Below are 72,089 nucleotides of genomic sequence, written 5' to 3'. Positions count from 1 at the left end.
GGACTCTACGTTTACAAGTCATCATCAAATGGCAGGGGAGGAATCTGATGAAAGTAACGTTTCAGAAGTCCTTAGATGAGACTATGTTTGTTTGTTTTAAATACTTAACAGTACACAAGAGAGAGTTTCTATTAGATTATAGGATTATATGGTCTTCAACTGTATCTCTCATTCTGCAAGAATAAAACTTTCTTGCTTCAATGGGTAGCTGCTCAGCTACGGCTGCAAGGTTACATTCTTTCTTAGAACAAAAGTTACCTGAACCTGGGTCTTTCTATAAATAGATGTCTCCAGATGTTAAATTTTCATATTAATTTATGCGGAACAATCAGACTTCAAGATGAAATGCAAGTGAAATAGTTTTCTCTTAATTTAAAGATCACAGGTAGTTTCACCTAACAACAGAGTACATCCACTCTTCAGAAATTTTAAACTTATTTTATTATTTTTGAATCATTTCTTAATGGCAGCCACTTTTCTAAAAATAATGTTATCTCAACACTGGAAAAATAAAAACTTGTTAGTAATAGACTCTAAGTACACATCAGCTGGCTGGGATATAAGAAAACATAAAAAATAACTGTTTAACTTTTGAAACATATTTCAAATTGCAGAGAGAAGTAAAGAAATAAAGGAATCAAGTTTCACAGCTAAAATTTTCCTCCACTAGTATTAATAGCCATTCTTCTTTCAGCAAGACAACAGCAAACAAAAGAAGCTGCTTTGTTCTGAACCATCTGCTTTATTGTATTTAAAATTACACATAATGATTATATGAATTTGAATATTTCACATTTCCGGCTACTGAGAGAGAAGAATGTAATTTCATAGCCTAACTTTGCATTTATATTTTGGCTCATATGCTCGAAAGAGAGAGAACCATTGCTCTTACTCAGATCATAAAGTTAGTCAAGAGTTTGGAGAATTACATACAAGAGATTCAGGATTGTTCCAACCTACACTGAATTACCACTAGCACCACATGAACATACAAGTAGCCAAAAATGAGACAATTCTGTCTCTTTTTCCAGGGAACTGACTCAGCACCAGTACGTAAATCAATCAGATAAACTACATTTATGATAATCATTATTAGGGACTTTGTGTATGCAAGCAGGTGACTTTCAAATATTTATTTCTATAGCAAAACCATTACTGAAATCTAGCCAAGCCCAAAGCTATGTCTCAAAACAGTATCAGGCATTATAATCATTTTCTTGATTTCAATTTTTGTTTCTTTCTCATCCTCTTCACTCTAAATATCATCAAAAGCAACAAACTAAAGCAACTGAATGAAGGATACTTTCAAAAGAAATCTATTCAAGCACATTGGCAGGAATAATATAAGTGAAATAATAACTAGACATGCTATTCTCTCTTTTTTTCTTTTTTAAAGCAATCCCAGCAAGTTTTTTTTTTTCCAGCAATCCCAGAAGTACAAGTCAAAAAAAATATGTTTCTTTTAATTTAAAAGTCTCTGTGAACAACTCTGTTTTTAACTTTGACTAATATAGTTCAATCAATGATCAGTTTAGTGTCCTAATATTCCTTTGGATCTGAGTAAAGGTATTACTACTTTGAATTTGATCATGAGTTCGGTGAGGTGCAGATTAATAAGTTTATCATGAATAAAGGAATACACAGCACAATTGGGTTCACTGTATGGTTGTCTTTCTAATCAGTACTTTATTTAATTGCCAATTTAAGGAATTATGCTAGCAAGCCCAAAGAAAGCAGAAGGCACTCTGGGCACTAACAAAAGCTTGTTAAGAAGATCCATATACTCTGGATAGTCATTTGCTGAGACTGTGAGGAAAGTTTGATCAATCAGAGGACTGATGCCCAGCAAACCCTATCATCAGTTTAGGGCAGGTGTGTTCCATGAAATACTGACAGCTTTTTGGATAAAGAGAAATTTCTATTGTGCATATATGTGATCTATCATTACCATATACATATATATATATTACATTTTTCTTATTACATTTGTGTTTTTTTTAAAGGTTTCCTTGTCTTTATATGATTAGAGTGTATTTCCAAATGAGAATTTTTTTCCTGCTGCAGGGAGGTTACTGAGTACAGTTACTTTTGCTGGAGTTGTGGGGCACAAAGTAGTTTATGTATTGATTAGGAGTCAAATTAAACATTCTGAATTAGAATTTTTCCCTGCTTCTAACCATGTGGCAATAGAGCTAAGTATATAAGTTTTTCTCATAAAATATTTATTGGTAGAATGTAGTAGATATATTTATTACAAAATATTATGATACAGTAATTGAATTATTTTATTATTTGACAGAAGAGAAGAAAATGGCTAAAAAAAAATATATCCATTGACCATTTTAAAGTGCTTAATCACTGTTTTCAAAAACATGATGATCTTTATCCTGATATCCTGCACTGTAATAATGTGAAAAGGTGTTATAAACCTCTGGATTAGCAGGGGATCCCTTAATGATGTACTGATGACACAGGTGTCACTAAAACATCCTCTTTTGTGTGAATGAAATAGAAGAACTGATGGCAGAGGCATTCCAGAGCACCACTTCATTCTTACTAACTTCTAGCTGGTGTAACAGCAGTTTGGATACACTTAAAGACTAGCATAGTTTATTAAGATGGTGCCAAAAGCAAGCTAACAGAAGGTTGGCATGAAAGTTACCTTTGCCCCCAATTCGATAATGCCAAAATGTGTTGAAACTGCTTCTGAATTCATTTTAAGATCTAATACAGACATGGTGAATTTCAGTTAAAATTCTAAGCACTTGACACACTTCTCAGAATTTTTACAAAAATAACATTGCTTACATTTATTGCCTCAAACTTTGCATTAAAAGTATCCAGCACACAGAACAAACAACTAGGGTAGTGAGTGATGAACACATTATATAAATGCAGGAACAGAGAGGAAGCTAACCAACAGAGATTGATCTAGAGCAATGGACTGTTTCCTTACTATGTTATTGTAATCTATGAATTTATCATAACACCTACCTGTCTCAGGCAGGGAGTTTACTATTTCCTTTCTCATCTGAAAGGAGTAGAATTAAACAAACACTTGAAAGTGTTGCTGATAAAACTGTATTATTTTTCTCTTTCAAAGATCGTCAGTGCTTTTACAAGTTATTAAGCTCCTACTGCATATTTTCAAATTTGATACACAATTGTTATTTACAAGCAGTGTGAATTCATTAGCTTTATGAAACTGATAGTTGTTATGCATGTGAGTAGCTTCCTGTCCGCCGGGACTGAAATGAAAATGAGATACTGAATCTCTAAAGGCTTTCCTAGAAGGAACATTTATAAGTAAATAGCATAACTAAACATTTGGTAAATTGGTACTAATGTACACTGAATCATGTCTTACCTAATTTGAAGAAAATCTTAGCAGAATTTGAAAGAAAGGACTCTGCTCTTTAATTGCCAGTGTCTGACTGGAAGACCTAAGTGTAATGGTAAGCTTGCTCAGGACGGATGCAGACTTCAGACTTGTTGACACCAGAAGTCCTCTTCACATTTCTGTTATGGTTACTAACATATTTCTTTTTACAAAAACAAAATGTCTCTCAAAGTCATATCAAGTTTAATATGACAGTTTAATAAGAAAATGAATACAAACACAGAAATCGGGAAAGACCACAAAACTTCATAAACCAGGCATAAGAGAGAGATTAAGAAGATGAAAATAAGAACTTGAAAAGCCCCTTACAAAGTGCGCTCAAGCGAATAAAAACTTTTGTAAAAATATACAGAAATAAATTAGCTAGTGAATGAAGTAACGTGATGAAACAAGTGTAAAAGAGTTCATCAGGCCATGGCAGAGAAGCTTGGTGAATTTCTGCACATTAGAGTAGGGCAGCAAGAGCTAAGGAACTAATAAATAAGCTTACACTGAGACTGGCAATTGAATGGGGTGACAACCAACAAAAGGAACTATGCTACCCTGATTATATAAAACAATATTCTAGAGCTAGCATTGGTACTCTTACTTCTAATGCTGCAATTACACAAAAGCCGTGCACAAGGCACAATGGCTCCTTCACTTCACACACACTGGCTGGCCCATTCCTACAGCAAACAGCCACTTTCCTGGCCAGCAGCCACACCATGCAGCAATGTGAGCGAAGTCATGCTCCACGTACTGCCCTATGAATGTGAGAGAGGGTCCACATGCTCATGATGCTGGAGAACTGTCTTTGCTGCCCACAGAACATTCTTACCAATGCAGACCAGGCTCCATGCGCACAGCTGTGCCTCAGGCTCAGTGCTCTAGCTGGCTCTTCTCTTTCCTCCCATCAGCAGTCAGGTCTGTCATCAGGTGTCCTCCAGGATCTTAAAAAGATCTTCAGCCAAGCATTTGCCATGGACTGTGCTTATCATAATTACATCCAGTCTAGGCATCTCATGAGTTGCTTGGTAAGGTAACACCACACTGTGATTTTATACAGCCATCATAAGTGTCCAACAAACCATGCCCTTCTGCTGTTAGTTTCAACAACCACCATTAAAGGTCAGCAGGTGGTTTGTTTTTTGGTTGGTTGGTTGTGGTTTTTTTTCATTATACCAAAACCTTACAGCTCATTTCAGTTCCAGTACCATCATTTTAAAGCTATATTTTACACATTTATCTCTGGCAGAATTTAGGCATCAAGGGAGCTAAGCAGGCTCTTCCATGCTATGTTGAGTACTGTGGACAGTCCTGGCCCCTGCACCTCCAGCAAAACATCACGGAGTTATGCTTTACAGGAAGAAATGAAGAAGGCTGGAATTCTTCCACCTGGAAAGAAGGATGATGAGGTATGCTTGAAGCTCTGCAAAATCACAAAGGTGAATGAAAGGGGAACAATTTATTCAACAAATCAAAACCAGAAACAGCCAGCACTCAGTGAATCTATTAGCAAGAAATGGACTTCTGAAATCTGTTGCCTCAGAAGGCAGCAAATTCAAAAAAGAATTAGACAAATGTAAAGACAACAGGTCCATAAACATGTACTAAAGCAAATATGCAAAAACGTACCCTCTAATATCCTTAATCCAATAACTGTAGATTTACAATTTCTTTAATATCAAGAACTTATAAGTTTGTACAACTTCTTATCATTCTTATTCTGTTCTTGTACATTTTTACAAGGTTTTCAAGACTGGACAGAGAAAAGTCCTGAGTAGCTTGATCTGACTTCATAGCTGAGATTTCCTGGAGTAGGAGGTTGGACTTGAGGGTTCATGAGGTATATTTCCAGTGTGTTTTACTTTATGAACTTATGATTGCAATATGTTTAAGAAATAAGGAAAAATAATACTGATAGCCTTCTAGTGACAGTAATTTCTTCAACAGAAAGGCCTCACCATAGGAAAAAAGTATAGGTATACTGAAAGGCAGAAAAAAAACGTTTCCGTTTAAAACATATTAAAGTTAATGGAGCATATTTCGCACCAGCTTAAACCCCATGCACTTCCACTACATGGAGGTGGAGGATCATTTGTAACTTGGTCCCAGGAGAATTTCAAGTGCCCACCCAGAAGGCAAATCTTAGCTCACAGAAATGTTTCCTTTTTCATTTGGAAGGAAAACAGTTGAGATTGTTTGCTTAACGATACCTTTATCAATAATGCTCCAAAGTGGGAAATTTGCTTCTGTACTGATCCAAGGGGAATGTAAATGAAGAAACAAGGCTGTCCATGAAATAAAACTCTCATTTGTGTATTGTTTAAGCAGGATTCACAAAGGGCTAGGTTACCACTCTTCTTTTCCAGCAAATGGGTAAGATAATTGTACTTTACTTAATATTTATCCTGATATTGAAGGGGAAAGATAAAGCAGCATTTTGTATTTTTTTTTTTCATTAATATTTCCAAGTAAAAGATAAAATCCATATATATTATTTCACTTTTGGCCAACCAGTGTTGTTAAAACTTCATTGCAGTACAGCTGTAACCAGCACTGCGTTGGCCATTATAATAAAATCATGTCAATTCAATTACAAGTTTTTATGAAAAATCAGTAGGGAAAACTGAACTCTAGCCAAAATACATAACTCTCAGAAAAAAAAAATATATATATATATATGTATCTTAAGTAGGCTACTAAAGGTATATTAATTTTGTATTTTAAAAGATATTAGATAATTTATTCTCAGATATATGGAGCTGCATTCACATATTTAGTCATGAAAAGAAAAACATAGTTGCGTAAATATTGCTTAACATGAACAAGAATGTGCTTTCCTTCTCTGTTCTGACATTTTATGCTATTCTGATAATTTACAATTGAAGAAATACAAAGTGAAATTGAATAATTCATACTGCTTCACTTCCCCATGATGTTATGCACAATAATAATGACTATAATGACATAGACATGAAGTTCTTTACTCCATGCAACAGCAGCCTTTTCAGAAGTTTCAAAAATAAGCATTGAGAGCTAGGAGTAAGCATTTCCAGGCATTTTTCTTTACAACTCCCTGAGGAAGCAGAAGCCTATGGAAGACTTGCAGGTGCATAGTCATCATTTATCAGCATCTTATCCTATCAGCAAATTTAACTAGTGTTCCAGAGAACACCACATAGCAGTATTTTAAAAAGAAAGGTGATACTCCAAATCACAGCTGAAATAAATGAAGATATAGTAGAGAAGCGATACATGTTTTTTTTCTAATACATACAGGGATGTACTATTGATCTAGACTGATATACATACTGATGTAAACATGACAGTGCTACCAGACAAGTTCAGGGAAAAGCACGTGTACTTGCAATGAAAGCCAAAAAATGACCTTTCTGATTCTCTTAAATTCAGATAAACCAACTATTTCTCTGCTTTGTAGTCTAGATTTGGTTTGGCTGGGGCATTTCCTGAGCTCATAGTAAGAATTTGGAAAATTTCAAAATGTTCTAGAACAATCCAAAGCTGCATCCTCTTCTTTCCATGCCCATTCGTGCATCCTCATGCATGAATTTGACTTGCTGCTGCCACATTCAGTTTGGAAAATGGAATCCCACACCTACCTTAAATTAAAATGACATAAAGTGACATGCATATTATCATCTTAAATGGTTTTGCTAAACTTAGTGGTTAGAGCATCAGTCAATAGTCATATTGCTGACAAGGACTCGGTAGTACAATTCAATTTTTATCTCATGAGGAATGGAGGGGAAAAGATTTGATTTTCCCGTTCTCTGCCTGAGTCTTTAAGGGAAGCCAGGTTTCATCATAATGCTATGCAGCAGCCCACAATTTACTACAGTCACAAGGAACTTCACATTATTCACCTACTTTCTGCTAAACTAAAATATAAATCAGGGTCAAAGCAATAGTGGATGATAGAGAGCAAACCTACAGATTGCCTCATATCCAAGATATAATATCGCAAATTGCCTCAGATTTTGAAAACCAGCGTCTGTCCTTGCCATGTCAATATTTTGATCTAAAAGGCTCATGACTGAAACATTTCTATTAATTATTTTATTTCCACTGGGAGTGAATCTGAAGCTGGTAGTGAAAATGTGTATCTTTCCATTGATTTTAATGGAGCTATGCCAGCTGGAATCACCTAAAAATTTCATGCCTTATTTCAGATTCCACACTTCATATGACTTAATTCATAAACAAAGTAAAACCTCATGGGAAGAGGGCATGCCTCTCTGCTGCACTGTCTCATTACCAACACTTACAGAAGATTAGATTTTAGAATTCATGACCTGCTAGTACTTCAGACAGAAACAAAGCTAAAACAGAAATGTAAAAAAATAAAGCTGTTTTATTACCTGGCTTGTGTGATTGTACATCATGTTCAGCATCTTGCCTTCTCAGTCCAAAAGTATAGAAATAAACAGATGGCAAATAAAATTCTTAGAGCATCTTTGAAATGCTATTGTTACATCCAAAAAAGATGAATCTCCCAAGGTCACCTACATCATAAAACATTAAAGGGGAGTGAAGGAGTAACTTGAAAGAACCTGTAACTAAGCTTTCAAATTACGGCAGCTCAAATTCTGCTCTTAATTTGTAATTGTTTTCTCTGATTTCTGTTGTTTAATGGGACAGAGAAGTCTGGGCTCTTTCTTTCTCTCTCTCTCTCTTTCTTCCTTCCTTCCTCTCTCTCTCTTTCTCTTTCTTTCTTTCTTAATCTCCTTCTCTCTTTCTCTCTCTCTTTCTTTCTAGTTCTGACTATTCCTGAATAATTCATTATTATGGAAACCCTTTATATTTGAGATATATCTTAGATCTATATCTAAAAGGGATTTAAATAGCACAGCACTGAAACATATCACTTTACTTTCTTGCTCCCCTTAACAAAATCTATACTTCTGATTTAGCCTCCTAAATTCAGTTTAAGTAGTACAAGGAAAAAATAGGTTCTCAAAAACACAAAAATCAAGGAGTACAATTGGAAGTCAACCCCGTATAATGTTCCTAAATTCAGTGGACGAAACAGTGTAAAAGATATTCTGCAGCCTAGAGCATGGGCTACAGGGAAGGATAAATTTCAGGCCATGTTCTGACTACTTGAAGTAAAATCCGTGCATAAACTTGGAAGTAAACCTTGTTGTCTAATGATATATCCTGCAATACGGCAAACATCCAAACTTAAGGATACAGAGTTATGCTTAGATTCCCTTCCCCTCTTCCTTTTCCCTATATCTTCTCTCCATCTCTTCTATTTTTCCTTCTTCCCCTTCCACACACACACTTGGGAAGTAACTTAGGCCACAAAGCACTAGTTATTTAAGGCCACTTCCACTAAATTAATGAGATACAGATCTGGTGTACAGCCAAATATGCAGCTGACATACAGTCATTAATGCAGAATTCTTCAGTGTCCCATCCACAAGCTGTAAAATACCCCTCACTGCACAAAACATGCCTCTGCATCTGATTGCAGAATAGGATCTTTACTATAAAAGATCAAAAGCCTCTAAAAGGAAAACATGCCAGAGGAAGAAGCCTGCAGTGATTAAGGATACTACCTGTGTTAGTAAAACAGTCCAGAATAAGGGAAAAGTACTTCCTTTCCCTAAATCTGGCCACAAATTTAATCCAGGGCAAAAGAATGGCCATGCAAATGACCTACAGGCTAAACTAAAGGTTTTCTCAACATGATAGAGATGACAATCCACCACTGGTATCTGTCCTTGCCTATCATTAGTGTAACTTCACTCTTTCAGAGGAAAGCAAGAAAAGACCTTACCCCTGCACCCATCCCAGCACTTCTCTGAAACCAAATCACATATCATAGGAGAGGATATCCTTTCTAGCTAGGTCAGAAACATTTAAAGACAGCAGTAATTGAATGCAACACAGATGTGGAGCAAGAAAATCAAGAAGAGTGATCATATCTCCTTTCAATTACTAGTTGGTCCTAAAATAAAGGGTCTAGAGCAAGTTACTCTGTGCCTTCCAAATTAGCTGACAATGAAGAAAGAAAAAGGGAGGGAATGAAAAACCATTAATTGCTCAATGTGGTATTGCAGTAAAGAAATGCCATCTCCTCCAAAATATGTGCAGCAGTCATCACTGGGAAAACTGGCAGAGGTTCAGAAAAGGGAGTTTAAGTCTCAGAGGAAGATTCAAAGACATGATCAAAGGGATGGAAAAATGCACACCAATGTTAGAATTGTTTTACTTACAGAGCTGATGGAAAGAGAGTGCTCTTTTTATCATGTATACCAATCACAATAAAATCGTATGCACCAATAGCCTGGAAGTGCTTGGAAACTTCTGATCTCCATTTCTTGTAATAGGTGGAGAGGGGGAAAATAATTAAAGGGTGATAAATTAATCACAAACACTTTTTCTTCCACAGAACAGAATAGAAGTCACTGTTTCCAGAAGCTGCTGAGGCCAAAAGCTCAACAAGATCCAGAAAGAGCATACATATCTGATGAATATCCTGAATTTTTGTAAGTAACAAAACCTTTATTTTGGAATATGTATGTATAAAATTTCATGACTAAAGGCAAAGGCTTTGTATCCATCAGAAGTCATTTAAGACCTAGAGGCACAAAAAGGAAAAAAACAATTGTAAATTATTCTAGATTAACCAAGCCAGAAATTAATGCACTTTTTTTTTTTTCTTTTCCTTTAGCTATGGATACAGTAAGCATTTTTTAATGTCAGAAAGAAATTACTGGACTAGATAGACCACTAGTCTAATCCAATTTGACATTTCCTAAGACAGAAAGGAGATAAGAATTATCCAGAAAATAAGAGTGACATTACACAACATTTTTGTTAGAAATATATCAATAGCAACAATGCTATCTTCCAAGTCACCTGCTTCTTAAAGATCTAGGTGAAGTGAATGCTGTTGTTTATGTGACAGTTTTTATTTAAGTAATGTTTTTTCTCTGATTTTCTTCTTGCCCTTTCAGTTATGTATTTTTTCTTGCATTTGAGTTTAGCATATGCTTTATCTTTACCTTATCTCTACTTTGATACAAAAATTATCCTAAAAATCAGCTTGCTGCATGATTAGGTAAATTATAATTCATGGTGCATACCGTATTGCACATACTCATCTATACATTGCAGATATTGGATGTTTCACTGTTTTAATGGCAGTGTAGCTATTGAATAAAAAACAGAGATGTCTTTGAAAAGGGAAACAGAACATTTATGGCCTCACTTCCAAAAGTTATATCCCAATAAATATGAAGAATAGAAAAATAGTGTTATGAATTCCACAGTCATTTGCTGATAATACAGTATGTCTGTGATAAACAAGGCTAACCATGTTGTTGAAAACAGTATTTTTGTACACTTCACAATTGTATGCTTTTATATACTGATTCAGTTTAATAAAATGTAAATTTGAAGTCGTATTTTTCCACGTGCTGGAACATTACTTGAGCATTTCTCATATGTCCATTATAACCCTGTATTTCCTTTATCATTAAAACATTAAAACATATCATTAAAACATTAAATCATGAAATTCTTCACCTGTTTTCCTCAACAAGTTTCTTTGGATCTGAGTATTTTGCTTATGTACTTCAAAATTGGTTTTGCCATTAAAAACATAATATAAAATAAGCCCAAATGCACCAAATTTCCTAGCATTTTACAAAACTACTTTTATTTTTTCTTCACTCACTTCAAAACATATACTAGCATCATTTCCTTTGGGCAACTAAAATTTTCAGAAAATATTCTTTGTCTGTCTGCAAAGAATTGCATAATCAAGTGGATTTGGGCACACAAAAACATATCAGGCACTATGTACAGTAACATGGTCACCACGTACCCCAGTTAAAGCTTATTCTTCCCCACCTACAGTTTATTTCTTAAATAACAGGAGGAAGTACCAAGAGATGTTCAGGTGTCTGAGAGGACATTATCATGAAGCATTATTCTTTATAGATTCTATTTGAAACTAGGGAGAAACGTTCTCCTTCTGTAACCCTGCTGGCATACAATCAGAGTCTTTCTTACATTACATCAAAAAAGTACAGCTTTGACTTTATATCATGCTGCATTTCTGACTGTTTGGTAAAGTGGCCTGAGACCTTATTTTTCTTAATGGAATATTATGAAGCTTTGATTTTATAAACACAGATTATAAACAGAGATTTTATAAAGATTTTATAAACAGAGATTTTATAAAGATTTTATCTTTTTATAAAGATTTTATAAACACAGGCCTCTTTTCAGTTTTTTTTTGTTTGTTTGTTTTGTTTAATAGAAGCAAAACAATCTCACAGACATGATACGGGATTTGAAAGAGGTGTTTTCTCACTTTTTCCCTGCTGGTTCACCAATTAAAAAAAAATAATAATTCTAATAACATTTACAAAATATTACTGTTAATGCATTAATTAATTATACATTGAATTTTACAAGAAATATTTTAAAGGGTTTAATTTTGAAAATTTTTATACATAATCTGTACTAGTCTTTAGAAAATTAAATCTGGAAAATCATATTCAGACATGTTTCTTTACTAATATTTTTTAAATGTTTTTCTACATACGCAGTAAGAATTCTGCATTATATTCATCGAATTTGTCCAGAACATCGCAATGTATAATCTCTGGATAAGCACGTGAGCTTCAAAGCGCTCTTCAGAATTAATTTGGTCACACAGACAGATGAGAGTTGTAGGGTGGTGAAAGGACGAGAGCATCTGCTGTCTCACTGTATCTGTAAATGAGTCCATGTTGGACTGCTGAAAAAAATCTTGATCTCACCCTAATCAGTGACAAAATTTTCACTTTCAGTGATGAGACCAGAGAGTTTTTGTAACATAAACGCTACATGGAGTGGAATAATATGCAGTTTATATAAATCGAGACTACTCAACTTTTTCTTCAAATTATGTTGAAAATCACTAAAGATCTCTTTCTAAAGATCATTACCTTCCTTTCCTGAACCTTCCTTTCCATGTGTTCCGGTTTAATTTATTAAATGGTATTTCTGTCACTAAATTGCAGTCTCCATTGGCAGACTTTCCTGAGACTGTACTTTTCACTCACATGAGTATGCCAATGCACCAGACAAAGTATAACCTGAATCTGGCCAGCTGACACTTTGCTGCAACTGTGAAGGAAGTATACCCACCACAAGAATAAATAACTTGGGAATTAATTACATTTATTTGCTTCTGCCATTCTAAAGCCACATCCATTTCCTTGCAGATTATGACTGAGCAATTCAGATACACAGGAATTGATAGGGCTCAGGATGCTCCCATACTGGCAGGATTTTACATCAGAGTGCTCAATATGTGCTTGGCTCTTTTTTCGTATTTGTTCTTGTATGTTGTGGCTATGTGGGGTTTTTGTTGTTGTTGTTGTTTTGCTTTTTTGTTTGTTTCTGTTAAGCTAAACTCTTTTACTATGCACTTGAACCAGATTAGGAGTACACAAACTTGTCTGTTATTACATTACAGGTAACACAAGAGATAACAAGATTTTCTTTGCTATTGGACTATGCTGATGTACCAGCATTGCCCAGCACTGGAGAATCCACAACACATTCAGAGAGAACAAGTTCCCTCTGAGGAAGCTGGCCAAGGGTTTCTCACCATCTGCAGCAAGAAAGGAGTATTTCTGCCACCACATAAGGTCACCACTCTGAAATAGTGGGAAACCCAAATGTCAAACTGCTTTTAAGGTAGAGCTATTGATAGAGGTAGAGCTAAATTAGTATTGGTAGAACTGATAAAAGGCATTGCATGATGCAATTTGTAATAATAATAATAAATAATAAATAATAATAATGAAGCTGTGCATAGCTTACAAGGATATAAATAGAAATGTCTGATATTTCATTGTTTGCCCCACAAACCAATTCAGGCACCTTTAAAGCTAAGTTGATGGGCCAGTGGTCACACAGGTGCTGCAATTCTTTTGTCAGTGTTCCTATTCTCATGTGCAGCATCTCCACCTTATCAAGCAGCATAAGAGGGGTTCACATTACAAGTCTTCTATCAATAACTGCCAAGTAATAAAAGAAACCACCCATACATTATCCTAAGATCATAAAAGCTCATGAAAGTTTAAAAAAAAAAAGCCCCAGATCACTCATTTTCTACATGTAAGAGGATATTTTTCCCCCTCTGAGTGTTCTTGTGAGAAGAAAGTGCTAGATCTCACCATCTTTGACTGAAATGCAGTATAGACTTGGAGTCTTGAGGAATTAGATTTAAATCAGCAAGAGTTTGTTATAGAAAGGATTTTATAAATGTATCACTCCAAGTCTTGTCTCCTAATGTGATCTGTGAGAGAATCACCTTTTTCTCAACCACTCAAAGTATTTTTTTGCCTGAATAATCACTACTTCAACAGAGTATGAAGTAATTACATCTTGTCTTTTTATATGCTTAATGTACATTAGTAGTGGAAGTTATACACATTATTCTTGAGTGCATATTTTCTATATAAAAGTTCAGTATCTTTACAAAAACCACTTGAATTCATTAGGAAGTCAACAAATATTGCAGAAACGCAGGAGTCCTACAGATGGTATTCTAAAAATGAATTTTCTAGAGAATTGTTTTTTCTTTTTTTTTTTCCCATCCTGTATGCTGTAGAAAGTGTACAATTAGCTACGAAATTATATACAATAGTTCAAACAATACTCTGTGAAATGTGCCATTTTTCACAAATTCCCTAGGACATTTCTACACTACAGGTGTCACTACAAAGCAGCATATTAAAATAATTATCATTCAATTACTACAATTTGGTCCCATGGCAATTTGATTGTCCTTTATTATAAACATTCACTTCTTTCTAACACTGAGTTTATTCAACTTTTCAGACACAATATACTTTTGATCATGGTATATTATCAATACTTAAAGGACTACACAGATTTGAGGGTCAATCGTTCTCCATCTTGTTCAGCTGAATATATCATAAAAGAAGTTAGAGAGAGATTGTGGATCATTGGGCAGAGAAAAACAGTTAAATGAAAAAAAAAAAGTCAGTAACATACAGTTTACTTCACAAGGGAAATATGTTTGAGTTTGGCTATGAAATAAAGGACAGGCATATATCTGGAATTGTTAATCAGTTTATTGACTGTGCTAATCACACCCAAAGGAAAATTACCTAAATAGGTAATTAAACTATACTGAACAGAGAATATTGCACTATGCTTAATGGCTCAGTACTATCTTATTGGTCTTTAGCCATGAGACCACCCTGGGTTTTGGCACCTATGAAATCACCAGTTTAGAAATCACAGTATACACTCACACTGATCCAAAGAGATGGAAACAAACAAATGTATGAGTAAATAGGGAAAATAATTTCTTCCACAGGGAAGGTAATGGAAATAGCTTTGTTCAATAGCTGATGTCTTTACAGATGCTCTGATCCAAAGCAGTAATTCCAGTGGCATAATTTATGTAAACTTAAAGACAACAGGATTAGCATATAGTAGCAGAGATTTCTAAAATTTTTCTAATTATATAGGAAAAAATATGAAAAAAAAATCCAAATTTGTGGACCAAATCTAGAGAGAAGTTGGTATCATATATTAAGAGCTCTTAAAAAATGAGAATCATTATAATTGTTACACAATTTGCATAATGTTTGTGCAAATTCATAATCTAGCTTTGAAACTAGCATTCATTGGCAGTGAGACATCTTTGCTTACAAACTGGAGCACTAAAACCACTAGGTGTCACTTTTTTTTTTTTATTTAATATTCTTGGTAGTATGAGGTAAAAAGAAAAAATGCTTTTCCAGAAGGATTGAAATACGTGACAGCACCTCTTTAATGCACATTTGTAAGGTGACATACATTTTGTAGAACATCAAATGTGCCATTTGAATTCATTCATTCATAAGAATTTCTGATTTTTGTTTTTACAGTAAAGATGTCTTTTACCACCAAATTTTATTCTGTTTTGCTTTGTTTGGGGCGGAAATATGAGTTGAAATTAATATGTCTGATTTAAGACGCTTGCCATCAAAGGGATTATTCTTTCTTTAAGGTACATAGAAAGGGAGATTTTGATTTTTGAGCCAGTGGCAATATTGCCATTGATTTCAGTGGGTACCAGAGAAAGGCCTGTCATTGACGACACTCTTTTAAGAAAGAGGAAAAAAATACACAAAATCCATAAAATATTGACAAATTCTATACTGATGAAGGAATGTTTGCTTCACACACAAAGATAAAAAAACAAGCTGCAGCATTTCAGCAGGATCAAATTTCCAGTAATTAATATCTCCAGCCTATCTTTATGCAGTGGATAACAGAACTAGTTCTCAGTATCCTGTATTGGATCATTGGCATTAAAATTTCAAAACAATAAATGTCTCAAATCAGTACCATGCCCTAGTGATACAGGTTTTCCTACTTACAGAGCTAAGTATCATTAGTACTTACCATCAGTAGTTACAAAACAAATTTCAGTGTTCAATGGCATGTTGATATCAAATCATCTGTAAGAGTCAGATGTACTGTCCTAGATGAAAAATTCTGGAGAGAAGGCACTCAAAAAACAGAAGGGGTGGAGTGGGAGTGGCAAGAACAGTAAGGATTACAGAAATTCAAAATAAAGTATGCAGTTATATCAAGAATATAGTCAAATCATAGAAGCCAAAGAAAAAGAGAACAACTTTTTTTCTACAACAGAACTTCTGTCTGCAAAAGCATCAGGGAATAATACAGCAAAAATTCATTTCTGCAGACAAGTCTGTGTATTTCTCTTGCCAATAACTTTTATTTGTGGGGCAAATTGAGAGCCAGTGAAAAATAACTTTTTTCAAGACTGAAAAATAAGTCACAGAAGATAGCTGACAACTAGGACAGAAACAAAATGAAAGTAATTTTGCATTGCCTAAGAATCCTGTTTCCTAATTAGTCTACAGAGATATTTTGGAATGAAACAATCTTTTAGAACCACTGGTGTAATTAACAAAGTCAAAGCAATACTTTCCATCAGCAGCCCAGAATGCATGTGATTTTTTTCACCCTTCTTTCCCTATTTAAAGCTAATGGAACATATAGTACTCCAGCTTTTGCTTCTGGAATCTCTTTTTACTGTATTAGCAACCAGAATAGCATCAGGAGAAAAATACAGCAGTAATAGCAGTATTACTGCCACGAGAGGCAAAGGATACCACAGAGGGATGTGTCTGTTTATGGAAGGAACATGTGCCCGTGTGCCTCTTTGACATCAAAAATGATGCATCTCATTCAGCTAAGGATTAAGCTACAACAGAACTTCTGTCTTTAGCCAAGTTTTTTCTCTACCTTCCATCTCCTCCCTCCATCTACACAAAAGGTGCTGGTCAAGTAACTGATAGAGCTGTGAAAGAAGGGAACAAAAGTCCTAATAAGTAATATATCGATCTGTTCCCTCCTATCAAAGTTTTGGCTAATTTTATTGAATTTGACTTGCACTAGCTAGAAATCATTTTCCCCATTTTATCTAACCTATGAAAATGATGTTAAATATTCATATACACATATCACTTCACAAGGATCTCAAAGGACTTGAAAATTGAATGTATACCATATCAGAATCTTTTCAGACACACATGAACTATAGTTAACTCTAGGGTGAACTGCAGGGTCTATAGTGATTTTACAGAATAGTTTATAATAGGAATTGAAGATTGCATACATTTGGAACTCAGGTGAAGTTAGGTAAGGAGAAAGTAATTACCCAAACAGGAATTTGAATAGAGTGCTAACAACTCTATTTTTGCAGAATACTGACATTCTTTTGATTTTGTCAGTCATGTAATATCCAAAATCACCTCTATAGCAAACCACTATCGTGATTTTCTTTCTGGTTTTACCAGGAGGAAACAAGCCGTTTTGATCACATTTATTTGTTCAGAAACCAGCTTGTTTGATTACATGACTGAAAAAGTACATCCCAAAATGTATTTTGCCAGTGGAGAAGCCATCTGAGATGCATTTTAGGAGTTGAACCCAGTTCTCTGTAGTGACACTAGCATTCTTTTCTTTGTCTTCAGATCAATCCTAGGAACAAACATGCTCTGTATGTACAGTGCAGGAGCAAAGGCATGACTTATATGTCTGTACTGTCTTTTGGGGCTGTCATAAGGTTTCTGTCTACAGTAGACTCATTCCTCTAAAACAATAAATCTAAATTTAAGTCTAAATAAATTTTTAATATAGAACCATATGTAAAATCTAACCAGCCTATCTGAGAGTTCAAATTATTTTAAGATGTATAGGACTGCCTCTGCAAATCTTTTGACCCACTTCACCTCATTGTTCCTCATGAAATTAGATGTGAAATTCCCAATAGATTCTTTGGAAGTAGAATTAGTCCAATGTTAAGCAGTTTTAACAGGTTAACTATAACTGTACCTTTCCTCCTGTATTCTACATTTGTTCTATTCCAGCTGCTTTCCAGCCCTTTCTTTTTATTACGTTGATTTGTGTTCTTCAACCTACAGCAGATTAATATTATTTCAGTTGAACTATTCCTAATCTAACCTCAATATCTGTCCATGTTTAAGTTGATACTCAGATGTTAAAAGTCAGTACATCACTGTGCATGACGAGGGGTTTATTTTGAAGTTGTTATCTTCAGTGCCTTGCCTGTTCTCTCATATCCTTATTAAAAAGAAAATTAGAGTAATTAATAAGCAACACCTATATGGAATTTTCTTGTGATTTACAGGTGAATTGTGCAACTTAATGATGGGTGAACTGATATAAAATGGATTCCATCAGTTCTGTTCCCTAGGACTAGCTCATCAGTGAATACATACGCTGTAAGAGAAACATCTCAATCCAAGCTCAATCCAAGTTTAAGAGATTTTTCTGCTATGCAGAACATGCTAAATAATTTTAACTAATCTAACACTCAGAAGATTATTTCCCCAGTAAGTAATCCTGAACTATGCCATTTTACTGAGAAAATGTGACTACTGAAGTTTTTCTTCAACTTTTGTCTTTTCCATTTAGTATTGTGGTACTTAAATTTAAAAAAGAAACAAAAAAATCATTTTTCTGGAACTCTGGATTTTGGACTGCCCAGATATAAATCTCAATACAGCACACCTCAATCAATTTCATTGTTTTAGTTTCGGGTTCACATTTTCCAAAATGCCAAAACCTTCACAGTTTAGGTTTGACTACATAAATGCAAATGACCCTGTTAGAAAATGTTAGGCTGAATGCAAGGAAAGTAATTTTTATTTGCAATTATAGTACAAGCCTCACATGTGTAGTATACTAATCTTCACTTCATCACACAACTGCAGTTCTATAAAGTACTTTACACCCAGAATAACAATAATTTGGATGTGATTTTATGCAACAGAACAATTGCATCTACAAGACATTTTCTATTTAGAATAAATGCACTCTAAATGGGCTTAATTTTGGAGCTACAACTAGAGGAGCTGCTGTTTAAATATTATATGGTAACCAAAAATCTGCAGCTACAAATCCTTTATATATATATTTATATATATATATATATATGTAACATATTGCAACTGAAATTAAAGTTTTATTTAGAAAGCTTGCTATATATTGTCAACTCCTGTTTGCAGTAAATACAGTCAAGGTACAGAGTGAAATGGACCAACATGCTTTCAGACCCAGCAAATAAACAGAGTTCTGTAGCTGACAGGATAAGGACTGGTCCTTGTCAGACCTAACTCTAGCAAATTTCTGTGGATCTACTGGAGGAAAAAACAGTCTTTAATAGACAAGTAATTTCTAGAATTAGTATAAGATTTGGGAAGAGTTAGGAAAAAAGATTCTCTGAGGTATACTTGAGTATACTTAACATTTTAAGATATGTTAAAGTGAAATCTATAGGTACAGAGTAAAAATGGAGATGATTGTTTGAAGTCAAGCTTAGACTGGATTCACGTTACAGATTTTTCTTAACATTCTTTATTACAGTTGAGGCCAGAGTTGAGTGATGCACTAGCTTTCAAGGTGAATTTCAGACAGTGAAAGGTAGAGACTATGATAGGTCTGTATCAAAGTCTGCATCAAAGGTTTTAAGACAGATTTGTAGCCAAAGTTTCAAATTAATGAGAGGTCGCTTCCCGTAAGTTCTCAAAAAAAAAAATTTCTGTAACTATTAATGTAATTCTACAGAAATGTAGTAGATGAGGGTTGGGCTTTTTTAAATTATTGTCAGTTCTGTTGGCCTTATTAACATTTTGGAGGGGGAAAAAAAAAAAAAAACTTGAATGCTAGAGAGGTTTTTAAAAGTATGAAGCTTTCGAGAATTGCATTAAAACCTCTGACAGTTTGAGTGTTTCCCTTTTGATCTTTTCCTTTTAAAGTTATTCTCTTTCAAATCTGGATGAAGTTTGAAAGGCCTAATTATTGAACATGAGGCTAATGCAGTGCGAGAAAGAAGCCAAGACAACTGAAGCTGATAGACCCTTTGGTAAGTCAGCTCAAAGAAGAAGGTTTAAGGCAGAAAATAAGGATACACTACCACAGAGAAGAAAGGCTACCTGCTTTCAAAATCTTCTAAATAAGTATATGTAACTGGTGCACATTTTTCACTGGCCTTCTCCAAAGGGTACAGATGGAGAAAGGAAAAATTAAACAGCCTAATTCCTATGTAAATAGTCCACATTTATTATATTTGTAGGGAGTCTTCAGGGTTTATACTGACTATTGTAAAAGAAAACATAGGAAAATAGAAGAATAGAGCTGTTGAGAAGGGCAGATCTTTTAAAGCATCAGTGCCCAGTGCCTTTTGTTATTGCTAATGCAAAACATGATACTGGCAGATATGTCAAATACATATACACATTGAGAAAATGCCCTGAGAATGAGACTGTTCTCCCACAGTTTTGCTGGGTGTCTGAGTCATTTGTAGGTATTTGATTCACTATTGGTCAATAATCACAACTCAAATAGTCACCAAGGACTAGTTCAGGAAAAACAGCCTTGCTGATAACCTCTGTTTAACTGAGTCTCTATTTAATACTATGAGAATAAGGTAATTTGAGGCATAGTTCTAGCAGTGGAGTTCTACAGATTTTCACTACTCAGCCATATAAAACAATTTCAAAAGCTAAATATGGAATACCTTATAACAAATCTATTATTTAAACCAACAAAGTTGTTAGAATGTATCACTTATTGTTTTGTATAACAAAGATCTGAGCTTTAGCTTATTGATATACTTAACATAAAGTTTTGCATGACAACTTAACTCCAAACAGCTCAAATGAGCTTCATAGAAATATAACCTTCCACACTATCTATCTATCTGCTGTATGAAGCTTATGTGTTGTAAAGATCATACATTTCCTTCCATAATGAGGAATAACTTACCCTATGCACACCACTGTTCTTATTCAGTTAATGAAACTTCTCTTCAATTGATTTGTCAACATATAATATCTTGAAGACCTTACAGGCTATATGTGAAATTATAAGATGAGCACATGTAAGGAAACATACAGTTTCCAAGAGTGAAATACAATCTTTAGGGGTGGGGAGGCAGCAAGACACATGATTATTTTTAACTCCAACCTTGAGAAAAAGATGGATTCGGGTATGTGCCAAGAGCACTACATTGCTTTGTCAAGATGAATAATAAAATAGAATACTATTACCTTTCGTAAACAAATATATATATATATTAAAATGGTGGGCTGGGTGCAATCAGTGCTGCAACAGAAGTAGAAGGCAACACTTTATATTCTCCACGCTTTCTAGAATTTAGGAATGCAAAATACCAGAGCAAGAATATACACCCAAGGCAGCTTGCACTTGAATAGCCTAGCAGGGTGCATGAGCACAATTGGAAGCTGCCTGCATAACAAAGTGGAAGGAGAGAAGAACAAATTATTCTGCTGAATTTTGTCCTTAAATTGTTTCTTACTGTATTATAAATATCATGTTTTCAAATACCTGCAAATATTTCTTGGGTTTAGCAAATAGAACAACTGCACTTTGTGGACACTTAGACGATGAATGAAAAACTTGCACATAGAATAAATACCTACTCAAGAGCCAAAGTGATATGAACAGTACAAGTCTAATTGAAAGGCTTGGAAATGGTATGAAACCTCCAGAACATCATATTTCCACACTGCTATAAGGAGTCATTCAGCAGCAAATAGAATAGGATTTCTCCGTTCCTGTTTCTAGAATGCTTGCAATAGCTCCATCCCGAACACCAGACATACAGACAGTTGATTTAAGTCAATTGATTAACTATGCACTACTTAAGATCCACTTTGAGTTTCAGTGGAAATCTAAACAAGCCATAAGGTTTGTGTGAATCCTTTTAACCTGGCTGCGTAGTGGTGCTCCCATAACAGAAATAAAAACTGAAAGTAGGAACACGCTATTTCAGAGGAGCACAGTTCAGTTCAGTGGAGGCTACTGATTTGTACAGTCCCAAGCTAGCAAATTGTCCTTGTTTGGAGCAATAGGTCATCTACCTCAGGAACTCATCAGGAGCTGAGAGCTGCTGCTCTAATACAATTCAGTAACTCTCACAGAGTTTCTAGTGATAGATACTTTGTACTCTGTGCAACAGTATGTTTTACAGCTCCTTTGGTAATTCAGCAGGAGCCAAGAGCAATTGCTTTTTATAGAAAGGCAAGATAATGGCCCATTGATCAGTAAATCAGTACTGTCCAGATGGAAGAGTGACAATTTTTAAGTTGTTGAGGGGAGCAAAATAGCCCCCACTGGCCACACCTTCTCTTCTATTGAACTTCAGGACCAAAAGCATATGATTTTACAAGTCTGAATGGGAGAAAAATATGGGAAGAGTGTACTAAAGTGAGAAGAAACATTTCTCTTACGTAGAGAAATTCCATCACAGGCAGATTTCTAGAATTAATTAAAGAAATGTAATTCCTGCAAAAGTAAAACAAATTAATTTCAGTGCAGAAGTCATTATTGGCTGTGGGGACACTCACTACACCAAATCACAAAACTGCACAGAAATTTTGTAGTAGCTGGCACATAATCAAGGCTGCCAAAATAACCACTTAGAATAATCATTGTTTAGGATAATTACTACGTCCAAGCAAACAAACAAAAAATAAACCAGTACAAATCCAGTCAGGAGTCAGAAGCTTTGATTTCAGCAAGGCCCAGCACATAGTGAAGAATGCCATCACAATTCTTTATGCATTAACATAACCCAAGACACACCACGCTAATTCTCACAACCTCAACTATTCTCTTAGAGGGAGGGTCAATGCCTCTTCCATTGCTCTCATGAACCAGACATTTGTTTTAACTATATCCCAACATTTTCAGTGCTAGCTTGTGAAACAGTGAATACTGGGTGCCCCCAAGCTGTGACAGTGTTTGGAAGTCACATAAAACGTGAGCACTGCCCATTGTGCCTGGTGATGCCCAGCTGCATGTCGGCACTGTTGGTTTACACCTCATTCCTCCAGGAACTGCTGAGCAGATCAGTGAGAAGGAACATCACAGCTGGAAGTTGCCCTTCACAGCTATGCCACTGGCTGTCTCTGTATGAGATTCAAAAATACTACAAATCTTATTTAGACCATGTGAAAATATTTCCACAGACAGCTGGTGAGTACTGTCTGATCTGCATTTAGTTTTCAAATAAGTCAGTGCACTGAGTTCAGCCAACTCAAGTTGTTCAGAGCTGATACAAATGCTCCAAACTTTAACATTGTCAGACTATTTTTTGTAATAGTAAATCTCCAGACGTGAAGTAAGGGTAACATGAAAAGGACCAACCAAACCACGGACATCCCTTTTTGGTCTGAAGCTTCCTGCACCGGAGAGGTGAATCTCATGTAGTCCTTTTGGTCTCCTACTGAGAATGTGACTTTCTGTGTACCTCCCTGTTGTATATGAGTGGAAGTGCTAGGTGTTGCAGACAGCACAAAAAAAAAAAAAAAAGACAAAAAAAAATCACTGCATGATAGTCACTTTTGTTCTGTCTTGCTATTAATGAAGGTGTAAGACACCTGGTTTTGCTGTGCTATTGAGACAATTGATGCAGCCCCAGTAGTAACAGGTTGCAAGACTGCATCTTTAGATGTCGCATATACTTTACTATCCTCAGATTAAATTTAAAGTTAATTTTGTGTCACCTGATTGATTAATCTTTTCCTTATCATTACTATTGTATCCATATACATTCATTTTTGAATGATAAAAAACATTTTACCTCATTGTGCTCCCTAGATTTTCAGCTTGTAAATTAAAAAGTAATATAGCAGTTATTCATTCCCTTCTGGAGAAATTAAAGTTACAGCATTACGATTACAAATATTAACGAATCCATTTCCCAAAATTACTTCCTTATGATGTACACAAAAAAAGCAAATAACATAACAAATAGGTGAAACAAATGGTGAATGGAGCGTGGTTAGCATTTGATTCTGATAATTAATGCTGAAGATGAGTTATTTATCAAACTAGAAAAAAGTACAATGTCAGAAGCGAAACTATCTTGAAATTTGCAAGAGAAGCAGGGAACAAATTCTACTGCTGTTACAAGCTTTGTGCATAATTTGGGTTTCAACAGGCATAGTCTCCAGAAATGAAGGGAAACTTCATTTAAAGGGCCGCAGTCAGAATAAGAAACAGTTGCTTCTAAAAAAGGGATAGAAGATGCACTGGCTGCATAGACTTGAGTCAGTTTTCCTCATTATAATGGTACCTGCTGAATGACTTTATTACACTATGTCCTGTCATAACTGCTTTCTCAGGAAGGTGAATTACGGTCTGTAGTACAATGATAGGTAGTTAATCACTGGTGATATTTTGTGCTTGGTATTTTCTATATATCAGTGCACTGCACTGTCATTGGTTTATTATAGTGACTGACTTGATTTGACTATGTACGGTGATTTATTCAATATTTTTTGAAATTTTCAGACTATATTTTAGCTGTTAGTGACACTTTCTGTTGCCATTACCTTCAGCTAATTAGCACTCCTGGATTTTTTTATACCACTGACTGAATATGAAACACACCACACCATAAAATTTCATGAAGCATGCGACACTAGAAAGACTGCAGTTCAAATGCTTTAGACTAAATTCAAACTTTGATATTTCAGCCACTGGAATTTTAGTGGGGAAGTTCCACTGCTTGTATCGCATCTGAATTTGTTTTTTAATATTAAACTATGCTGTTGCTCTTGATTCTTTCTACAGAAGAAATCCACTGCCTGGGTAAAATTCAGCTCAGCACAGAAGGTCAGCACAAAGCCTGTGAATTGGTTGAATCCTACTTATGTTACTCAAAATAGAACTATGACCTAAACAGTCTTCTAGTCACCCTCTACAGAAAATTTCTCTTTCTTTGCCTATTCAGAGGTGTACTTTTCTGAAAAATAAAGATTGGATTTTTTCATATTAGTTTCTATAACCGGATAATCTCCGGGCCAAGGGAATCAAACAACAATGATCAAACGAAATGCTCAAACAGCCAAGTTCAGTATTTGACAAGGGAATAAAGAGAAAGTGTTACCAATATATTTAATAGCATTCCTGTCAGTAGCAATAAGAAATCTGCAGTCATGACTAGCAAATACTTCATAGCTGAACATATTTTAGATATCCCTCCCATTTCCACTTGTCTCTGTATCGTCAAACTGTTGATCCCAAAGGAAACACGGTCAAAGCCTAAGCCAGAAATTGGCATCTTATTTTCCACGTATACTATGTCATTTGCTCTAACAGTTGTTGTAACTGCATTGTGTTTTGTTTTGCTTGTCCTTTCAGAAATGAGTATGAATAGATGGTTGTCTTATGCTTCTATTATATTGCCTTGAGGACTGACTTTTCTTTTCCCATTGCCTGTTAAATTGGCAAGACAAATGATAAGTATAACAGAAACTCAACTTACTGTCGTAAAATTCCTGCCTTTTCATGTCCCATTCTTGATTGTTCAGTCTCGCTCAATCAAGGCACATTTTACAGTCATTCTCCTAATCCCTGGGTATATTCCTCTAATGATGCAGGATGGCCACAGGCAACATACTTAAATCCACAAGGAACAGATCACTAGAAAACAGTTGACATAGCAGCTTTACAGATTTTTTACGTGTTTTACTAATATCATATTTAATTATATGGACATCATTTAATTAATAGATATAGTTTATTACATTATTCTCAGCTATGTTTATATGCAATATTTATGACATTTTATAGTTACATGAATTCTTGCTTTTAATTTCCAAAGTTACCTGTAATATTTAATATTAGGCAAGATAAATAACACATTTGTGCTCTTAGTACATTTATCTTTATCTCTGTATTACACTGGCATCCATGGCATCAGGATAATATCTTTATCAAAGTCAAGAACAAATTATGTTTTTTGATTTTTGGCCTTTTTTTTTTTTTGGAATTAATAGAATTATGGGAAGTAAAAAAATAATAGTAATAATAAACAAAAACAAAACAAACAAAACTCCAGAGGGTGATAGTGAAACAAATGCTTTTGTGATTCCTTTTTTATGACAAAAAATGCCAGGAAAAGAATTAGAGGTAATAATTTAATTTAACAAATACAAGGACAGAGACCCTGATTGAACTAAAGCTGATCAGCTCAGAATCAGTTTCCAAACTGTAAAAATACTCAAAATATCACATATATTTCTGGTACCCTTTTATTTAAGAAATGTGAATTTAAATTGGAATGGGACAAATGCAATGATTAGATGCCTGGAGAACTTATTCTTTTATTGAAAAATACATTAAAAGAACTTGAATTGTTTAGTCTACAGAAATGAAACTTGAAAGGAAAGCTGACAAAGTCTGCAAATACTGTCTGGAAGGAGTAAATATTAAGATGAGAGAAGAATTATTTCTCTTATGACAAGTAATGGTCTATGGTTGCGCTGGTATAAATGTTTCTTGCAATAACAAAGTAGAAACCAAGGATGCTCTCCAGGCCTCCACAGAGAAAAATTTCAAAATGCAATTTAAAATGGGTTGGAAGCACTTCCACTCTTTACAATTAAGAGAAAACAGCAGAATATAAGTGATCCTGGAGTAAAAAGGAGGGTTTTAGTTTAAAAACCTTACCCATCCATCTCTTTTACCTCAAAGGTAATGCTTGCAGGACACTGAATTGTGTCAACAGCTGTTTGAATGTGGGATCTGTCCTGCTTCGGTATTGTTGCCAAAATTACAGTCAAGTTTGTCATAGTGCATTTGAAAAACATATGTAATGTGGGGGAAGTAAATGGTTAGAAACAAAAATGTATTATGGGTTAACCTGAGGATGGGGAAGGGGGCAGAGCTAAGTTTCTCAAGTGGTCCTTTCCATCTTTGTCTTGTAAATCTTTTCTTCTCCTTTTCTATATCTACATAAACAATTTATAATCTTAATATGTCATCCCTTCCTTCCACCTATACATAAGTGTTCTAAATTTGTTTATTTGTTTTGATGTTAACAGATCAGAATTACAGGAGGAACTAACATTACAGTCTCCTTCTCACACTTGGTGCTAGAAATCCTTAACAATTTGCGTCTTACAAGCAGAAAAAAAGTAAAAAAAAAAAGTAAAAAAAAAAGTAAAAAAAAAAGTTTCCAAGTTTCCATCTCCTTCTACTGTGTAGTGGTGTGTATGTGGCTCTCATACAAAAGAAATTACCCATTCAACTCAATAACTCGATGTTATCCACAGTTTATGTTTACTTAGAGGGCAAATTATCTACTATCAGCTGTAGTAAGTTTTTCAGTCCCAGCATCAGTGCTCAGATGCCTCACAAAAACAAGAGAATTGCTCCTGAGGTCAGAGGGACTGATTGCACAAATTAATTTATGAAAACACAGACATAAACCACAGACAAGCCACAGTGCACAATTTCTCTGAACCAGAATACAAACTTTTTTTTTTTTTTTTAATCTGGACCAACAAATGCCTTCTTCAATACGGCATTTTTCAAAAATATTAATGTAATCATACCACTTTTTGTCATATTCACTACCAATCAGAAACTAAAGTCACAGTTTTGAAATCATTGCACTGTTTTACTAGTAATATTACAGATTAACATTTGAAAATCTTGAGAAAAAAATGGTATTGCAAAACCACTATTTATGTAATATACTCCTATCAATTCCAAGCAAAAATTTCTCTCTAAAAGAGTATGAACAAACTTGGCGTATTTAGTGGTTCATGGTTAGTTTGGTGCTTTTTGGTGGTTTTTTGTTTGTTTGTTTGTTTTTCTGTAAAGGTATTTTTAAATAATTTAATAACATGTATGTTTTAGCTACTTTTTAATTAATTCTCTTCAAGAATGTACAATATTTTATGGTCTTTATTATAGGAGAAACCACTTTTCTTATTTATTCTATAAATGGAGAAAACAAACATACATTGGATATGATGGAGTATGTAGCAAATACAGCAAACACTGACTAGAAACAGAAAAAAAAAAAAATCCAGACAATGTGGTGGTCTTTTTCAGGGAAGAAGAAAATACATTTCCTCTGAACTTTGTTTGACATTAGCTTGGTGATTTTTTTGTTGTTATTGTTTTTGTTTTGCATAAATTGTTTGGACAAAGAGAACTGCCCCTTTCAGTTTACCACATTACTTGAATATTTTCTTCCTCAACTCTCATTGCTGTGGCTCTGAGCATTACAACTGTATAGGATGCAAAATGTCAGAAGCTAATTTATGCACTGTTTAATTAAAGTTGCATTTACTGTTGGAGGTAAGAGAAACTAGAGCTCTGTTAGTTGCCATTAAAAATAATAAGACATTTGCATTTTTGTTCAGAATTGCCCTTTCTTTCTTAACTGTTACTTTATCTTACTAGAGAGATTTTACAAATCATTCAAATTTTCCCTTGCAGCTACCAAATATCAACAGCTGGTGTTTTAGACACAATACTTTTCTGTTTTAACATGGGTAACACAGTATAGGCCTAAGATAGGCATACAGTAAAAAACGCACATTGCTGAAGACTGACATACTTGCAAACCTCTCACATATTAACACTTTTAGAGTCCCACAATGAAATTCTATTTTCTATGTTGAATCTCTCTGTCTTTAACAATGATAATAACAATAATAATAAATACACCAATAAGAAAAAAATGGTGAACAGGTTCAGGAAGGCAATTGTCTTTTCCCTTTATTCCTCCCTGAAATTTCTATCTGTTTGATCTTTCAAGAATTATTGCAGCTGGCTTTTTTCTTGTTGCTTCTTAGGCAATTGTGAGGTTTAAGAACAGTTACTATATGTGGAACAGGATGCTGCCACTCACAAACAGACTTGTAATAAAAAGGAATGGCAAAATACAGCTTCTGCGCATCAGGTTCTTGTTGAACACTGATAGTATTTGATTCTAGTCAGCAAGGATCTGCCCACACATCCTAAGGGACTGTTGTAAAGGTCAACTGGAAAATAAACTAATGTAACTCCTGGATAAATTGAACAATATTTAAAACATCTGTTCAGATTAAACAGGAAAGAATTTTATCTTCTGGATTTGTTTCTACTCATTTCTTGACACCGAAAACACTGCCATTTTATGAGATGTTGTTAGTTGTAGAGAATGCAGGAAGGATGATAGTGCTGAAGGACTGTAAAAGCTGAACACTTGACCTGAAAGGATTATGGTGACCTCTGGTCCTACTTGTTCCCCATTTGCCCCAGAAAACAATAAATACTGCTTCATAACTGCAAGTCTTTGCAGGTGTTTTACAATAATGTAGCAACACAGTAGAGCTAGAATCTGAAAATTAATAAATCCAGAAATAGCATGTCAAATAAAACTATGGTAGAAACATGACTAGGAGATCACTATGAAAATAACATTGCATCAGAATAAAGATGAAAAACATTGCATCTCATTTGTTCTCCCTTTATGACTTCTACTAGCAGAATTACAAAAGTTTGCTATCATTTTACCAAAATACGTCCTTAAAAGATGGATGTTTCAAGATATCTTATGCATATATATCTTGTCAAAGTTGATTTCTCTGACTGAAAGAAGTTATTTGATTTAGAAAAAAAAATCAATAATTTGATACTTCTGAAAGAAGTAAAATATCATTAGAAATATAAGCATATGTAAAGAGAAATAGGGATCTCTATGAGTTCTATTTTTTAATGTATTTTATTTTGAAAGCCTAGGGTACTTATTAGTCTGTGAATCTATGCAAATCTCCACTGATTTGCAGGATATCAAGTTATCCTCACAGGAGGATTAACTACAAAAACCTAAAGCTCATTCATTGCCTCCATGGATCACAGTCACCTTGGAAGTATTTTAGTGTAATGCTGACAGCAAATAAGGGTTCTCTATTAAGTGCTATTGCTCTTGAGAACAGAGCGCTTTTGTTCCAAACTCTTCTGGTTGTCAGTTTAAAATCTCAAGCCTGGCTGCTTCATATTCCTAATATTCTACCAGATTTTTTTTTGTAGAGTTCTGAAACTTTGCAAAAATATAACACACTGAAATCCCAACATTGTCAAAATACTTTCTCTGAAAGTAGTGTGTTTTTAATCTGATGCAGCCTGCTGGACTCCTTGCATTTTTACATATATATTTTAATGTCAAATTGAAGATACACGATAGCCTTCCAAAATTTAGGGACTGTTTCCCTCAAGTTCTTAAATGTGTGCTATAATGTAAACACATATCTATTTTCACGGATTTGAATTTTAGAGTAAATGATTCCTGTGATTGTTAACAACTTTGCTGAAATTAAATTCGGGCCATCCTTAAAGCTAAGTAATGGTTATCTGCCAAAGTCTCAGGAAAATATTGACTTCCCTCTAGATCACTTTGCATTGTCTAAACTAAAATATTTAGAAACACAGCCCAACAAAGTTGGATGAGAGACCCAATACACATCAAAACTGAATGTGTCCTTTTTCACCTTGGTTTCCAAAGGAAGAAAATCTGTGCTTGGTTTTTAAAACAGTTATGAAATCTTCTGTTCAGGCTTACAATACAGCTGACAGAGAAAGAGCAGGACAAGATGTATCAGAGTCATACACTGACTAAACCAGATTTGTTCTACTTGTATTTGAGATTATAAGTATTTAAATTTCTGATCATTTCCCAAGTTACCACCTTTTCTTAATCTTGACCAAGGTATAAAAGTTCTCAAAAGACTTTGGCACTGTACCTGAGCTGCATTGTCCAAATTCTCATTTTCAACTTCTTTACAGCTACGTGGGAATTGCAGTTACAACTTTGACAACTTTCCTATGGTTCTTAGATTTCATGGGCCAAAATACTATGAAAATAATGTATTGTTAGTTCACTTAAACAACAATGTATCTGTCAACCCTTTTTGTTTTAAGCTAACTCCACTAATCCCTTAACCTTCATAGCCTTCTTCCAATCAATTTATAAGTACACAGTTTTCCAAGTTCACATTCCCCATATTTCTCATTCCTTTAAATTAATGCAGCTGCAATGTGCATTTATCTGATCTCCCTCTGTCTAACTACCAGTATCATTGGCAATGTTCGCAATTGTGCTCTTTCTCTTTCAGCCCCAATGAACTTAGCATTCTTTCTGCTCTGGTCTTAGAAACCTGAGTTTGAATTGATTCACTCAAGATATAGAACTGATCCACTGTCTCTCACTATTTCAATTTGCATTCTAAATTCTAGTCTTCAAAATAAAAGAAAATTTGGCTAATAATCCATCGTTTTTAGAAGAAAGCCATGATCACCCCCTTCAGCTTCTTTCTCCCATCTACCCCTGCTTCACTCCCAGTTTCTGAAGGAAAGTAAATGGTCATCTACATTTTAAACAGGTTCATGAACCAAAATATAGACATGAGTCACTGCTTTCTACGGCCTTTTGGTAGCTGCCAAATCTCCAAAAAAAAGAGCTGGATTTAAGACATACCTCTTCATACAACATTTTCCATTCTGTGAGAATATAGTTTACTTCTGGGACAGCTAAGATTATGTCAGCACTGTTGACTCAGATCAGTTATGAAACATTCAGGCTGTCTGTGAAGAAGTATAATTAGGATACAATAACATAGGTGCTGCAAGCAGAAAACGCATATCAGCTATCCTTACTCATACTAATTTTAAAATCTTGTTTGTTACAGGTAGACTTATATTTGAGTTAGTAAAGGTCACCTACAAGTAGAATGGATAACAATAAAAGAAGTTATTAATAGTACTTCATCCTCAAATTTGTTTCAGAACAGCAAGAAAACTAAGATGAAGCATGTTGAATCAAAGCCTAAACAACCCACTACAGATTGTAATTACTTATAAGTGGTGAGATATGTCAGCTCTAAATGAAAACAGAAGTTCTGAAAGGTAGAGTAAGTCCTATAGTGAATGTGCATAATCCTTGTTTAATTACTTTCAAAAAAAAAAAAAAGCAGGAAAAAAAATAATTAATTAAAACTAGAGCATTGAATTTACTCCTGGCAAGGAGTCAGACACTAGAAGGCCCTAAATATGTAAAATGGGAACAAAACATAATGGGCGCAATTCCACATTATTTGTTATCTATTTGTTGCCATTATGCAATAACCCAAATGGAATGAATTAAAAGTGGAAGATGAGCACATAGGGCTTAACAAGCATTAAATTATGGGCATGCCAAAACTATAAAATATGCAGGTTTCTGCAATATCAGAGTGCACAAGACAATTCTTTGCTTAATAGAATTTTCTCTCTCTGTAATTACTTCAGTGTCTGGGTCCACAGAGAAAATGATGCTAGTACACAAGTATTTTGTAATTTTTTTCCTTCTTTTTCCATTTTATAGTTTATTAACTATTTTTATTAGTTGGTGCTCAACTTTTTCCTGTGTCCCATTGGCTGGGCCACTCACTTATGTACTGTATTGAATGCAGTATGATTCTTTATTTTCTACTAAATCTCACTGCACTTCAATGCACTATTAAATATACCTCATTTCTGTATAAAATGAATTGATAGTGATATAATTTGCACCTCAGTTTAAGTACAAGTACTGGCAGGTTCTTACTGCATTTGTAAATTGATCTATATTCATATTAAATTTGATAAAGATCTCTAGCCTGCACTGCTCAAACAGCTTCTTACTGTCATACCTTGTAGCCTGCACTGCTCAAACAGCTTCTTACTGTCATACCTTGTAGCCTGCACAAGCCAACTCTTTTTGTCTTATTCAAAGGTGGGTTTTATTAGAAAGCCATCTGTGGACTGTATTCCAAATTCATCTCTACTTTCAAAGGGAGAAAGATAAATGAGTACAGAGGAAAACTGAAAAATGGGAACAAGGCTAACTGTCTGCTTCTGCAGCACAGTTTTTCAGTCATTGCAGAATCAGACTCTTCCCCAGAAGAAGAACATCAGGACTTGAGTTTCACTTCTGAGTTTCACTTCTTGAGTTTTCACTTCACTGAAGATGTTTACAGTACAATTAGTTGGCAAGTTTCTGTATGATCTTAACTGAAGTTATTCCATATTCTGGCTAGAAGCTCCTTGACAACTTGCTCTCAGAATGAATGGAAAGAGATTTCAGTTTCTTCAGAATTTAACTTTCCCATTGTTTTGGGACATTTGGTATTATTTCTTGTATTTTTTGCCAATGTTGCTAACATCTTCACCTTAAATCCTAAGATTCTTTGCACTGGAAATTCAAGTTAATCCAATACTTAATTGCATCTTCATACAGCATAAATCATAGAAATTTTTTGTAAGAATTGAATACATCTTCTCTTAAACAATCTAAAGTAGCTAGAAAACTTCTACCATGTTGTTAGAAAACAAGCCCAAACACCAAAATTGTATGCAATCTGAAAAATATGAGGGTCAGAGGTACATGAATATTAATACCTACTCCCAGGAGAAAATACATTACTAAAATCATAGAGATTTTAAAATTAAACTTAATTCAAGACAAGCTGTTTTCATTCATTCAATAAAATGGAAAAAAAAAATCTTTTTCTAAACTCTAAAAATTATTTTTCTAGTATTTGATATTTCTAACAATCTCCTTTCTAACATTTGAGGAAGTTTCATTCTGTACAACATATTATTTCAGATTTTAGTCCTGATAAATAGCAAGTCTGTAAACATATTCAGAGTCTTCACTGCCTCCATCAAGAAGGAAAAAAAAAAAAAGAAAGTAATGCTCTTCAAAAAATGGTTAGCATTTCCCTGCACTGCAAGGCTTGTTTGTAAAGATCTTTGAAATAACAAGCACTGTAAAAAATAAATTACTAGTTACCATATGTAGCCTCAATCAATCAGCATTTTCTAAAGGGTGAAAACAAAGGCTTCAAAGTAATCCCTATTAGAATTTCTACAAAGCCAATGAAGTAATTTGTACTTAATGCCCATGTAACTGATAGTAGCAACTCTGATCTTTGCATTTCCAAATAACAAAGCATAAAACACACAATATACAACTTTACCAACCTATGTAATTCACCTCAGGAAATGTAAAGTTGCAGTGTTTTTTGATATTGGACACTTAGAGCAGTACTGCTCAAGAAGAATCACTTGAGGATGTGTCTTACTCTATCTTACTCTACATGTTTCTTGCTTTTTCTCACCTTTTTTGCATAACAACATTCAAACTCTAATCACATCTCCATTTCTAATCTCTACAACGCCAGGCTTAATGATTTACATTTTCTAGACCCACAACATAATTCTTTTTTATAACTTAGTATTTTATTCTCCCTCACAAAATAGTAATCTAAGCAGTGAATTATGAAAAGAGGAGTGGATTACAGTGGAATTCACAATGTTAATGATGATTGTAAATTTTGTTGTACTGCAGTGATGTAAAAACTCACATAAATGTCATCAAGTCAGAAAATGACCAGCAAAAAAATTAGAAGAAAATGCTGGAAAAAAAAAAAAGAACTCTATTAGAAGGAAGCTTCAGAAAGATAATGTCAGTTAGAATAAATTTTCTTTCAGCTGTTTCAATATTTTATCATCAGATCATTAAAGATATAAGACTATGTTTGAATGGTTTAGATTTTTGTTTTTGCTACCAATTAAAGCTGGATGAAACATTATTGAGCAAATTACTTGAGCAGACCAGAAATATTTGTTGGATAAATTGAAATGATTATTTCATGCAGCTAAACAGCAATGGTTATAATGCATATTTTCATACACACATTTCAGATGAAGGTCACCTTATTGCTAAATTGTGTGATTTTATTGCTCTGTAAAACATTATGTGTAGAATAACTTAATAGATCAATGGAAATATATCCTACAAATAATGCTGATAAATCTCAGACCAATAAAACAAAAATGTTCTGAAATTAGCATGATTTATTTTTCTATCTTCCTAGTGAAGGTAAGACAAATATTCCAACACAGAAATCCAAATGAAGATATGTATCTCTAATAAATGGTCAATGAATTTTCATCTAGTTAGATTTCACTTTTTAACAGTCGACCTTTTAAACAGAATTCTCTGAAAAGTTTCTTGTATATTATATTTCTGTTTTATATTCTTCTGCTGACAACTGACCACTAGAAACAAACTTTGCAAATTCATACAGAATTGTAATCAAGCATAGCAATAAAGACAAGGTAGTTTTTCATCTTTGATACTGAGATAGTATAATAGCAGTTACAACAAATATTTTATGGTGAAATAGAAAATTCAATTTTGTCTCTAAATATTATTCAAGCCCTGTTGTAATTCTCAAACTTGATGACATTTTATAGGAATTAAAAATAAATGACATTTCATAAAGATTAAACAACATAATACTTCATATAATTGCATAGAAAGTTAATATCTCTCTATCAGAGGCACTATGATCAGGGGAAAAAAAAAAAAGCTTTTACAACTGCACAGTATTTGAGATCATGACAGGATTAATGACATATCTCTAGAGGTTCAGAGTTTCAATAAGCAATCAGACTTGTCAGATACCTTTGAAGATTTCCCCAATCTGACCTTCCAATACAGTTTATAGCTGTATGGGATTTTTAATCTGTTATTAAAGCAACATCTATTTTCTAATGTAAATTGGCAAGTTACATGAAGTTAGAATCATAGAATATCTCGAGTTGGAAGGGACCCATAAGGATCATCAAGGCCAACTCGTGGCACCACACAGGTCTGCCCAAAAGTTTAGACCATGTGACTAAGTGCACAGTCCAATCTCTTCTTAAATTCAGACAGGCTTGGTGCAGTGATTACTTCTCTGGGGAGCCTGTTCCAGTGTGCGACCACCCTCTCAGTGAAGAACCTCTTCCTGATGTCCAGCCTAAATTTCCCCTGCCTCAGCTTAACACTGTTCCCATGGGTCCTATCACTGGTGATTACAGAGAATAGGTCCCCTGCCTCTCCACTCCCCCTCGCGACAAAGTTGTAGACTGCGATGAGGTCTCCCCTCAGCCTCCTCTTCTCCAGGCTGAACAGGCCCAGTGACCTCAGCCGCTCCTCATATGTCTTCCCCTCTAGGCCCTTCACCATCTTCATTGCCCTCCTCTGGACACTCTCCAACAGTTTTACATCCTTTTTGTACTGTGGTGCCCAGAACTGCATACAGTACTCGAGGTGAGGCCACACCAGCGCAGAGTAGAGGAGGACAATCCCTTCCCTCGACCGACTAGCAATGCCGTGCTTGATGCACCCCAGGATACGGTTGGCCCTCCTGGCTGCCGGGGCACACTGCTGGCTCATATTCAACTTGCTGTCAACCACAACCCCCAGATCCCTCTCTGTAGGGCTGCTCTCCAGTGTCTCGTTGCCCAATCTGTACGTATTAGCCAGGGTTGCCCCGTCCCAGGTGTAGGACCTGGCACTTGCTTTTGTTAAACTTCATGTGGTTGGTGATCGCCCAGCTCTCCCATCTGTCCAGATCTCTCTGCAAGGCCTTTCCACCCTCATCCGAGTCCACAACTCCTCCAAGTTTGGTGTCGTCGGCAAATTTGCTCAGAACACCTTCTAGTCCTACATCCAAATCATTTATAAAAACATTGAAGAGGACTGGCCCTAAAATGGAGCCTTGAGGGACCCCACTAGTGACCATCCACCAGCCAGATGTGGCCCCATTTACCACAACCCTTTGAGCCTTGCCCTTCAGTCAATTGCTCACCCATCGTATGAGGTTTTTGTTAAGTTGTATGCTGGACATTTTGTCCAGTAGGATCCTATGGGAAACCATGTCAAAAGCTTTGCTGAAGTCCAAAAAGATCGCATCAGCTGGTTTCCCTTGATCAACTAGATGGGTGATCTTATCATAAAAGGAAATCAAATTTGTTAGGCAGGACCTACCCCTCATGAACCCATGTTGGCTGGGACCAATGACTGCATTGTCCCCCAGATGCACTTCAATAATTTCAAGGATCATCCTCTCCATAATTTTACCAGGCACTGATGTGAGACTGACGGGCCTGTAATTGCTAGGGTCTTCTTTCTCACCCTTCTTGAAAATTGGCACATTTGCCAGCTTCCAATCTACTGGGACTTCTCCAGATTCCCAAGATTGTTGAAAAATAATTGAGAGAGGTCCCGCAATGACGTCAGCCAGCTCTTTAAGCACCTTGGGATGAATCCCGTCTGAACCCATGGACTTGTATGGATCCAGGTGGAGCAGCAAATACCGCACACGTTCAGGGTCGGTTGGGAGTCTGTCATTCCCACCATCATGGTCCTCCAGCTCAGGGCACCCTGGGTCCCGAAGCCCATCATCAGTGTTGAAGACAGAGGCGAAGAAGGCATTAAACGTCTCTGCTTTGCCTATGTCATTGTCTGTGAGGAGACCTTCCCCATCAAGTAGCGGACCTGTGTTTTCTTTGGTTCTCCTTTTTCTGTTCACATATCTATAAAAACCTTTCTTATTGTTTCCCACAGACATGGCCAGCTTCAACTCTAGTTGGGCTTTGGCCACACGAATTTTCTCCCTACAAACATGAACAGCATCCCTGTATTCCTTCCTCATCGCCTGACCCTCCTTCCAGCAGCCGTACACTTTCTTTTTTCACCTAAGCTCCAGTAGAAGATCCCTGGTCAGCCAGGCCGGCCTTCTGCCCCGCCTGCCTGACTTCCAATATTTTGGAATTGCCTGAAATTAAGCATTGATGAGAGAAAACTTCCTTTATCCTTCTACTGTGGCATAGTGTATACAAACGCATTTCTGTGAGCATTAATCCATGGCTCATTCTTACAGAATGGCCAAGGTGGGAAGGGACCTCTGAATATCATCTAGTCCAACCCCCATCCTGAGCAGGATCACCTACAGCATGTTGCACAGGATGGCATCCAGGCAGGTTTTGAATATCTACAGAGGAGGAGACTCCACAACTTCTCTGGACAACCTGTCCCAGTGCTCTGTCACCCTCACAGTAAAGAAGTGCCCTCTCATATTCAGGCGGAACCTCCTGTGCTTCAATTTGTGCCCGTTGCCTCTCATCCTGTCGCTGGGCACAACTGAAAAGAGACTGGCTCCATCCTCTCAACACCCTCCCCTCGAATATTTATATACATTAATGAGGTCTCCCCTCAGTCTTCTCTTTTCCAGGCTAAACAGGCCCAGTTCTTTCAGCCTGTCCTCAAACGGTAGGTACTCCAGTCCTCTAATCATCTTAGTAGCCCTCCTCTGAACTCGCTCCAGTAGTTCTATGTCCCTCTTGTACTGGGGAACCCATACATTCTCATACATTTGCTAACTAAACAAAAAGGTAATCTTAAACAGTCTCCTAAAAATTATATCCATTACACTCAGATAGCAGACTCAATAGTTTCTGCTTGTGATAATATCTTTAGCTGGTAGTATTTTCTTCGTTTTTATAGTCAAGCTACAAAATAAGAGAATTCTAAGAGTTGATTTTTTTTTTTTTTTCCTCTTCTCAAAACAGAAGTAGAGATGTATATTAAGCTGTGTGCGACCCATCTGGTGGCCTTCAGTGCTGGAGTAACTGCATCAGTGAACAAGGGAAGACTGACCAATGTCATCTGCCTGGACAATATGATGTACAACAAGCAACATCAACAAAGATGAGGTCACCTTTATGTGAAAAGAAAATTTTAGGTACTTAAAAAGTGAAAAGAAAAAATACCATGTCAAGTTTAGCAAAAAGTATTCACCAAACTTCATCCAGATATAGCCATCATCTGTTACTTTCCAAACTACTACATTCCTGGAATTCCACCGATACTTAAAATTAAGCCACCATCCAAACATAATTAAACTGATTTATTTATTTTGCCTCAAATTTACAGAGGGCTCTTCAAGGTCTGGTGTACTGAAGATGCAGACAAGAAGAACCAGTGCAAACCAGAAGAATCAGCAGATAACTAGCACATCTATTATATCAGGAGGGAAAAAAAATCTTCTTCCTTTATGAATTAGAGTAGAAAAAAATCAGACACTTTATATTTCCCATTATCCTTTTCTCACCCTGCAGAAATTTGCTATAGTGCTGTGAGACCCTGTGCTGAGAGAATTAGGAAACACACCAAAAGGGGCAAGGATAATTCACCCTTTCTTTCATTGTCTTGCCCTGAGGGAAGCTGGTGGCACAAAGCTTGTTATCATCAACCAGTGACAATGTTCCAACCAGAAAAATGTTCTAAAAGCCATTTTAATGGCTTTGCCTACTTTCAGTGGGAATGTATGTTTAGATATACCCATTATCTGAGCAACAAAACTCATTTCGATCTCAAGATAAACTCAGAATTTAGGTAAAACTGGGGTTCAGTAATTACTTAAGTTAAATCTGCATTGGAAATCCCACTGTCTTTCAGTATCTGAAAGAAAATCACTACCAATAACACACCACAATCCTCTATCCTAAATCTTTAGTTCATGGCAGGTAGACAGCATTTCTATGTTTTATACCATTTTAACAGCATGTCTCAGCAAACTAAATACAGAATTTGATGTGCATACAGCTGCAAACTTCATCTATGGGCAAAATATACAAAGTTTGACAGGATGGTGAAAACATGATTAAAAAGGAAAAAAAAGGGGGGGGGAAGTGAAATTAATTGTATTGAGTGATGCTTAAAAGAAAAAAAAAAAGTCCAACATAACAAGTGCTGTCTAGTTCAATTGTTTTCTGATCCTTTACACCTAAATGAAAGGCAACTAAATTGTTTGGGGCAAATACGTATCAATTATATGTCATGCTGCCCATTTAGAAACAACTTTATAAAAGATACAGAGAATTGAACTTTCCTTTTTCTTCTAAAAACAACATTTACTTGAAGGCACAATTAACCATCCTATTGAATTGTCTGAGTTTTAGTCTACATGAAATTTAAAAATCTTTTTTTAAAGATGCCTAGAAAACTGTAGGGTAATAATTTGCAATTGTGGTTGACAACATATTCATAATAAAATTAGATCAGTTGAAAAATATTTTATATGGTTATCGTGCACATCTGCATCTTTCTTTTAGTACATGGAAGCAGCATCTCTAAAGCCAGTACTCTCCTAATAGTGTAATTTTATGTTCCCATTAAATCCTTATACCTGGTCCACCTCAAAACAGTATACACCTTTGGTCTGTAGAAATGCTTGTTTTTGTTTTTATCTGGTAGAATTTTGAGAGTGCACAGATGGCTATTATAGATTACTAAAATGGGACTGTGCAATAAAGGTGCCAGCTGTATAACAACCAGTCCATCTCTAAAAAAGGCTGTGAATTCAAAGAGGGAATCCTTTCAGAAAAGGTCTGAGAGTTGCTTCAAATGGACTGAAACTCTACATTAGGAGGACGCAATTCCAGTTTTATAAAAAGGACAGATTGCTTCTGGCATATTTGCCATTAAAATTGTGTTTCAGTGAGTCATTAAGGGAAATAAAAGAGCTGACATACTCTCCTTTATATTACAGCAATTATACCACTAAATAATCAGCTCTGATTTATTTTATTTTTTTCTAATATGCCTATAAACTTAATTCCAGAAAGACTGGATCAGGGGAGAGAGTTATGGGAGTAAGAGGCTGATTTCTAAGCCATTTGTCTAGCTGAGATCAGATCTACAGTGCGATAGCCATGACTGTCTCTTGAGGAATTCTTGCTAGTTTAAGTAAGAAGATATCATGTCCTTGCTCTGCTTTTCATTGAACTAGAGAAAACTGTAACATAAGGTAAGATACCTTTGCTAACAAGCTCCATGGGGGGGGGGGGGGGGGGGGGGGGGGGAGGAGGAGTCGGGGCAGGGGGCAGCATATCCCCATGAAATTGATCATCTCTTCCATTTCCTTTCCCATTCCTTTTTCTTTTCTGGCTCACTGATATATTTAGCAATTGGGTATTCACATTAGGCTAAATATATATATATTTTTTTTTTGGATAATTACTAATGCAGTTATGTGTTTGGTATCCTAGGGTTCAGTGCAATAAGTATCTCACAGAGTAGGTGCTTTGATATCAACCACAATTAAATAAGGTAAAACTTTAATTTAAAAGATTCTCTCATTATTATAAGCATAGGGCCATCTTCACAAATATGTTAATAATTTCATGCAAGACTTTGAACAATGCAGAAGTCAACATTACAGTGGATACTGCGTTCTGTTGTCTCAGCTAATATACTGAAAACAAAATATATATATATTGCCCAATTTTCTCCTATGATCAGATTTGATCAAAATTTTTGCTCCATACTGAAGTACTGTTGTATTTACCATATTTATACTTAACTAAATATAAGAATTAAGCAAAAGGTTTTCTGGACTTTTTGTCTTTTTCCTCTCTCACACAGAAGTTGATCTGATCCTTATTCTCTCAAAAGGAAATTAATCTTGGGAAAAGATCAGTATTAACAATAAAAACAACTGGGTAAAGGATCCAATTCTCACAAGGAACTTGATCAGCTGGGGAATTTACAGCTTTTATCATTTGTTCCAAAAATCTGAAATAAAATTTGTCATCACTGAATTTAATGACAGTTTTTTGAGTCTTGAACTAAGTCATGATTTCACCAGAATGTGTTTCTCAAGACCCAGATTTCTACCAACTCCCACAGAAAAGTTGGTCTAAAACATGCACTGTGAATGATTAGTTACGGAATTCAGCATTTCTTTTTTTTTCTCATAAATGTGAAATCCCCACTCCAACATTTGTGAAACATTTATCTATACAAATCCATTGAGTTATTAGTAGTATTAGTAGAAGTTAACAAAACTTTTTGCTTTGTCTGCATATTATTTGCAGTATGATCTCTACCATCTAGATCATAGCCTATGCCTGCTTCACGTTTATCTAACAAATATTCTAATGAATACTATAAGAATTTTAATGTGTGCAATAGTTTGTGCACATTTTTTTCTGCATATATGCAGATATTCCTACAAACATTCAACATCAAATTCAACAACCATTTGTCAAAAACAAAATCTCATTCTCTAGTATACAATGAAAGTGTATACTATCAGCAGTTAGAAGGAACAATATTAAACCAAACAGTTTTGAAGAATTTAAATGATCATATCCACACTGTGGATATCTTTTCATCTACATCTGTTTCTTCATTTACATACTCCCTAGGACTATTTATGGGATATTTCATCTGTAAATTGATCGTTTCAATGCAAGATACAATTAGTCCAGTTGCTTTCAAATAAGAAAGTAAAAGGAAGACCACTTAGTTTTTAAGATATATTTTTAGCAAGTTTTCAAACAAGTTAAATCTGCCAAGAAAAAAAAATATAGACAGAACCGGACTGGGAAAGATTAGTATAATCAACAAAAATAACTGGGTTAAGGCAATAGCATGGCAGTATGATTCTATCCTTTCAGAAGCTGTAATTCATAAATGCACATATAAAGCTAAAGGTGGAAGACACAAACAAGTCAAAAAAGTCTTCATTAGATCATACATAAAATATAGGGCATGAGGGAATAGAAAACATTCTTCTGGCTCACTAAGCACTGGGGTTGCTTCAACTACCATCTCCTTCTAGTAACAGAAACAGCACTAAACACAAAAGCTTACAATAGCTCCTCCAGCAAAGTCAGCTGGAGTTCAAGCAGTACCCATGACTGCTGAAATGTCCTTTACAAGGTGGAATTACTGTCCTTTTAATGGTCTGTTGTATTTTCCTGGTAATGTCATTTGTCCTGTTTCATGCCTGACTTACAACACTATTAAGGAATAAAATCATAGGTACTTGGAATATGATATAATATTTTAAAATCTAGTCTTTTTTCCCAAAGTTCATGTGGTTTCTCAGTGGAGGAGGTCATTGTTTAATGTTTTTATTAGAGCAGATCCAAGTTTCTGATTTCAGATTTTTTTGTTCGTCTTTGCTCATTCTTTTAGAGGCAATTGTATCATAAATTGCTTTAACTGTTCTGTTTGTGTCTTGCCATTGTTAAGAATCATTTACTGTGCCATATGAGCTTTACTTGATAACTCTCCAGTTTTTTTACATCAGCTTTAGAGTTCCACTTTGTGGAAGGTTCTTAAGATTTTATGGGGTGACATTTTTCTTGCTACAACATTGACCTATGAGGTGGCCTCCATCTTAGTCTGAAGTGGATGCAAAATATATTTGCTTAATTAATACACTAAAATCATTTTCTTTAAAAAAAAAAAATCTAGAGTCACTCAGTCTTTTCCTACTTATCACCCCACAAAGAGAGTATTAGAGACAAAACTAGAAATATTTTTTTGGAAATTGCATTAGATTCATACCACTAGAGTATGGGTTTCTGTTTCATGAGGGTGCAAGCTCTTATATGTATCAAACAAGTCTCACCTATTTATTTATTTGTTATAGAAGTCTTTCAATTGCTGTGCATAATTATTAAAAAAAAAAAATTTGAAAACCATCGGATAGTATACTGTGAGGCTAGGAATACTGGATACATAATAGCAAAGATGGATAGATGGCAGCCAATTACAAGAGTAGCTTCTGGCTACCTCTATATTCTTGACATCAGGGAAGTTTCTAAAATCCTTGCAACAGATCTCTCATATATCCGTAGCAGGTAGAGTGGAAAGGTCAAGGTTAGATTACTAATTAATTACAAGGTTAAATTACTGATTTAAGTTTTTTCCTATAATCAAAAAATATATATATTGAAATATCCTCATCACATATTACACTTAGTATGCTTTTAATCACATATTATATATGCTTTTACCACATATTATGCTTTTACACATTATGCTTTTAATCACATATTATGATTTTACATATTTATTTTGGTACAATGGAAAATGATGAAATAGAAGACTTTGCATTATACACATTCACTGCAAATCTAGATGGTTTGTTTTGTTTTGTGTTCAGAAAAAGTGTTTAATAGCCTGTTCATGTTTGCCCACCTTGCATAGCTGCTTTCCCTTCATCTAACATGTGACATTTAATGGTTTGGCAGAGCACATCTGTATTGTACTTAGAGCTATGTGAACATTCAATTCCTCTAACTAGAATTTCTAACTGAGGTTGGCTGCTATTTTTGCAATTTCATGTATTTATATGTTTATTTAAAATATGGTGTAATTTCGACTTTTATCTTAAGAAACATGAAATTGGCTTTGCTGCATTTATATATATATTTTTTTCACCATTATTGCAGATATTCTGATTTCATTTCCATTAATCAGGAATGAATCCATTACATTTAACTGAGGGCTCTAAGATTAGAATAAAAATTTTCTTTATGTCATAATTTAAAGGGAATCTTCTGTGACATTTTCAGTTGTTTTTTTTTTAATGTACATTCCAACCCCAGCTGAGAAACTATATATATATAATATTTATTTATATAAATATATATATAAAGTATAAATAAATAAATAAAATAATAATGAAACTCTTCCTTCGGTACTTTCATTCTTAACAAAGAATATCATGAAAAAAAGAATGCATTTTCAGAGGAGAGAGATTACTTGTAATAATCCAAATAAAGAAGTGGTTTCTTGCAGCTTCCTCAATGTTCTACTAAAGAGTGATAGGTAATATTTGTACCTAAATATAGACAAAACCACTGGTCTCTTCTGCTTTTGGAATTCATAATGACACTATTTATTTGTGTTTACTTTTTTTTTTTTGTGCAGATTTATATGCAAAGCTTTTGAAAGGTTTTAAATTTCTCCAATAATAGGTCTTATATACTGAGATATAGAAGTCATTTTACTCACCTTAATAGTCTCAGCTGGGCGTAATGTAGATCCAAAACACCATGAAGAGCAGAAAGCAGAAATGGGATTCAAGGAACAGAGCCAACAAACTATTTTTTCACATATATGTTTTCCCTGATCCGGTAGTTAACATTTATGTGCTGGAAAACACCACAACTTATTTTAATGAATTTGGAGCTCTGGCCAACCCTCCCATAATGCTGTTATTCCCAATTTTGCAAAATGACTGCAAAAGCTCTCAAAAACAGAACTCAGAATAGGGACAAAAAGGACATTCTCATTATGTTATCCTGGGTAACAATTTTGCAAGACAACATTAATAGAAAAATAAGAATGTATGCCATAGTTATGTGACAAATATGACAACAAAACCTGGACACACCTAGGTAATGCTAAGATCGATGACCAAAACATAATACCATTCAAGACCATCTATCCTGTAGTCTTGTGAACTAAAATTTGCTTTAGCTGATCCAGTTGTTTTGCCCTGACCTCCATTTCTAGTTATTACAAGCAAAGCTGAGTCATAAATAGAATCACTGATTACAGGAAAGTTTTCAGAGCAGATAAACGCCTAGGCTTTTCCTTACATGTTCTTTTTCACCTTCTGAGCCTTCTGTTGCTCAAGAAAAAGCCCCACTGCATTCAAGAGCTTTTAAAGCACCGTGACGGGTGTTCTTCTTGCCCTGAGCATTGATGGCACTGGATTAATGCATCTCACTTCATTCAGATATAGGTTATGCACAATAGCTAATTTGCATCTAACATAGAAAGTATTGTGTAAAAACAGAAATATCATAAACATGTAAACTAAGGCAATACAAAGAAATCACTTTAAAAGATATGTTCTGTGGTTATTTTCTCCAGAGTTGAGACAAATTCAAGAACTGTGACATTTGAAATTTTAAAAAAAAAATAATAAAACACTGCAATCTGACTTGGGCTACTTTTTTAAGATGAGTTATCTTTTTAGTGGTACAGTTTAGCCTTCCTGTTAAGTAATTATGCCAATGTTGTGCAGTTACATTTCTAATGAAACAAAAACGTAAATGTATATATAAATAATAGATTAGGTAGTTCTTTCTCCAAACTCAAATGGTTGATAAATAAAGAAATGTATTTAGAGATATTTTCTGTGCTACTACTGTATCTTCATTTTCTTCTACCTCCAGTTTATCTAGAAAACTTCTCTTACAGTAACGTAGAATTTGGCAGACTAATGGAAAATATTCTATGACTGCCATGCTCAGAACTTTTTTTCCCTAGAAGACCACACCAACTTTTTTTTGTTTTAACTAAAAAAAAAAAAAAAATTTTTGTTAATAATTATCCTTGCATAAGCATTTCCATATTTACTTCAGGTAACATTAAAATGTTATCCTAAAATGAAAAAAATAGACGCAACCCATAAATTGCATGTTTCAAGTTATTCAAAGCAGAAATTATGTTTAACCTTACATTTCCAAACAACTGATCAGAGAAATGATAAAAGGTTTCACACACAATAAGAGCTCATTAGCATTAATTTATTTCAGTTCACAAGAGAAAGAAACTTTAAAGGAACATCTGTGCCTAACCCAAAGTGCAAACTTTACACAACGCACATCTTATCATATAAGAGGAAGACACACACTGCAGTGACCTTTGAAAATGCAGTTTTAAAAGTCAGGTCACAGGAAAAGAAATTATAGTACACTAGAAATCTTATTTAGGCATACCACACGTATTGCACCAAGTTCTAACTTACGTACAAATTCTTTGTTGCTCCTATTTCCAATGAGACATTTGAATTCAATGAAGTTTTTTCCATTGGGGTGCTTCAGTGCTATTTTCACACCTGTATACACGTATGTGCACACACGTATCACAATATCTGCAGCAGGACTAAAAGGCAAAGGAGTAAAGTTCAGGCTTACTGAGACATTGCTTTTTTCAGCTACCTTGGACAAAGAAAATCTTCACTAGAGAAACAGCATATCCTAACTGAATGAAACATAGTTTGTAATCTATCTATACACAGTACCCTAACCTATGTATACACAGTGCCCAAATGATTAGAACTGGATTGGTGCTGAAACACTCAACCTTAACATGGCATCCAAAGCTGTGCAAGCAACTTCCCTAGTTAATTCTCAGGGGAAAAAAAAAAAAGTCAGGAATCTGAATAACTTCAAAATATACTTTAGATATTTCCATTTTCCTAATTAACCCCTCCTGGCCATAGGAAGAGCAGGATTGAGTAGATTCAATAGAAGAAGAAAAAAAAAATCTCGAAAAGGAAAAAAAAAAAAAGATAAAATTTCAAAATCCACATGATAAATTTTTAAACAAATCGCTTTTTTTTTTCCTTATTGTTATGAACAGAGGTATGATTTTTCAGAAAGTGAACTGGTAGCTTCTCTACAGATGCAAGTAGTGAGGCAAATTATTGTCTAGCTTTTACTGTATACATCTGTGCACACATTTCTGCCAATGCATCATTAGCATTCATGATCCATCATCTGAGCAGTCCTGGGTGGATCAGGAAGAGAGAAGGCATTTGCTTGCAACACAACTGATAAGTGAGACTGGCATCCTTCAGGAATATTTTTAAAATACACCTATAATAGGTACATATATCTTGATCCTTGCCTTTCCACCTTGAATTTTCCCCATCCTTTCCTTGCTTGCTGCATTTTACTAGAGTGATTTTGTATCCTCATGGCAATAATGGTATGCTTTCCCTGGGTCAAGCAGTCTGTAGACTTCAAGGTGTTCAGGCTAGGAATAAAGATTACAGCACTCTGCAGTGTCCTGTGGAGATTTCATGGATCTTATTCAGCAGCATGCACCAGCCGTAGCACGATACTGAGTTCAGAATACTCCATCCTGCTTCTTAGCAAGGAAAATTAGCTAGGACAGAACATCATCACAATGTAATATTTTAAACTAAATTACCAGAGGTACCTCTGCTACATACAGAACAGTGCAATAAAGGCTTTCTCCACTTATCTGGAAAGTATAAGCAATTTTCTTCATCAGTACTATCTGTAAAAGAGGCACCTCCAGTGCTAATGGTGAGGCACTGCATCTGAGATGTCATATATTTCTTCCTCTTCAGCTGTACCTCACACCAACAGAACGTATGTAGAATATGATCCTCTGCTCTAACTGCCCTTTATTTGTCCCAATTTAAATAGTTACTTTGCAGAAGACTGTCTCAAGCTGACACAGTAAGGGAACTCAGTATCCAATCAAGTTTTGTATTTAAGTACTTTAAATATTTGTTGTTTCTTCTCCACTTGTAGTGGTGATATCTTTAGAATTTTCTCCTAACTATACAGTACCCGTTGATTCTAACAGGCATTCTTTTTTGAAACAAATTGTACAATTTTGACAACAATACAAGTTCTGGGGAAGAATCATACAGCTTTTGCACACAGAATATAATGAATATCCTCTACGGCCCCTAAACACATCAAAATATATCTTCCATAGAAGTTGGCAAGTCTAAACTAGTCATTGCTCTCGTGTTACGATACCCAATTAAAATTTACTTTCAAAAACTCTTTATGCCTTTCTTCACGGTTTTATTTTGAAGGACGAAACAGAGGCAATCAAAGGCAGTATTTCCTAATTAAACTTTTCTAACATGTTGATCTTCTATCTCTCCCTACCTCAACAGCTCATCAAGATTATTAAGTGTTGGTAGGCAACCGTATTTACAAAGGTTTCAAAGATTTCTCTGTTGCACCTTTAGTTTAATGGCAGATTATTTCCTCCCTGTCAGATTACCTAGCCTGCTGAGGATACAGAAACATGACCTACCCAGTTTAAGGTATTGTTTTTGGCTTCTCTTAGGCAATGTGAGAAGTTGCAGACAGCTTAATTCATAGCCATTCTTTCTAAAGGATGTTACTATTAATGATTATATAATAGTCTCATACTGTTATCCTTGCCGCATAGAGCTGTAAAAGTCAATTAGAAAATTCTGCTTATGTAAATTATGTTCTCAAATTCTCTCTACAGCACTCAGCTGGTCAAGGAGGATGGCAGTCAGAATGAGTATTTTCTTCCTTGCAAACATAAAAAAAAAAATTTAAATGTGCATCTGGTGCATACTAGATGGGCATTACTAGATATCAGTTAACACCACACTGAAAACTGAAAACCAGTACAGAAAGATTACCTGTCTTTTGAATCACTCAAAATTTATAGTGAATGAGTGGAGTCAGACATTCAGTTTATAAGCCTTTCAGAATTTACAAAATCATATTTTTTCTATTTTATGATGGACATAAGTAAGAATTGTCACCTGTAGATAGACAGTACAATCAGAAAACTGAGGGGCTTTGCAAGACAATTTTGTAAGCAAAACTTCCTTTTCCACTGGGCAATTCACAGTGGATGACTGTCAAGCTCTGCGTGACATAGAAGCACGAAAGATTCTTTTAAGAAACTTAATAATATTGAACTACTGTGCTCTAAAATTAACAGTCTCATGCACATAAAAAAATGCTCCTGAAATTATTTTTAAAAGCAAAAATAATGAAAGTGTTTGTAAGGATGTAAGTTTGATACTTAATAAATATTAGAAAACATACAACTGTCAAATTCCAGCTAAGTGAAATATTTGATAGCTAGTAGAGCAGGCATCAAAATTTTTGTTTTATTACCCAGTTTTATTATAACTAATATGAAAATCCAGTGATATATCAATGAATTATGAATCTATGCACATAAGCAACAAAAATTTTTGATATTACTAGAGTTTACTAAGAGCAAAGATACAGAAAAGTTGTAAATATTTTTCCCCCAATAGTATTCTATTCTAGGATCTCAGCTGCTAAACATTTATTTCAGATATGAGACATATCGCACTAAAAACTTACCTTATACATCAAAGCTTCTGGCCAAGTTCTTGGGTTTTCCATTTTCTTAGGTTATAAATAACTGCAAATGTAGTTACTTCTACCATCTTCCTTGATTTACTTCCTTTCTCCAGTAGTGACTGCCAGTTGTTGGACACTAGTTCTAGCCATTAAATGGGAAAAAAAAAAAAAAAAAAAGAGTAGACTTGATTTATCTCTTCCATTCTTTTTCCTATATTCTGCTTTTTCCACAAAATGCAACTTTTAGATAATGACATTTTGATTATTTAATCGAAGTGGCAGACTTAGTTGCCAACTCCAATTTATATGATACATCATGTGACTTTAAAGAGTTCGTATGAAAATAGGATCTCAGTCAAAATACTGCTTGTGATTATACCACTGTAGACTTCACCCCAAGCCCTCTGAAGTAAATTAGGAAAGAACCCTAGCTGTTCTCATTGTACATCTTCTGTGACATCTGCTTCATATCAGTCACCTAAAATTTGACATTATCCTCAAAAAAAAATTTTAATTTATGGTGAATTTACAACACACATCTGCATAACATAGGGATAACACGCATTTCATTTTATTTTATTTTGTGAAGCCCTTCTTCTACTGTCCATTGGATAGTGTTGGCTCAAACAATTTATGAAGAGGAAGATACATAGCCAGTATGAAAGGAGAAAGATATAATTACTAACCTTGGTGCAGAAAAAAAATTGAATTTATACGCTAATGAAAGAACTTGAATCTAGAGTCATAGTTTCCTGAATGGACTAATGAAAAATTGATAACCAAAATGCATGTCTGGCAAAAAGTATTTTCACATATGGTGTGATTCTGAGACATTCTAAAAAGTCTAGACTCTTCTAATCCAAATAAGCAGCAACAGAAATATATTTTTTATATATAAACTCATAAGTACACTTTTTTAAGATGATTCTTTAGACATGCAAAATTCTGGAAAGCAATTAATTGAGAAGTAATCTTAACAAGTATCTTTTAACACAAGTATGTTTTGTTAATACTTTATCAAGTTTGGTGAGTTTTTGTTTGGTTTTGTGGTTGTTTTTAGCAACATTTGCTGACATTTACCCCCTTCAGAACATCAGCAAGATGAATATTCCACTACTATCTAGGCACTATAGGTTCTTCCTTAAGTCCCTTTCTTCTCAGAATGTATTGTCCTTAGATAATTTCTATGCAGTCTTGATTTCCTCTTCATTTTTAGTAATTTTTTTTTTCCGCTCAATTATTTTTCTATTTTCCAGCAAATTCTTCCTTTTAGCACTATTCTCCTTCTTCAAAGGATTCTCTGTTGATCAGGTAGGAGCAACCTAAGCTAAATTTCACAGGAGCATATAATAGCAGTGTTTGCTTCACAGATTTTCTCAGCCTATAGTACTGTCATTCCCCATAACAAATGATAGGAGCTTACAAACAAGGCAGAGTTGCAGAGGACGGTGGATTTCAAGGAGCCATCCTTGAAACTTACAGATAGAGCATCTATTTACAATGTCTAGTACGATATTTACAGTGTAAAAATGGATATTTGATCCTTTAGCACTCCCTAGCCATACTGATGCTCTCATCTATTCTCACTGTTGTCTCTTTTTCTCTATCCTTTCCTCCTCAGTCAAGCCAATACACACACATAAACACACACAAAACTCTCTTCTGCTTGGAAACACTTTCCTAGGAAGTCTCACAGGGATAAATTCTGGATAAATGCACAGAATAAAATAAATTTTAAAAATATATAAATGTAATGACAAAAATAAGACTAAGAGTTCTTGCTGAGTGTTTGTGACTCTGCCGTTGAATTCCAGTGAAAACCTTCTACCGCTCTCTAACTAGAATACCATTTAATTCAAAAATGTAATAACAAATCTTCTGACATGGAATATCATCTAATTTCCACAAAGTAATTTAGTTTTAATATATTAACCAATTTGCTGCCAATATTTTGGCCAATTCTGCGCATATTGTTCATAGATGAATGATAATAAAATAAACATTTCTAAATAATCAGGCAAAAAAAACTTCAATAGAAAATGCTACGTTTATGCCTGAACTAACCACAGTCAAAAGGAAAAAAAAAAAAAAAAAAAAAAAGCAACTATCACCAATCAATAATTAAAATCCCAGAACAGCCCTGAGAGTTTGAAAGTGAATGGGACTATACATAATAGGCTTTAACTTTTGGTCAGCCCTGAAGGACTTAATGATCTATGTGGATCCCTTCCAACTGAACTACTTTTTAACAAATCTCTTTAACATGAACTTGCTTCCATTTACTATACTACATGCTGCCAAAAAAAAACACATTGTTTGGGTTCAAGAAATACAAAGTGATCAGATAACCTGATGATTCCATAGGTCTGCAAACCTTCCCCTGTTAGAGACAGCTGTTGGGATTTTATCTTACCAATGCATCTATAGCTTACTATATTTCAGAGCAAGAGAATGGAATATTATTTGTCATGCTTAAAGAGGTTACTAAAATGTAATCAACCAGAGGACTTCAGTAGATATGTTCTGTTTAATTATATAAGTAGTTGCTCAAGGTGAATGACATAGAACAAAGAAGAAAACAAACAAACAAACAAACAAACCTCTTAAATTTCTGTCTCACCAAAGAACAAGGAACACCTTGAAAAGGACCAAAATCATTCTAAGAAGGACAAAAATTTCTTAATCTAAATCCTTGCCTTCCACACTTGAGCAACATTTTGATTTCCCTTTCAAAGCTTTCAGCTTTCCAGGCATGGAAACCGAAGCACATCTTTGGATTAAAAGAAATTTACCCATTGACACAATGCATTGTTTTTAAATAAATTACAGCATCACCGTTCATCCTTTTACTTAAAGCACTGTAAATAAAAAATAACTCTATTTTAGCTATTGGTATTATACAATTATAAAACTGGCCTAAGAGAACAGAAAGCCAAAATCACGTTCTCTCCCACTTGCATGTGCATGTAATAAACCACCTGTGAATGTCATTCTTTACCATAGGTTTGAAGATGAAAGACTTATAACAAATGACACAAAAATGTGATCAAAGTACTGCTGATATGTTTAGCTCAGCACACAGAATTATTTGTTGCTTATGGCTTTACTACAACACAAAAAATAAAATATTAAAATTATTATCTCTTTCATGTAACATATTCAGTTATAAACTTTCCCAGGGTTCATTGATATTGGGGTAAGAACAATATGTCAACTTCTTAAGAATTTCCTGATTTTAAAAATATTGCTGGAACAACAGGACAGGCAAAATAGGATCCAAACCATTACACTGAGCTGCCCTGCTTATATCTGTGCTGCTAGAATTTTTAGATACGCAATAACAGCATATGTCTGATTCCACTCACTGGCACAAGTCTGATGGAGGATTTTCTTAAATGCCTTTTTTATCTGAAATGAAACACAAGTACTGCAAGCTCAGAAAGTATCTGGCACTTATGCAGAGACATTTTTTGTACTTTCCTATTTGCATTTTTTCCTCACATAGATGGTGCTCGGGCATTTGAAGATGTGATAACTTTCAAAACAACAACAATAAAAACAACAACAAGAAAGAAAAAAGGTCACAGTAACCCAAATAGATACATTCATTTAAAAAAAAAAATCTACTTTCGATAAATAGTTTTTTTAACTGCTTTCAGAATAATTATGCACTTTGGTTTATAACCTTAGACACTGAAACCTGAGTTAAATCTGTATGTAAGCAATCTCGCCTATGTTTGCAGAGTAACTAGTGATTTGGGGTGCTCTGCAGGGTCTTTCTTAGAAACTGCAGGTTATCCTACCGTTTCATGTAGAAAAATCAGATTGTCTTCTAAGACAGACAAGCAAAACTGGGCACCCCAAGTCATTTCTGAGGGAAAAACATGAAGAAAGATTAAAAGATCAAATTATATTTTCTTTTAGAAAAAAAAAAAAAAAAGGCCTTTACATTTTGTTGAGGAGTGGATTATAATTATTTTCTGTTATCTTTCTAAAATACTAGCAATAAGAACAGAAAAAACATCCTTGTAAAATTGCAAATATGAAAGGCAAATGCAATGCATTGCAACAGGGGAGCTGAGCACCTGTACAGAGGTACTGTGTTACTCATCCCTAGGAGGGCTTCAATACTAAATCAGTTGTACAAAATCAGCCATCTCTTCAAATACAGCTATCACAGAGACTGATTTTGAAAGCAAAACACTGCAGCATCCAGACTGATAAAATGAAAACAAAGGAAATATAAAATGCAAATAGATTGATAGGATAATGACTTCATTTGAACTAATCGGTGTACAAATCAATAAGTCAGTGAATCAATGATTTTTTTTTAAGTATAAATTAAGTCAAAGATGAATAACAAAATGAAAAGTGACATACAAATGCTCAACAATGTAAGAGCTGACTGTGTCAAGAAGGCAGAAAGACAGACCAATACTGGCTTAACTTTTAGAAACAAATATGACAGACTGTAATTTATTAAGAGAATTAATGACCTATTTGTTATTCTATCATGAACTCATCAGCATCTGAGAATCTTTATTTGACACACTGAAGCAATAATGTCTAGACATCCACACATCCACAGATTTTACTTGTTATTGTTCTTATCTAGTATTGAATGGGAACAAGCATAAACTTTGCATGTGAAACAAAGTAGGTAAGGCAATGAACTGAATTGCAAAATACCTGGATTTTAAGCAACTAGAGGCAAGGTCAGTGCTTCGTTTCACCCTTCTGTTAATATATGTACATATATATATATATATATGTACACACACACACACAATTATCATTACTATATGTGGTAATGAAGTTGCTAAAGTTCTGTGTGAAAAGTACTCAGATGCTGTGAGTAGTGGACATAATGTAAACAGGTCTGTAGTTCCTGTAGTTCTTCATGTCTTTTCATCCTTAGTATCCTTGTTACTAGGAAAGGTAGAAACTGAAATCAAAGTGTCTAAAGTAAACAGGAAGAAAATTGATATCAAATGCTATTTTGATACAATACAACTAGTAGAATCACAACCAGATCTTTTTTTTTTTTAAATGACTGCAAATTCACAATAATCTCTTTTCCTAGATAGAAATATATAGATTTACATTTACCCCTAGGTTTGTTATAATTATTCAAAGGCACTGCTGGGGTTTTTGAGCGTATACACATGGAGAAGACATGGAGATAACTCCAATCTAAATTGGAAAAAAAAAAAAAAAAGTAAAACCAACCATTTTAAACTCCAGTGCAATCATTAAAGTTTGTCCATAGAAAGAAAACAGTATGGGTCCAATAACAAGTCCATAAAGAAGCAATCTGCAGTCAAGAAACATGAAGGACAAAGAGATGCATGTCAATACTCCACACTCTTGCAGGGTAGGAAGAGAAGACAGGCCTTTGCAAACATGTAAAATGAAAATCTCTTCTGAACCATGATAAAGGGCAGCATTACAGCCTACTGGTACAACACCTGTTACACGTGGAGACAGTACTGGCCTTATGAAGGGGAACTGTAAATTTCTGTCAGAACAGTAGCCTCTAAGTACAAGATGGCATGAGCAGTGTTAACATAGAGTCCAGCTGCAGCTCGAGAAATTTTCCAGGTGACTGGATAAAAATAGATGGAAAGCAAATATCAGAGAAAACTTAAGTCTGAAACTAAGGTTGTACATTGAAATTAATTCATGTCTCTCCTCTGTATTTTAGTATTCTGACAGTTAATTGCATAATTACATACATTTTAGTTAACTTATTCAACAAATAGCAAATTGTTGCTTTGAATAAAATGATCCTGCTTTCATATCCTTCAGAAGCTAAAAGGATTATGACAAATCAAGTGAGATACTGCAGGGAGAGAAAGAACAATCATATGGCTTAAGAATTTTGACACTCTCCTGGAGTATTAAATTTTATCCCCCTCTGACACTAATTTCCTAGAGGAATCTGGACAAAATACTTCAAGTGAATCTTCTAGAAATCACAACTAATCAGTCTCCATTTTTCTGGGCATCGTCATCTGAGACCTGAAGATATAAATTTCAAAACCACTGAGCACTCACTTGTGAAAACTGTCAGTGGGATTTGAATTTATAAAATGTTCTGTCCAACTAAGTACCATGCAAGCTCCTGAAATTTTCAGAACTGCAAACATCATATCATGTGCCCTGAATTAGCAGACAAAATAACTAATGCTACACGTACTTCAAATAACATTGATAAAATGGGGCCAGTATCATACATTTACCTCATATAAAATCATATAAATCAATAATAAATTGTGTCTTCAGAACATGGTTTAGCTATTATTCGGTACTTTAGATAGGGTTTGCATACTGAAAAACAAAATAATATTGAAGATTAATGTTTAACTTGTCCACTGAACAAGTTGGGGAGAGGGCAGGGGGGAAGCAGAGGGGAAAGCCAGCATGTAATCATGGTCATGCCTTCTGTGGCAACAGCTTTTATACATAGATTGCACCTGATGAATTTAAGACATTAATAATTATTTTATTCAGTGCGTCTGTTGATGCAGACAGAAGTTAGCATTCCCTTCTTATCTTCAAGGATTCCAGATTTTTTCTCCCCATTCCACTCTCATGAATTTTGCTCCCAGCCAAAATCTTACCATCATACAAATTTATTTTTGTAGACCCAAGCCTCATGGGCTAAGAGATTTGATGCCTGTTCAATTTTAAAATTTTTCATTTCTCCTCCTTAATTTTCTTCTTAATATAGTTCCTGGTTATGCTTAGAGGTCAAATATAAGGATCAGTAAAACCTGCAACAAACAAGCCATAAAGAAGCAATCTGCACTGTTTATTGGACCAGGCTTACAGTAAGCCTGCATATGAACTGAATGCTAAAAATGTTAACTTGTCTGTAACAGAACAATTCAAATTACTAACAGTCTCATTTATCCTGCCTAGAAAATTGAAAACTATATATGTATGAACTAATAATATAAGATGTTTTCTACTTCAGAGGAATGTTTCAGAGTTATTTTCTGCAGGCACAAAATTGCCACACCAGAATATTTTAGTCGTGGGGAAGCTTCGCATACACAAACACAAAACAGTGAAATGTACCACATGTCAACTATAAACTAAATTTATTCTCATACACTTGAAAACAGTATATAATGTAAAATACCACCATCTTTTCTATCTAAACATAAATCTGGATTATTACAAATAGTTGAGACAAAATAATATGGATCTGGCTGATCTTTAATCAGAAATCTGAGTGACCTCTGACAAGAAGTTTGATCCATATCATTTACTTTTAAAAGAAATATTTTACTGGCTTATACAGGAGTTTTGGTTCAAATCCATATGTCTTCAAGATAAGACATATGCTAGAAACTGCACAGAATATTAATACACCACACACTGACACTGTATTTGTTCCTGATGTAAAATGAATGTGCTCCAGTTTGTTACCAGCTGAGAATCTAGCCAAAACATATTGACAAATGTACTGAATTCAGCTAGGGAGCCATCCCGTCTCTAATCCTGTTGATACAGGTATGCTATCTTTCTTATAAGAAAAATACAGAAAAAAAAATCAAACAGATGCAAGATTTTTCTTAGTGAAAAGGTTTTGTTTGTTTGTTTTAAAAACAACAACTTGTGCTACATTCTTTTTCTCTCATTTTCAGGTTAGATATCAAGAAATAAACATACCTGATTACATGCAAGTAAGAATAAATAAAAAAAAAAAGCCTTTCTTAGCTTTCTTGTGCCATAACACATGGGAAGTGCTCTTTATGTAATTCCAAAAGATCCCTGTAGAGCAGGGATCTTGAAACACTTACCCCTAGCTAGCTTGGAGGATCTCTGCACTGTGCTGCTAGGATGCCCATGGTTTTCTTAGGATCTGAAGCTTTCCTATAATAACTGATTGTTTCTTGAGAGCTTCAGGAAGGCGCAAGATATCTCGAAAGTTTCAGTGCAGTTTGTTATAGGCAGGACATTTCTCCATGCCCATTAAAGCTAGTTTCTGCATACAAGAGGATTTTCTGAAAATTCATATGGTGAGTTTATTAGGTAGTACTCTCCACTTCAATACTGTCCATCCTGCATGAAGACATCACACCATACAGTGAGGTTGCAGGGTTGTGTCACGGACAGCCTATGTCATGGAATTATTTATTCCCTCTCTTCTCATGTAGGCCCTGGTACTAGAGGAAAGGTTGCATTCATTACCTCTGCATATGCTATTGATGTTATCACTGTTGGAGTACTACATACAGATCTGATATTCACATTTCAGGAAGATCATCAATAAATTGGAGAAAAATCAGAGAAAACCCCCAGAACAATTGAAGAATTATAAAATTTGAGTTACAGAGAAGTCAAATTCATTCTATTTAGATCACTAAAGATAAACATAAAACCATGATATTAAAGACAAAGAAAATGAATTCTTAAAACTCTCTCTTACATTTATCAGTAAGATATAACATTTCCAGTAACTGGATCTGTATAAATACTGGCTTACAATTCAGTGCATATATATATATATATATATATTTATTTATTTATTTATTTTTTCAACAGAGGGTGCAATTAGCCATCAGATTATCTTACTAAACATTACTCATTAATAAAAATAAGAGACTCAAGACTTAAGGGTATTCTTCTAGAAGCAGCATCTACCTATCACTGTGGATCTTCCAATTAGAGATAAATATATGCCACAATACAAAAAGAACTCATTTTTTTCTGTTAATTTTCCAAAATGCCATATATATATATATATACACATAAAAGGTGCTAGAGGGTCTCTATCTGGCCTTCAGAGTACTAGAGATGAGTGTAAAACAGAGATAACAAAGCTGTGAAACAACTTGCATTTCATAATTTTCTCCAGTATGTTAGAAATTTCAGCAAAGAAAACCAGCAAACTCACCAGCAATTTTTGTATCCTCTGTTTCTATGCATGAGAAAGCTTCCAAGCTGAAATAAATCCAATTAATCTTACTTATGAAGTAGCCTGTGAATTTCGCTCTGTGAGAAATGTTCAGATCTGCTTCCTTGTGGGGGCAGTATGGCTTCGAGCACTCATCTAATATATTTCTTGTATGCATACATGAAAACCTGTATGAAAGTGATTCCAATGTGACTAGACAGATACATTTTTATTATTATTATTATTTTTTCAAGAGTTGACATCTCCAAAAAAAGCTCATTTTGGAGCATTCTCAAAGTATTTTTTTCAAGCAATGACATTTAAGTGGCCCCTGACATTTCTGAGGATAGAGTTTTTTTTGTGAAAAGTGGCAAAACCCCTTCTTTGGGTATGCAATAGCAATCAAGGATTTTTACTCACCCATAAAACATGTCAAAATAATGGATGGCATTCCCAGTAAAGAAAATTAATATAAACAAGTCAGGTAGAAACACGTACCGTTCTGCCAAGAAAAGATTCTTTGTAAAAGTTCAGTTTATTTATTGCCTTCATGGAAAACCATACTACACAATTATTTGGGACTGGTTTATTTTCCCAGCATATGCATTTGAAATGAAAGAAACTTCCAATACTTCCACAGGTAATGTTGCTTTTCTGAACATGTGTGTGCAAAAGAATTCCCTTTCGATTTCTAGTTGGCCTACTAGTTTACTAATTAGCACAGCTTATTATAAAATTAGTAACAACATGCCTTTGTTGATACACTTCCCATTTATGAATGTGAATACAGAAGGCTTCCCACCACTTCATTATTAAATGTATTTGTTAGAAAGATTTTTCAGTGAGTAATACATTATGCTGGCAGTCTCTCATTTCTACACGTACAGGACAGAAAAGTGGGAATGAGAAAGGACTGCTTACTACCTTTCTATTTCTATAAACATGTCTTTTTTATATGAGACTCTTCTTTACTGTATGAACCATCAATAACATTACTGTATGAACCATCAATAAAATTACAAACTCAAAAAATTACAAACACACATCTCTGTATTATTTAATACTTCTCACCCTATCAATGGAAATAAAATGAGCAACTAAGTTCACTCATCCTAACTTTTATAACACCTGGCAGTATAAATTTTTTATTTGATAATTAATATCAGATGCACAACTACTTCAGGTGTTGTAAAACTCAAAGGGTGACATCTCTTTTCAAATAAAGACAATGCTAATACTACGTAGCAACTGAGAAATTCTAGCCCAACTAATGCACTCCTAGCCACTGCAAAAAAATCCCTAATGTCACCGCATCGAAAATTAAAGTAGCTTTGACTCTCAGGTTAGACATGATACAAAAGGACAGTAAGAGAAGATTTTGCCATTATTTATTTTAAGGCCTAATAAGTAATTCTGATGCCAGACAAAGCAATAATGGTTACTCAAAATATTTAAAGTGTTAGGCTAGCAATAATCAGTTTGGAACATCTTAGCATCTTAGAAAAATTTAGGTTTAGATTTGGAGATCAGGTAATCAACTCCTCTCTCAAAGCAGAATCAATTGGATCAGACTGCGCATGGCCACATCCAGTCAAGTTTTAGGACTCCATCTCAAGGATGGAGTTCCCAGAACCTGCCTAAGCCTTTCTTGCTAGAATTTGCTGACATTAATGGTAAAAATCCTTTTCTTTATATCCGAATTGGAATTTCCTGTTATCTAACTTGTGTCCATCACCTCTCTTCCTATCATTCTGCTCCTCAAAGAGTTTGGCTGCATTTTCTTTATAACATGGTTAAGAAAGCAATAAGATCTCACTTAAATCTTCTCTAAGCTGAACAAACCCAGGAACAAACTTCTTCTCAGATGCCATACATGAGATCTCCAGCTTCCTAACTGCTTTGGTGTCCTAGGATGGTAGCTCATTCCTGCTTCTGTTTCCTTTATATCCCTTTTGTGCCTGACCTGAACAGAAGGCCTGCATGGATGAACGCTTGTTTGGCTTCCCACAGGTAGAAATGCTCTATCCTCTAGACAAGGCAGTCCTTGAAGATCAGTCAGGTGTCCTAGATCCCTTTGTTCTCCAGGACTCTCCTCCATAGCATCTGCCATGCAGAATGCTGAACTAGATATAATCTGTTTTCCTGAAGAACAGGGCTGGAATCCTGCTGCTTGTCTTGTTTGGACTGTCATGAGTTCAAATGCCGTGACTGGAACAGCATATCATCACTGCAGCCAAGGCCATCTTTGACCTTCATATCCCTGAGTAGTTCTTTATTTGTGAGTATCAGGTCCAGCAAAGCAAATTTCCTTTAGCAAGCACACTGATCACCTCCACCAATAAACTGTCATCAAAACAATCCAGAAATGTCACAGATTGCATGATCCTAGAAATACCGTCCTACCAGCAGATACCAGGTTGGTTAAAATCCCCCGTGCATACCAAGGCCTGCAATCATTAAGCTTCTTCCAGCTGTCTATAGAGCACTTCAGCTGTTTCCTTTTCCTGATCAAATGGTTGATAGCAGACACCTACCACATTACCAATATTTTCCAGTGTTCTCATCCTTACTCTTAAGCTAAGGTTTACAGCTGGCTTGTAACCCTTTTCAAGGCAAATGCAGTCTACATAGGGTACAACCCCTCCTCCTAGCCTTCCCAGCCTCTTTCACAAAGAGGCTGTATCAATGTATTGGAGCATTCCAGACATGCAAACTAGCCCATCACATTTCTGTATTCCCACTCAATAAGAGCTCTACTACTGTACAATTACATCTGATTCCTCCTGTTACCCATGCTGTGTGCACTGGAAGTTGGGGAGTGAGAGAAACTGCCCCATCATACTGCCTCCGGACTTTTTGTTGTTTCACTTTGCTTCAGATTATGGTAGCCTTCCACCATCATCCTTAGTTACACCTTAGTCATCATGTGTCTTTAGTCATTCCTGATACAGTCAAGGTTACCCCTAGCATTATCACTGATGCATGAGCAGCAAGGGGTAATATGTAACATGAGGCCTCAACAAACCTCAGCAGTCTCCACAGCATCCCATATTTGAGCCTCCAACAGGCAACAAACCTCTCAAGGCATTCAGTGAGGCTGGCAAAGGGATGCATCTGAGCCCCTCAGGAGAATTTTTAAAAATTATCACTCATCTTTTCCCTTGGTACAAACACTTGGTTCAATCTTAGCTTGCTCTGATATATACTCTTATAGTCTTAATGATTCCTTTTCCTGTTCCTTGTTTCTGGTTTGAAGCTTTTGAGAAACCAAGAACAGTTGCTTCTGGCAGTGCTGGAAATTGTCCTGTGTTGCATTGACACTGTTAGCATATGGTTTCAAGCAGGCTCAAACCATCCTCAGGAGAGATTTAGTGTCCTGTGATGCCCCTTCTGAGTTAACTGTTGTAAACAACCAGTGCATCACTGTCTCTTGTGCTCAGAAAGCTGCACTGACACTTACAGGATGTATCACTGTTCCTCAAGCACCTCTTCGGTAGGTGCTTGGTAATCTTGATCCCTATCCATTTGGAAGTCAAAGGAGGAGGCACCCCCTAGCTGGGAGACAGGAAACAGAATTTGTTCGTTAGAGTTGGCAGAAGCAAAAGCCTCCAGAATTTAACCTTCATGGACAGCACCAAACCACCAGAAGAGGTTCATAGGAGAAGCAACTCCCAGGACTCATTTCCTGAGGGAGAAGCCTGTAAACTGCTGTGGCAACTGTTCTCTATCTCCATTAGCTTCTTCTCCAGTTATCTTATGCTGCTCAAGAGAAAAATCACTAGAAAGAGACACAGTTAGGCTTTCAAATGCAAGATGCTATTAACTTTCCTATTATGTTTTTGCCTGAAGTTATTTGTCATTATGCTTAACTGAAGAGCATCTTGTCTCAAAGCCAGGTCTCTGTCTCTATTATTGTAGCTACTTTAGGTTGCCTGTTAGCTGAACTTTTTCCTACGGCAGTTTGTGTTTTCTTTATGTGATTTTTACTAAGAATAATAAAGAGTAGACATGTTAAGTTGCTGCCTAAGCTGAAAGATTTCTGTAGCATGTAAGCAATATCTCAAAATTCTCAAATCTCATGTGTACTGACAGAAAAAAAAAAAAATCAGTGGTATAAATAACATTTATGTGTACCTGGACACAGACAAATTATGGGGCCATACTCTCTCTGCTGCAGGGCTAACATTGAACACAGAATCTAGCATTGAAACCTGGAAAAAAAAAATCAGCATAATTGTATCAAAACCTATGTCACAGATAAAATGTTTAGAAAATTCTGAATAGGGTTCTTTTGCCCACCTGTTTTGTTGTGTCCCAGCACATTGGATGTGTATATTCTAAGCATCATTTTATCTTGCAGTATTGGTACACTGTTTGGTGATGATTTTTGCTTGTTTTACCTCTCTGACATGTTTCCTGGGCACTGGCAGTCCCTCTTCCACCTCTTTACTGGAATTAGGAAATCCACAGTGCAGCTACTGTAGGTCCAGGTTACAAGGCTGATCCCTCAAGTTTTTCCAAGAGCTTCAGTTATTTTGCAACATGATTGTACTGGCTTAGAGCTTAAATCTTCAGTGATTCCTACATTAAAATAAGAAGGTAGAATTTGTACCTGTTCACAGTATTGCAGTATTGCAGTATTGTTCACAGTATGAGCAAAACATTGCTCATTATTCACTCTTTCATGCACAAAGCTAAACTTCCATGACGAAGTGGTGGAACTCAGTCTGAAGGACCCCAGGAACCTATGCATTAGGGTTTCCTATGTGCACAGAAAATAAGTGTATTTTTTTACCAAAGCAATCACAGTGATACCAGCTGACTCTTTGACTGAGCCACTGACTGCATAGAAACAGCTGTAGTAAGGACCTAGTGAGTACTTTCAGATTAGCATCAGTGCAATCTATTAGAACTTGCCTAGGAATACAAGAACAAACAAACAAAAACAAACTTAGGGTAAGAGGCACAATAACAGAGCTGCTGAATCACATATACTGTGTAAAATTTGTATATATTCTTGTTGGCCATGGGAGAAAACATTGCAGTAATCATCTTGGAAGCTAAAATAGGGGTAACTGTATTCTGGATATAGCTGCTTTTGTGGAGATTTTTTTTTCAGCTTGTGGTTTCTGGTAACGTGTGCTTCTGCTTTCCCTATTTCTTAATGTCCTCCTTAATCCACCCTTTCATTGTTTTTAACTCATGGGTGGCAGTTCACTGCTACTTGTTCACTATTGTTATATTCCGATTTTTAGTGGCTTAGATGTCTTTGAAAATTAACACCATATATGGTAATTTATGATGAATACAGTTATTGGTCTAGCAGGACTTAGAGTTGCTTTTCTTGGTAGCCTGAAGTCTGTGTGAGCAGTTAAATGCTTGCATTATCTGTTCAGGTAGTGTAGCTCAATGGGGTATGTGCAATAGCCTTATGCATGGTTCTTTCATAACCTGCTAGCGGCTCACAGCTGACAGTTCAAATATGGAAGCACAAATTTCTTCTTTCAGCAGCAAGAATGCTTTTGGCATCTTTCTTTTGCACTTGTCAGTCATGAAGCTGAACACCATACAGATTCTGAGGGCAATGGAGCAGCAATGGCACCACAAGTGTTATAAAAATTTTGGTCTTCAGAGATTTGAAGCAGAAGTTTGGTTTCATGGAAAATAACTGAAAATGTTTTGCAAACTTTCCACAAGTACTTTATGATATCACGCTTTCACACAAGTGCTTTGGCTATGTACACCCAGACATCTTGGACAGTCTGCTTGTTCCTTTGAAATTAGTGCAAGATCTTGATTCCAGTACAACTTGATCTTCAGCATTTACAACCTTTCTTCACAGAACTGACAGCACATGTATCATTACTTTTTTTAAATGCTCCATATCTTTTAATCTTTTTAAGCACCATCAGTTTAAAAGAATAACGATAATAAAATATATTTCTGAAACAGTGGATTTAGGAAGCCTTCACTTGACAGTCAGACCTATGGGAACAGGCTGAGATCTCCCAAGATCAACTTCATGGATTTTGATACAAGTCATATTCTTTAAAGCTCTGATATACAGGACACAAGTGGCTAAACAGGTAACGCTGCTTAGAAACCTAGGTAGAAGGTTCTACCTAAAAGTGAAACATGCAGTGTTCTCAGATCCCTCTTCATGTTGCATTTTCCCTAATTTCTGCCATATTTTTATCTGGAAACCAAACATTCCTATGCCTCATTGAGACAATTCTGTGTAAAGTCCCAGAAGGACTAAGGGTCTAAGAAGTTGGAGGAGCTAGGAGTTGGTCTAGACATTCTCCTCTGAAGCACAGAAACCTTCAGTTCAATATTCCTACCTAGACATGCAAATAATTTGATACACTTTTTTTGATACTGTTTTTGTTACTATGGTTTTTGTTTGTTTGTTTTTGGTTGGTTGGTTGTTCTTCTGTTTTGGTTTTTGTTTGTTTTGTTTTTTTTGGTTGTTTGTTAGCGTTCTTGCTTTTTTGCCAAGAATGGAAGCTAAAAGATCTGCCCATCCTTAAGGAAATTATATCTCCCTTGAAAGCATACAATTTTTCCCCCAATGTCTTGAGAATAATGTACTGTGATGAGAAAATGGTCTGCTAGACAGGAGATAAAGTTTATGAGAAAAGGTGTATATAGAGACAAAAAAAAAAAATCAAAATAACTCAGAAGAAATTCCTGTCTCATCCTCTCTAGGTACTCGAGATGCTTTGTGCAAATAAAACACTCCAATTCCTGTTTGCTCCACAGTCCCAGAGGGAATGTGAACTATGTTTTAAAAAAGCAGATTTGTCTGAACCTTACATGATATAAGGTAAAGAGTTTCCCTCAAGTATACCATAGAGTCCTGCTCTCTGCACTGCAGGACAGGGCTGCTGTTTTTATGTATCACTGCGGATGCAGATACAAGTTAGCAGATGCACAGAAAGGAGTGCATCATCCCGAGACAGCATCAATTTCCAGAGCTTGTGAAAACAAGGTTAGCAGAGACAGAGACAAACACAAGCAACACAGCAAATAAGATTTAACTCTTCCAGGTAACAATACACAGGAGAAACCTATGGCAAAAGTGGATCATTATGAAGCATAACTATTTTAGCAGAGGATCAGAATGGTTCTTTAAATCATTTCTCTACGCAGTATAACATGCTGTGTCATGACATACATTATTAATTTTTCCAGCAGAATAATTCAAAACAATTTTCTATGCCATAGCACAGATCAGAGGTGTGGATATAGTTTCTATGAAATCTGACAGCCATGATAATTATTATTTTTTTTAACATTCCAATGAGCTAACTATATATTTTGTTGGGAGGAAATACATACCGTACTTGACCGTTCCTTGCATTTTTGTCTTTGCTAGAAGGTAGATCAGATGATGACTTTCTTTCTCTATCAGAAAATAAGTCAAATTTTAAAATCTGTAATCTGTAAAATCTGCATACTGTATAAGCACTGAAGTAATAAAGCAATGCAATTTAGCCCATGCAACATCTGCAGAGCACTTTCAGTTATTTCGATAAAATCAAGGCTCTACATTCAGTCCCTAAATATCTTTTTTTTTTAATTTGTTTTGTTTTGTTTAATAAATTTTGTGGTGCTATTGCTGCTCCATTGCACCATCTGGTCTTAGAAATCAATCAAGCAAAGTGAACTTTGGAGGCACTGGATAAAAAACTTCCAAATACCAAATGCAGACGAGGAGATTCTTGAATTATTTCCTTGTTTCTTTAGATCTCACTCATGCTAAGACAAATCTGCATAGTGAGTAGTGACTGGACATAAGTGACAAATACAACAAAGCAAGGGATATGCAGTAACTTGTTAGTTAGAACAACAGTAAATTTTACTGTCGTAAGCATTGTGATTCTTTGGGGATTCATGCACAGAGGAATTGGACATCCCCATACAGTTCGTGCAGTGCAGACCTTTTCACTCCTTCATTCTCATTCCAGAGCTACAAGACACACATGCACACACACACACAAAAAAAAAAAAAAAAAGACTGTCTCTCTTCTAAGCAACTTTCTCCTTGTGTTCCTTTCCAAAATGTGCTATTTTCAGTTCCCCTTTACCCTGGTATGAGTACATAATACCACACACCTTACTTACAACTAACACCTGAGGACTCCTCACATGAAATTTTTCAAGTTCTTCACACTCCGTCTACGCAGGACGAATCAGTGTGGACCAAGGTATCTGGAATTTCAAAACAAAATCGTTTCATTTGTCTATGTATGGCAAAAATTGAAACTGTAGGTAGGCAAACAGGCACTTAACATCAAATATTAAGATTTGTTTTCAAAAGACTGAAATTAAGTTAACAATACAGTTTTTGACATCCTTATGTGAAAACTCATGCTTTTTGCTAGGAAAAAAAAAATCATTTATATAGAAACAAAAACTGGATGAGTGTGCATGCAAGTATTAAATCCAGATTCAAAATTCCAGCAGATCAATTTAAAAACTGAGATTTACATATTTGTTGCTATTGTATAGTATAGATCTATACTATAATACAGTTCATAGTTTACTCAGACATAAAGATATTTATTTTTTTATTAGATCAGAATTCTGTACCTGCTCCAATTTTCTCCATAGTCTGCTTCAGCAGCTTCTCCTGAACTTGTGACTGTTGAATCTTTCTAAACTGACTAATAAGTTTACAGTGCCTTATAATACACTGTATCATTGTACCAAGCATTGTACATTGTAATGCACAGTTTATCATTGTTCCAACCATTTCTCTCAGAAAAAAATAGCGTATTGAAAGAGTCGAAAGAATCTGAAAGAATCAAGAAGTACATGGGTCTAGGAAATCTTACAAGCTCTGGAGTCAATAAGACATGACCCTGCCGACTGAGTGACCTTAAGAACATCAAATGACATTGTAATCAGGTGTGAAAATCATATGGAGGAGGCACATTCGAGTTCTGAAATAAGATCCCTGGACAGAGCAGCAAGCTATGCATTTCAAAGTGGTATCCTGATGACTTGTCCTCACTGGGAATAAATGATCAAACACATATCAATAGTTTTGATCTATGCAGTGCAAGTGAAATGACATATTTTAGCACTACTATATTTCTTAAAAAATAAAAAAATAAAGTCTGTCTAAATGTAGATTTTGTTCATTTAGTACTTCATATTTTGTCTTTCCAGTTAGCATAAACTTGTGGGCACAATGGATTGTTACAAGTAATCATAATTCAAATTGAAATTAATGTCTTTGAAGAACTATTCACTACCTGCCTAATTTTGTTTGGTCTTGCTATTTGTAATTATAAAATTTGCAGGCACAGACATTTATGTGTTACACATAAGTTTGTGATGTGAGCTCATAACAACATGCAATCGGGAAGTGTCAGTGGAAGGAACACATATCTTAATAACATTTCAATGTGTCTCCAGCAATCAGCATATGCCAAGGAGCATGCAGTAGCCACCTTTCAGTCTGTTTCTCAATATTGACTGAAATTACTTGATTACAACTAACTGAACTTTAGGGATTTTTTTTTTGACAGTAGATTATGACTCCTCTTACTATGGTCCAACTAGAAATAATTTCTTTAAGCAGAGAAAAACTGCTCTAAAAACTTACCAGAGATCGTGCAGGTTGGAAGACCACAGCACAGTCACAGAAGATATTTACATAGAAAAAGAAAAAAAAATCTGTTTAGTAAGTTCACTTTTTATGCAATATGTCAAGTTCTCACACCTGTAACAATAGAAAACTCAGTAGGAACTTATAAGATGTAACAAAGAAAAACTCAGTCAAAGCAAAAAATATCTTATAGTTGAATGCTTATGCTTAAATTGTGTTCATAAAGCTTTTTGCTCTTAACTTTGAGTTGCCAGATTGCCATGGGAACTGAGGCGTCAGGAACTGGGAACTTTTTTTTTTTTTTTTTTTTTGGTGAAAGATCATAGATAAAGCTAACTTTAAACTTGCATAACAGAGTTTTCTTCAGTTTGGTTACTGGTTCTACACTCTGTCTAGAAATCTGAAAGAGTTCTTCATGCTGAAAGGATCTTCTGTACAAATGAATTAAACCTTCTGTGTTCCATCCTTTATTTTTACTCTCATCCTTTCATTTGGAGTACTATTGAAAGTTGCTTAGCAGAAAGCTGAAGCATAATCTAAGCAGAATACAAACTGGGATATTAAGGGTTTTGAACAATTTTCTGCCAGCATAAAACAACATGTTAGTGAGGATTAAATTACTATAATAAAGGTATTAAGTCTCTTTGCTCAGCGACTCATTGATACTTCAAGTGAGAAATTTCTGGCACCTGAATTCAGGAAAATAGTGAAGTCCTAAGGAATGGAGGTTTTGACCTAAGAGAGAGCTGCAGTTCATTTCCAAGTGTCACTTTCTAAGTTGCTGCCCAACTTTAGCTATCGGTGATATAACCTGTAAGGTGGGTAGTTTCTCAAACTCATTGGGATTGTTTGGAAACAGAATGAGGTAAGAGCTTTAATAAAAGCTGATGCTAAACCAACGACCTACTGAAAAGGTGGGGACATGGATATTTCTTGCAGTTTCTACTTCTTATGCTGAGACTGACAGAACCAAAAGCTTGGAAACTTCCTCTCTTTGAAGCCATTACATTGTCCATAGTTTTTATTTTAAAAGCATACAAATCCAAATGCAAAATTATATGATTGAAATCACTATTTCTGCTCAAGAGTTTCTCAAAAAGCAGTTCATTTCAATGAGAGATGTTGACACAGCAAACCTGTGTTAAAGAAAGTCTAATAGAAAATTGATTTGTCAATTGAGATGACAGCACCCAAATTTCAAGTTTGAAGACGTGTATATGATTGCTAAATTTCAAGCTGAGAAAACAGTTCTTAATTCTGAGGGATCCTTGAAATTTCTATTTTATACTATACAGAAAATAACTTCATTAAACACTTGCTGTTGCTGGGGCTGTCTTCAACTGCAAATCAAATGAACTCCTAATAAAAGTAATTTTATGTGAACGTGGATAAAACTGCAAATTAAGTGAAAAGTAGTAAACACCTTTCCACCAGAAGATGGGTGATAAGAAACAGTAGCCAATACCCCATTAGCAAGTTCATTATAACCTTGGAATATAAACATGCCTTATTTTAGAAAGCTGAAACAATTATAAGTGAATTTTAACAGCTGGATAAATGTACATGCTACATAAGTTACATAAGTTAAATAAATTAGTCATGTCATCACTTCTAAAAAGTTAGTAACTCATTATCAGACCCATTATCAAACTCTTCATTGTGACTACACATGCTTTTATGGTTAATGTTGTGTCAGCATTTCCATTACAAGCACTTCTTTTCAGGGGCTTAAGTTTCAATCACATTGCTGAAATTCTCCTTTAGAGCCTTCATTCTGGAAGACACTTTTATAGTTTCAGCATAGTCCTTAAAAAAAAAAAAAAAAAAAAAAAACCTTTTACACCTTTTAGAAGTGAAAAAATAATAGTCATTATTTGACATAATGACTTCAGGTTCAAATATTCCTCTGCAATTATAGACATTCAAGTACCTAACCAACTCAGCTCAAGACTGACAGGAAAAGCCTAGCCAAAAATTTTTCAAGACAAACACTGAAAACATGAGATGAATGAGAACTCCCAACTTTTTTCTCTAAACCAAGTTAGTTGCCAGGAATATGTAGCTTCTTGCAAAATTCTAATACTTAACATAGTATCCAATAGTATCCAATAGTATCCAATAGTATCCATAGTATCCATAGTATCCAATGAATACAATGAGAAAACCAGATTTTATTTTTGCTAGTCCAGCAGATTTACAGGATCTTACTCCCATCTCATATATGATGTCTGTCAGTGTAGGTACATTATTGTAACTACTTATGTATAATACTGACATGATTTAAAATAGTTGTCTTATTTCAGTTGGAATCAGGAATACTAGGTGCATGCTTTTTTACTTTATCATATTCAAAACAAAACATCTTCAGTTTTCCAATGATCCTTATAAGTTTAGGGGATTTCAACTACTTCATAGAAAAGGATACAGGAAGAATTCAGGAAAGGATATTGCACTGTGTCCTCCAAAGCTGTGTTGCCATTTAGTTTCTTATGTTACTGCTCATTGTTTCAAGAGGCAAAGCAAAAAACTTCTTACATGTCTGAGAAGTGGATGCCTTTTGTAGTTTGACTCCATTAAAAGAATCTTCCTAAAACAAAATGAACTATTTTTGTAGTCTAGCTCAACCATGCAAAGGGTAACATTACTGGATATGAATTTCAACAAAATAAAGGAATCTAGCAGCACTATGTCTATGGTTAAACTGAGTGTGCAGATGAGAAGGAGTAACTTTTCTAAACCCTTAGAAAAATTTCACATACCTGTTCTTTCTATGTCAAACTATGCCACATCTCGAGATGATGAATAATGATAGTGACTCAATCTAGGTCTTTTTCAAAAGGAGGCTTCAAGTGAAAACTTATTATAAAGATCATACCATGAATGGCTCCTTCCCCACTAATCCAGAAGATCAATTGTGTGACAGTTACATATGTTAGTGCATGAGTGTGCTCCCTTAAGCAAGAAGTCTGAAAATGTTTCTAGGGAGAGCAGCTCTCTAGAACAGCCTAAGTAAAAATCTTTCTCCCTAGCTAGAACGATTCATGCAAATATATATAGCCAAGCTAGACAGATGGGTTTCTAGCAGCTCACAGTAATGTAGTTTAAGGGGTTATATTGTGACTACTTCGCCTTAGGTACATCTACAGAATCTAATTTTAAACTTCATTCTTAGCAGAAAACTGAATACAATCTGCAGCTCATACCTGTCTGCCTTCAGATTTTGTGGTGACTGGATTTGCAGACACAGTTGCACAATTCTGAGAAACGTTGCGAGTTTGAACAAGCATTTTACAGAAAGTAATTGAACTATATGTGCTTTTAAAAAGTGAGTGATTCTGACTGCTGGACATGTTGCTACTCTTCCACTTAGAGAGTACTGATTAACTAGTTAGGATTGATCACACATAATGAAAGACAGGCAAGAGAAAAGGTGGTGGTGTGAGGAGGGTTGACAAATGGAACTGGGCGTGTTTGAAGGATCATGGGTTCCTAAAACAAAACCCTGTAAATGTACAATTCTCTTTTGAGAGATATAGAAAATTTAAAGGCAAGAGATTGTGATGTGTAAAAGGAGTTACAAGAAAAAAATCAAGAGTCCCACACAAATTTAAAGATAAAATAAGTGAAGTACAAGCATTTAAAAACCTGTTCGTTCTCAAAAGATTGCAAAGCAGTAAATGTGATTAATCTTTTCTTTTTCTTATGGAAAACTACAAAACAGTAAACTGGATGGCTGTGCTGGATGAGTTAGTAGAAAGTTTAATGAAGGTTTAATAAAGGCTTACAAGAAAATGAGATCTAATAGACATAAGTCAGCCTGCCTTTTGCAGAGAGTAGTTATGCCACAAAAAGTCACTTCAATTGTCTTAAAGAGACAAAAACCATAAGAATAAATGTAATCCTACTTCACTGTTTTCATGTATTTCTAAAAGGCCTTCAGAACTAGGGAAGCTATGCACCTGTAAAAAAAGAGGGAAACCTTGGTTCTATTCATAACAAAAACAAATACAAAACACTTTTTTCTTCACAGTGTAGTCACAAGGGGAAATCACAGGTACCTGTGCTGGGATGCAGGCTGTTCAACATTTTCCTGTATCATTTGGGGAAAAAAAAAAAAAAAAAAAAAAAGCCTGCACATGGAAGCAGAAGATACTGAGATTCTGAGAAGACACAAGGTAAGAATAAGAATACCTGTGAAGAACTGAAGAAAGACTTTG

The sequence above is a fragment of the Anser cygnoides genome, chromosome 4, assembly GCF_040182565.1.
Source record: "Anser cygnoides isolate HZ-2024a breed goose chromosome 4, Taihu_goose_T2T_genome, whole genome shotgun sequence".
Lineage (NCBI taxonomy): Eukaryota > Metazoa > Chordata > Aves > Anseriformes > Anatidae > Anser > Anser cygnoides.
The sequence above is the reverse complement of the archived record's forward strand: the minus strand, read 5'-3'. Positions refer to the sequence as shown.